This window comes from Bubalus bubalis, chromosome 13 (assembly GCF_019923935.1).
Source record: "Bubalus bubalis isolate 160015118507 breed Murrah chromosome 13, NDDB_SH_1, whole genome shotgun sequence".
Taxonomy (NCBI): Eukaryota; Metazoa; Chordata; class Mammalia; order Artiodactyla; family Bovidae; genus Bubalus; species Bubalus bubalis.
The window spans coordinates 59,524,867-59,596,321 of NC_059169.1; the positions used below are offsets into that span (position 1 = coordinate 59,524,867).

The following is a 71,455-nucleotide window of genomic DNA, read 5'->3' on the forward strand; positions in this document are numbered from 1 at the left end:
TCCTTGGAAAGAAAGTTATGACCAACCTAGATAGCATATTCAAAAGCAGAGACGTTACTTTGCCAACAAAGGTTCATCTAGTCAAGGCTATGGTTTTTCCTGTGGTCATGTATGGATGTGAGAGTTGGACTGTGAAGAAGGCTGAGCGCCGAAGAATTGATGCTTTTGAACTGTGGTGTTGGAGAAGACTCTTGAGAGTCCCTTGGACTGCAAGGAGATCCAACCAGTCCATTCTGAAGGAGATCAGCCCTGGGATTTGTTTGGAAGGAATGATGCTAAAGCTGAAACTCCAGTACTTTGGGCACCTCATGCGAAGAGTTGACTCACTGGAAAAGACTCTGATGCTGGGAGGGATTGGGGGCAGGAGGAGAAGGGGACGACAGAGGATGAGATGGCTGGATGGCATCACTGACTCAATGGACGTGAGTCTGAGTGAACTCCGGGAGTTGGTGATGGACAGGGAGGCCTGGCGTGCTGAGATTCATGGGGTCACAAAGAGTCGGACATGACTGAGCAACTGAACTGAAGTGAACTGATTATATAAAGAAGATTTATCAATTAATATGGAAAAATACCTCTTTAAAAATTTATTTATGTATTGACCACACCATGTGGCCTGTGGGATCTTAGTTCCCCAACCAGTAATTGAACCCAGATCTTTGGGAGTGAGAGCTCAGAGTCCTAACCATTGGACTACGAGGGAATTCTCAAAAACTACCTCTTTACACCTCAACTTAAAAAAAGGGGTGGGGGGCAAACAAAAGTTGAGACATGAGCAGAAGATTCTGAACTTACAAGTTATCAAAATTAAATGAAGTAAAAATTTTCCTTTTCTCAAATAGCAAAGCAGAAAGAGAGATATTACTAAAATTTTTATCAAGGACATCATTAGGGTCCACTGTTACACAGCACTGACCAAGTAAACTTGGGCTATTATTTCTGGATAGTAGATTGGTAAAAGGAACACTGAACAATGTTTATACCCTCTTTTTCTAGAAATTCTATATTTAGAAATCTGTCCTAAGAAAGTGACCAAGGATATGACCCAGGTTTTAAGTATATCATCACAGTATTATTTATGATAGTGATAAATAGGAAGGAAGTGGCAACCCACTCCAGTATTCTTGCCTGGGAAATCCCATGGACAGAGTAGCTTGGTAGGCTACAGTCCATGGGTTCACAAAAGAAATGGACATGACTTGGCAACTCAACAACAGCACAACAGGAAACAACTTAGATGTCCAGCAACAGGAAAAAATGATAAATTGTAGTATATTGAGAAAATAGAATATTAAATATATAGACATTAAAAATAATGTTTTGAAATATACAGTAAGTCCTGGTAAGTTGTTGTTTAGTCAATAAGCCATGTCCGACTCTCTGTCACCCCATGGACTGTAGCCCGCCAGGCTCCTCTGTCCATGGGATTTCCCAGGCAGGAATACTGAAGTGGCTTGCCATGCCCTCCTCCAGGGGATCTTTCCGACCCAGGGATCGAAGCTGCATCTCCTTAGTTGCAGGCGATTCTTTACTGCTCCACCACTGGGGAAGGACATAGTCTTGGTAAAGTGTTACGTTAAAAAAAAAAGCTACAGAATCCTATAATTCTAAGAATAGTATTTTCAAAGAATGTTTGACAATAGGCTATGATGAAATGTTAAGTGAAAAGGTCAGATGAAGAACTATGTCACTGTGATAACTCACAGCTGCATATTCTATGTGTCTCATGCTATTAGACACACTTATATATAACATCTCATTTTAGCCCATAGCAATCCTGTGGGGCAGACATCATTACTTATTCTAATTTTGCAGGTGGGGAACAGGAGCAGAGAGCTTTTGTTCAGGTTCTAGAGCTTGTGAATGTAGAGCTGGGTTCCAGACCCAGACTCACGTTCCATCAGTCACACTTGTAACTTGACCCACACAGCCTCTCACATTGCCTATACAGTATGAGCACAAATTGTGTGTGTGTGTGTTTATACATGAGTAGTGGTTCTGGGTATCTCTGAATGGTGATTTTATTTTTCTTCTTTCTCCCTTTCTACTACTTCCTCAAGCATTTGCAGCAAGCAGTACTTATAAAGAGCCAGTGATGAAAGGTGGCAGAAGCAGTTTCCTAAATTGCAGATAGAGGGTGGTAGGTGGTTATTCTTGGCTGATCTTCTCCATCTTGGGGCAGAGGAGTGCCAGCCTGTGAGGTGGTAACGTGCATAGTCCCGTGTCTGCACAGGTGGGTCTCTGCCAAGCCCTGTATGCCCGTCACCTGGTCTCTTTTCTCCAACTCTTTCATCTGCCTCAGAAAGAGTGTCTGAGGGACAGTAGATTCCTGTGGGGAATTTTACAATGTGCAATTCTTTAGAATGAATATGCTTTCATTTAAGAACTGATCCTTGAAATTTTGGGCTTCCCAAGTGGTGGTCATGTTGTTCAGTTGCTAAGTTGTGCCTGACTCTGTGTGACCCCATGGACAGCAGCACGCCAGGCTTCCCTGTCCTTCAGTATCTCCGAGAGTTTGCTCAAATTCATGTCCATTGAGTCAGTGATACCAGGTAACCATCTTAGCCTCTGCCTCCCTCTTCTCTTTTCGCCTTCAGTCTTTCCCAGCATCAGGGTCTTTGCAGGTAGTTCAGTGGTAGAGTCTACCTGCCAACATAGGAGACTAGGTACGATCCTTGGGTTGGGAAAATCTCCAGCAGGAGGAAATGGCAACCCATTCCAGTATTCTTGCCTGGAAAATCTCATGGACAGAGGAGCCTGGTGGGCTACAGACCATGAAGTCACAAAAAGTTGGATACAACTTAGCGACTGAGCATGCATGCACTTGAGATTTTTAGATGATTTCTACATTCTTAAAAAATTTTTTTTTGAACTAATATTTTTTCTTCTTTTACAATGAATTAATTTCATTTGGGAAGGATAACCCAACCTATAGGAGAATATTAAGACTTTAAAAAATTTGTAAGTTTAATATGAAATATTTAATGCATTTAGGGCTACATGGAAGTTAGCAGCTATTTGTTGAATCTCATAAGGAACCAGGTTAGTTGCTTCAAAGATTCTCCTTCTTTCAGAGACCTTCCAAGACATCAGTCTTGTCCACAGATCATTTTAATCTACTTTGGCAAGTAGGAGATCTATTAAAAAGGTTCAAGGCAGTAAGTGAGAACCGGGGGTCAGTAATTAAGGCATCTGAGGCAAGAGTAACCACTGAGCGATCAGTAAAGAGCCTTGGGAGGAGCTGGGTCCTGGGTCGATCCTTGGCAAGATCTTTAGATGGTGAGGAGAGGGAGTGGAGGTGTGGACCGTGAGAATGTATGACTGACTCAATCAAAGAAGAATATTTACACAGACCTTGGTAGGACATGAAGAAAGCTAAGTGCCAGTCTGGAGGCCCTTAAATATCTGGTTAGAAAGTTTGCATTATTTTTTTAAATTTTATTTTATTGTTGGAGTATGATTGCCTTACAAGTATGTTAGCTTCTTCTGTACAACATGAATCGGTTATATGTATACATGAGTCCCCTCCCTCTAGAGCCTCCCTCCAAAAGTTGGCATTATGAATAATATTGTTCATAAGAGTATTGTTCATAGTGGTGGAAAATTTTAAATGACTTAAACATTCATCAAAGGAACAATGTCTGAACTAGTATGTTCTATGTATACAGTGAGGATGCACTGAAAATTTTGAATGAAAGAGATTGGATAACAAGGTGATGTGGAAAGTTAATCTGGCAATCAAAGGATGGGAGAGAAACTAGTGGGAAACCTAGTTAGGAGGCTATTTTGATACACCAGCTGTGAAGTGAGGAGGCCTTGTTGGGAGGGGGTGGTGGAAAATGGAAAGGAGACTCTAAAATATTGATTGCTTATTTATTTGGCTGTGCACTAGGTCTTAGTCGTGGCACGTGGGATGTTTGATCTTTGTGGCATGCAGGTTCTTTCATTTGCATCATACAACCTCTTAGTTGTGGCATGTAGGATCTTAGTTCCCTGAGCAAGGATGCAACCCAGGCCCCCTGAATTGGGACCATGGAGTTTTAATCCCTGGACCACCAGGGAAGTCGCTCGACAAAGGTTTTACAAAGGGAAAAGCAGTGGGATGACATTGATAAGCTGGAGTTATTGACGTGGTGCCATGGATGGCAATAACTCTGGCATTAAGAACTTTATTGGCCGCAACACCCAATGATTACATTTTTTAAAGAAAGAAGTTCCACAACTCTCCTTACATAATAGATGCTCAACACAATTTTTGACTGTGTGGGCTGTTCTAGGTGCCTTGTTCTATTGCTGTAGCCCTCGCTAACAAGGCTTACTTTCTGCTTTCTAAATATTGCTATGTTTAAGAATCCTCTTTCTCAACTGTATCTCTTGTGAAGAAGAATGGTTATTTTCGCTAGTATATTACAGAAGGCAAGCTTCCAGGAGAGGAGCTAGGACGTAAAAACTTTTTGGTTAAATTAAAAAAAATTTTTTAGCTTTATTGAACTATAAGAGAGAGATATATATATCCATTCATCTTTTGACAGACACATAGTTGCTTTCATGACTTGTCTATTGTGAATAATGCTGCAGTGAACATGGGAGGGTAGATATCTCTCTGAGATCCTGTATTTAAATCCTTTGGATATATTCCTATAGGTGAAATTGCTGGACTTTATGGTAGCTTCCTTGATGGCTCAGCTGGTAAAGAATCTGCCTGCAGTTCAGGAGACACGGGGGATGCAGGTTCAATCCCTGGGTCAGAAAGATCCCTTGGAGGAGGGTATGGCAACCCACTCCAGTATTCTTGCCTGGAGAATCCCATGGACAAAGAAGCTACAGTCCGTGGGGTCACGAACAGTCAGACACGACTGAGCGACTAACACTTTCACGGTATTTGTGTTTTTAATTTTTTGAGGCATCTCTATACTATTTTCCAAAGTGACTGCCCAAATGTATATTTCCACCAACAGGACACAGGGGTTCTCTTTTGTCTACACCTTTGCTAACACTTGTTATGTTTTGTCTTTTTGATGATAACCATTCTAACAGGTTCAAAATGGTATATCATTGTGCTTTTTGATTTGCATTTCCCTGATGATGAGTGATATGGAACACATTTTCCTATATCTTCTGGCCATTTGTTTATCTTCTTTGGAAATGTTTATTCAGGTTCTGTGCCTGTTAAAAAAAAAGGCGTGTTTCCACTTGGCTTCATTAGGACAAGTGGTAGCACCACCTTTTACATGTAAGTCCAATTTTGCAATAAAAGATTACTTATACGGGCATAGGGCTTATACAAAATAAATTAAAAGTTGGATTTGTGAAATTTTCTAGAGACCAAGAAACTAGAAATAATTCACTTATTCAGTCAATATTTACTGAATCATTACTGTGTTCTCCAGGGAAGATAGAAAAGTCTCCTTAGGGTAAGAAAGGATTTCATTAACACAACACAATAAATATAAACATAAAATAAAGAGTTGATGTATTTGATTCTAATTAAAATGCAGAAGAACTTTTGTTAAACGAATAAGCAAAAAATAAATAAATGTAAATGACAAACCATGGTCTGGAAAGAATTTGCAACTCATGTAACTAGAAAAGCCTTAGTATCCAGAATTCATAAAAATACGTCCCAATCAGAAGACAAACAACAAAAGCGAGAAACAGGCAAAACATCAGTGGAGAGGAAACCCGTCATCAATAAACTTGTGAGAAGACAGTCAGCTCTTCTAATAACCTGGGACACATAGAATCACAGTGAGATGCTATTTCACACCCAGCAGATTGGCAGAGCTGAGGAAGCCTGACAGACTCAGTTGGTGTGGTGGGAGCGCTTGGTGCTTTCGTCTGCTGTGGGTGGAAGTTGGGGGCACACACCCTGGAGAACCGTTTGTCAGTATCCTGGTGACACTGGATAGACTCACTCCCTCCAGTGCAGTTTTTCATCCTAGAGATGCGTAGACAAGGATGTACACAGACGACTCTATCCAGTATTGTTCACAGTAGAAGGCGATGGCACCCCACTCCAGTACTCTTGCCTGGAAAATCCCATGGACGGAGGAGCCTAGTAGGCTGCAGTCCATGGGGTCGCTAAGAGTCCGGCATGACTGAGCAACTTCACTTTTCACTTTCATGCATTGGAGAAGGAAATGGCAACCCACTCCAGTGTTCTTGCCTGGAGAATCCCAGGGACGGGGAGCCTGATGGGCTGCTGTCTATGGGGTCGCACAGAGTCAGACACGACTGAAGCGACTTAGCAGCAGCAGCAGTGAACTGTTTTGTTTATTTTATTTAAATAAACAATAATGTATTTAATTTAAATTTAAATAAATAGATATATTTAAATATTAATATTTTATAAGTCCTTGGTGTACAAGTGCACATAAAAGTGTACATATAAGGTGTACATATAAGATATACATGTAAGTCATTGGTGTACATATAAGTCCTTGGTGTACATCATTTTAGTTCAACATCTCTGTGCACTCCAGAGTGATCACACGAGTCTAGTTACCTTCCATCACCATGTGCTTGGCCCCCTTCACCCATTTTGCCCACCCCACAACCCCTTCCCCTCTGATAACCCCAAATCTGTTCTCTAAGAGTTTATTTTTATTTAATTTCATTTATTCATGATATTAGATTATACACATGAATGAAATCTACATATGAGAAATGATAAAGTATTTATCTTTCTCCATCTGACTGATTTCACTTAGTATTTCACTTATACCATCAAGGTCAACCTGTATTGTCACAAATGGCAGGGTTTCACTTGTTTGGGCTGTGTAGTATTTCTGCTGTGTTGTGTGTGTTTGTGTGTGTGTGTGTATATCTTACATCGTCTTTGTCTATTCATCCCTCAGTGGATACTGAGGTTGTTTCCACATCTTGGCAATGAACACAGAGGTGCATATATCTTTTCAAACTAGTATTTTTGTGTTCTTTATATAAATACTCGGAGGTAGACTATCTGGATCATATTGTAGTCCTATCTTTAATCCTTTGAGAAATCTCCATACTGTTTTCCACAGTGGCTGCACCAATTTACATTCCTACCAACAGTGCATGAGGTTTCCCTCTTCTCCATATCCTCTGCAACATTTGCTCCTCCTTGTCTTTCTGATAACAGTCCTTCTAGCAGGTATAAGATGCTATCTCACTGTGATTTTGATTTGCATTTCCCTGATTATTAGTGATATTGAGCATCTTTTCATGTGCTTGTTGGCCATCTGTGTGTTTTCTTTTGAAACATGTCTATTCAGACGCTCTGCCCGGATTTCATTGGGTTGTTTGTTTTTTGTTGTTGAGTTGTCATAATAGTGCAGCATTTGAAATGACTCAACTGCTCATCAAAATGATGGTGGATAAGTAAACACAGTATATTTAAACATTGCAATACTGTACGGAAGCTTTAATAATGACTTGGGTCTTTATCAGTGTATATCAATTTTAAAATGTGATGTTGCACAAAGGATAGGTCCATCATGGTTGTCGTTCAGTTGCTCAGCTGTGTCCGACTCTTTGTGACCCTATGGACTGTAGCACGCCAGGCTTCCCTGTCCTTCACTATCTCCTGGAATTTGCTCAAACTCGTGTCCATTGAGTCAGTGATGCCATCCAACCATCTCATCCTCTATTGCCCCCTTCTCCTCCTGCCCTCAATCTTTCCCAGCATCAGGGTCTTTTCCAATGAGTCCACTCTTCGCATCAGGTGGCCAAAGGATTAGAGCTTCAACTTCAGCATCAGTCCTTCCAGTGAATATTCAGGGTTGATTTCTTCTAGGATTGACTGGTTTGATCTTTTGAAGTCCAAGGAACTCTCAAGAATCTTCTCCAGCACCACAGTTTAAAAGCATCAATTCTTCAGAACTTAGCCTTCTTCATGGTCCAACTCTCACATCTGTATACAACTACTGGAAAAACTGTAGCTTTGACTATGCGGACCTTTGTCAGCAAAATGATGTCTCTGTTTTTTAACATGCTCTCTAGGTTTGTCATAGCTTGCTTCCAAGGAGCAAGCATCTTCTAATATCATAGCTGCAGTCACTGTCCACAGTGATTTTGGAGCCCAAGAAAATAAAGTCTGTAACTGTTTCCATTTTCTTCCCATCTATGTTACCATTTATATAAAAGTAGTAAATAGACAAAGCAATGCTATATATTATTTATAGATCTATTTACATGCGATTATAATATCAGACATACACAGGAAAAATTTTAAAAAAAGTTCAGGAAAGCAGATGCCTCTGAAGAGGGAAACAGGTCATGGAGACAGGAGTCCCCCCCAACACACCATTGTCTGGCACCTTTTGCTCCTGGATAAAGTCTGAAGAACGTATAGTAAAATGTTAGGATTTGATGATGTTCTAGGATTGGTACACAGATTTTTGTTACTTTTTTTATTGTGGGGAAAAAACATACAACAAAAAATTTATCATCTGAACCATTTCTGTGTTCAGTACTGTTAAGCATATTTGCCTTATTGTGTGAACAGCTCCACAACTTTTTCATCTTGAAAAACAGAAACTTTATACCCATTAAACAATACCTCTTCATTCCCCAGTCCTCCCAGGCCCTGGCAACTACCACGTTACTCTCTGTTTATATGAATTTGCTTCCGGCTCTTCATATGAGTGGAATCATAACAATATTTGTCCTTCTGTGACTGGCTTATTTCACTTAGCATAACGTGCTCAAGATCCATCCATGTTGTAGCATATGTCAGAGTTTCCTTCTTTTTTTAAGGCCGCATTATATGTATATGTATGTGTATCTGTATAGACCACATTTTCTCTATCCATTCATCTGTCAGTACATATTTGGTTTGCTTCCACTCCTTGGCTATTGTGAATAGTGCTGCAGCAAATAATGTGCAATGGACGTGCAGATATCTCTGTGAGATCCTGCTTTGAATTCTGTTGGATAGATACCCAGGAGTGGGGTTGCTGGGTCATATGGTAGTTTTATTTTTAACTTTTTGTGGAAGCTCCCTACTGTTTTCCATAATGGCTGCACCATTTTACGTACCTACCAACAGTGCACGAAGGTTCTAATTTCACTCCATCCTTGCAGACACTTGGTATCTTTTGTTCTTATTATGGTGACCCTTCTGAGTGTGAGCTAATACCTCATTGTGATTTTGATTTGCATTTCTCTGATAATTAATGATGTTGAGTATCTTTTCGTATGCTTCTTTGGCCAACTTGTATATCTCATTGGGAGAACTGCCTACTGGTCTTTTGCTCCCCACCTTTGAAATTTTCATTTAGTTATTTTGTTGTTTTTGGTTGCACCGTTGTCTTCGTTGCTGCATGCAGGCTTTTTCTAGTTACAGCGAGTGGGGGCTACTCTCTAGTTGTGGTGCGCAGGCTTCTCATTGTGGTGGCTTCTCTGGATGCTAAGCACAGGCTCTAGGTGTTCAGGCTTCAGGAGTTGCAGCTCACGGGCTCTAGAACTTGGGCTCAGTAGTAGTGGCCACAGGCTTAGTTGCTCCACTGCATGTGGAATCTTCCCGGACTAGGGATCAAGCCCATGACCCCTGCACTGGGCAGGTGGATTCTTACCCACTTCACCATCAGGGAAGTCCTGCCCCCTTTTTAATTGCATTCAGTTCAGTCGCTCAGTCGTGTCCAACTCTGTGACCCCATGAACCGCAGCATGCCAGGCCTCCCTGTCCATCACCAACTCCCAGAGTGTACCCCAACTCATGTTCATTGAGTCGGTTTTGCCATCTAACCATTTCATCCTCTGTCGTCCCCTTCTCCTCCTGCCCTCAATCTTTCCCAACATCAGGGTCTTTTCAAATAAGTCAGCTCTTCACATCAGGTGGCCAAAATATTGGAGTTTCAGCTTCAACATCAGTCCTTCCAATGAACACCCAGGACTGATTTCCTTTAGGATGGACTGGTTGGATCTCCTTACAGTCCAAGGGACTCTCAAGAGTCTTCTCCAACACCACAGTTCAAAAGCATCAATTCTTCAGCACTCAGCTTTCTTTATAGTCCAACTCTCACATCCATACATGACCACTGGAAAAACCATAGCCTTGACTAGATGGACCTTTGTTGACAAAGTAATGTCACTGCTTTATTGTTTTTGTTGAGTTGTATGAGTTCCCTAAAAATTCTGGATATTAGCCCTTTCTCAGATATATGATTCTCCCATTCTGTAGGTTGTTATTATTTTAACTGATCTTTGTGTTTAAAATATTTCATAATAATATTTAATATTTACATGTATTTATTTATTTGGCTGCACCAGGTCTTAATTGTGGAACACAGGATCCTCAGGATCTTTAGTTATAGCATGCAAAATCTTAGTTGTGGCATGTGGGAGCTAGTTACCTGACCAGGGATTGAACTTGCTCCCCCTGCATTGGGAGTATAGAGTCTTAACCACTGAACCACCAGGGAGGTCCCCCATCTTAACCAGTTTTAAATGTACAGGTTAGTAGAGTTGTATGAGACACACACATCCAACACCTATATATATAGAAGAAATCCTGAAACTCCATACTGAGGTGGTAACAGAGGTAATAACAGAGGTAATCAAGGGGTGTGATAGGTGCTTGTTGATTTGTTTATTTATTGATTGTATCTACTTTCCAGTTTTACTGTAATAAACATGCACAATTTCATTATCAGAAAAGTAAATGCAAACATTAGTTTTAATTTAAAAAGCTGAGTCCACGTCTCTCCTCCCAAGGCCACACCCTTCCTGCTGTCCAGGGGTGCCCTCCCTGGCACCACCTCACTATGTAGGAGGATGTAGTCCACACCGCAGCTGCCGGCCTCAGCCTGTGGGGCCTCTCCGGGCAGCCTGTGACCCTCTGCTCTGGGGTTTTCCTGCACACGCTCACTCCCAAGAGGACCGGACGGCCACCTTGCCTTGGACATGGGTGGTGACTCCCGGAGTGTGGCTGGTTTCACAAGGCATGTAGGATATTAGTTCCCCAACTAGGGATTGAACCCATGCCCCCTGAATTCAGAGCATGGAGTCTTAACCGCTGGGCCACCAGGGAAGTCTTACCATGAGGACCTTTATACGTCCTGTTAGGTGTCAGCAGGTAGTAACCCAAAGTCTTTAACCAGATTACAGCATCCCTCCAATGCTGTCTAAGCACACTCCTTTCCTATGATCGTCTCCACATAGTATTTTATCACCTTTATTGATTTGTCTTAATATAATACATGGGCTTCCCAGCTGGCCTAGTGGTAAAGAATCCACCTGACATTGCAGGAGATGCGGGTTTGATCCCTGGGTCAGGAAGATCCCCTGGAGAAGGAAATGGCAACCCACCCCAGTATCCTTGCCTGGAGAATTCCATGGACAAAGGAACCTGGCAGGCTACAGTCTGTGGGGTCGCAAAGAGTCAGACATGACTTAGCGACTAAACAAAAACAGCCATGCAATACACATATAAGAATATCTTCTCTTTCTAAATGTTTACATTTCTTTAATTGCTGTGGAGCCTGCGAATTGTGTACTGTGATGATTTACTCTGCCAATAAACATGCAACCCTACCGTGAGCATGTTTTATTTGTGTAATAGATCAAAATAAAAAATAAACACAGAATCCGCTGACTATGAATAGGTACCAGGATGAGAGAGGTGGATGAAATACAGTCCCAGGCTTGAGCAGCTTGCAGTTTGGCTGGGAGACTGGACGGGCACTTTAGAAGGATTAAAGTAATAAACGTGTTTATGAAATGCTGAGTAAGTGCCCCAGAGCACAGAAGCTGAAGGTGCTTCATGCAGGAAGAGCTCAAGACTAACACAGGTGATAGGAATGTCATTATTGTTCAGTCCTTCAGTCCGACTCTTTGCGACCCTGTGGACTGTAGTCCTCCAGGCTTCCCTGTTCTTTACTATTTCCTGGAGTTTACTCAAACTCATGTCCTTTGAGTTGATTCCATCTACCCATCTCATGCTCTGTCGCCCGTTCTCCTCCTGCCCTCAATCTTTCCCAGCATCAGGGTCTTTTCCAATGAGTCAGCTCTTCTCATCAAGTGGCGGAGGTATTGGAGCTTCAGCTTCAGCATTAGTCCTTCTAGTGATTATTCAGAGTTGATTTCCTTTAGGATTGACTGGTTTGATCTCCTTGCTGTCCAACAGACTCTCAAGAGTCTTCTCCACCACCACAATTTGAAATCATCAATTCTTTGGTACTCAGCCTTCTTTAGGATCCAATTCTCACATCTGTACAGGACTACTGGAAAAACCATAGCTTGTATGGACCTTTGTTGGCAGAGTTATGTCTCTTCTTTTTAATACTCTGCCTAGGTTTGTCAGGGTTGTGGTTTAGTCGCTAAGTTGTATCCAACTCTTGCAATCCCATGAATTCCTTTTGCCAGGCTCCTTTGTCCATAGGATTTCCCAGGCAAGAATATTGGAGCCAGTAGCCATTTCTTTCTCCAGGGGATCTTCCCAACCCAGGGATCGAACCCGCATCTCCTGCATTGCAGATGGTTTCTTTACCACTGAGCTAGGTGACACTAGGGGTGAAGAATCTGCCTGCTAAAGCAGGTTTGTCATAGGTATCATCTATTCAGTGATATGAATAGATAAAGTTATTGCATGCATTTAACATTCACTCCTTGTGTGGTGGGGTGTATCTCTGGGGAAGGGGGATGGGAGATGGCAGATGGGGGCTCTGAAGCGCAGTGGTTCCTCAGACTGGTTTTCAGGAAGGCTGAGGAAGAGGGGGTGGTCGTGGGGAGGAGGGCAGTGGGAGTGAAGGTGAACATCGTCATCTCAGGCCACCTCCTCTCCTCTGTGAGCCCTTCCAGTGTGAGGGTTCAGTCTGCATTCTTTCAGGATCCATTCCAGGACAAAGAAGGCAGGAAGAAAGCTCTGATCAAAAAGATCCAAAGGGAGATGTACTTTACATGCATAGCATTGTTTCCACTGTCTTCCCAGATGGAGTGTCTCCTAAAAAAGCCCATTTCTCTGACAACGATTCTAAAAGGGAGCAAGCGGGCTCTGCAGCAGACGGCTGCATCTCTCTGCATCCGCTGAGCAGACCCTGTTCCAGGTGCCTCCTGGCTTCCGTCTCACAACGAGCGTGGCTCATGTCTCAGCCAGGAGTGTTTTTTTTTTTTTTTTTAAAGAAAGGAGGCTCTTTCCTCCACCCTAGTCTGCCGGCCTTTCAGAGACTCTAAATTCGCTTTTGCAAGTCACGCTGGGGTTAATGGTTCTTGCTTGCCACCACTGAGAAATCCGAGGTCTGTCTGGCAAATGCTGAGCAGACAGTTTGAAAGGACCACTTCCTGTCTTGCGCGCGCGCGCGCGCGTGTGTGTGTGTGTGTGTGTGTGTGTATGCGTCTGCTGGAGAGGGACGAGGGAAACCTCAGAAAAGCCAGCCCCAAAGTAGCAGCTGTATGCACCGTCCTGTCTGGCTACTTCCCCAGTGAAGCCCAAGCAGGGAAAGAAAAGCCAGTGTTTTGAGACAGAATGAGCAAAGGAGGGGGGCATTGAAAAGAGCAGAGACCCCAGGAAGGGAGCGAGAGGGGAGGGAAGGGAAGGTAGGAGAGGAGGGGGCAGGGTGGGGAGGAGTGGAGAGGAGGACAAGCAGATGGGGAGAAGGGCTCCAGAGACTGGGAGACAGCCCATCTTATTGGAAGAGAAGGGCGTCCTGGAGGAGAGAGGGCAGGAAACAGAACCTAGCCTGGCACGTGGGAGCCAGCAAGGGCCACCTTTCTCATTTTACCGATGAGGAAACTGAGGCCTGGGGAGGGGAAGCGGTTTGTGCAAGGGCAGGTCCTGGAAAGACTCATCTCTCTTCTCTCTCTCTCTCTCTGTACTTCCTCACCTCCCCTTCTGTCTTGAGTCAGTTCTGATGGACAGGCTGGTTGGAAGCCCTACACAGATGGGCCTGGGGCAGCCATATAGCCCAGGAGGGTTCCAGGTGAGGTTCGAGTCTCGATTCCAGGTCAGGGAAGGGAGATCTTTAAGCTCTCTGCCCTGCTTCTGGTCGTCGCCCTCTGAGCTGTAGGGGGATGTCTGGGCTGGCTGCTGTACCTCCAGATGAAGATCCTGGAGAACGTGAAGCTGAGCGTGAGCTGGGGTGTGTGCAGAGCTTGGGGCCCCTGCAGTTGTGCAAGTGGGTGCTGAAACTCTCCATCAACCCTCTGAGAAGATCCGCACATCTGTTCTCTAACTGTTCTGTTTAGCATCCTCACAGGGACCCTCAGAGCTAAGAAATGCAAGCCCCTGCTGTTTTGCTCGGTTTCTGTCTTCCCCATGAGTTTCACTTCAGTCGCTCAGTCGTGTCCGACTCTTTGTGACCCCATAGACCGCAGCACGCCAGGCCTGCTCCAGGACCACCCTGTCTATTTGCGGAGTTCATCTCGGTGCCCCGTTACACCTGCACACCAGTATTTTTATCTCTACCTTTCTATTACCTTAGCTGGCTCAGCCTGGATTTTGGTTATGCGGACCTCTGTCTGCTTCCTTCTCTGGCCTGGCCGTTCTCCAAGGCTGGGAAGTGCCCGTCTCGTTCACACCCATACGTTGCCCACCTATGTCAGGGCACAGATATTGGATGCTTGGGAATTTGAAAACAGCTGTCAACACAGAAGCGTTTGCCATGAGCTCTCCAAGAGTCCCGAAGGGTGAGTGTTGGCAATGGAAGGTTATTCTAAGAACGGGTGTGGCAGGAATGACAAATATAGCCGGTGGACAGCAAGTGGGAGGACAGAAAGGGGAAGGAAGCGGAGACACAAGCCCACAGGGCAGCGGCCTCCACACTCACCCGTTCCCCGCCCCAAGCTCGCCTACTGTGGATGTGCAAACCCCAGCCTCCGACTGTCCTGCCTTTTGTCTGTCATTCTAATGCTGGGTCCTTGAAGAAGATCTTTTGCTTAAGTTCCACCAATACTCTGACTTCGGATGTTTGGTAGTAAGAGGTCACGACCCTTGCATGCCGTCCTACTAAGATGAAAATAAATACATCAATGGGAACAATTTTTCTTTCTTGAAAGTTCTTTCGTAGAATTAAAAATTCCCTTGATTGTTCTGGCTTTAACGTCATCTTTGACTCTTAGGGATAAGGTTTGCCATTTGATGCAAAATAACCATGACACAGGGCTTCCTGGGTAGCCCAGTGGTAAGGAATTCGCCTGTCAATGCAGGAGACACAGGAGACATGGGTTTGATCCCTTGGTCGGGAAGATCCCCTGGAGAAGGAAATAGCAACCCACTCCAGTGGACCGAGGAGCCTGGCAGGCTTCAGTCCATGGGGCCTCAAAGAGTCAGACACGCCTGAGCGACTGAGCATGCCACCATGATGCATGCTAGTGTGTACCTATCTCGTTACCCAGCCACGCACATGGGTATTGAGTTTTGACGTCTTCTCCTGCCCTGTGTTTCTGCCTTCACATCCTTTACATGTGCTGGTGTTTGGCAACCGCAGCCCGGATCTGGTTTCCCAGGAATTTTCTGGGAGGAGTGAACTGGCTCTTGGCTCTGGGATGGGGCCCTGGGCCAGCTCAGGGGAAGGCTGCTGTTGTAACCTCTGGACCAGCCCTGCCTGGGGCAAGAATCGCCTCTACCTGCTCTTCCCTTTGTTCGAGCCCCCTCTAGAAACGTGAGGATTTTCTTGGATGTTTCCTAAACACCGACCCTCATTTGTTGAAATGTGCCCCAAGGAAATTTTTCTGAAAGTGGAAACAGTCCATAAGCTCTTCTTCCTACAGAAAATGTGTGGCCACCCTCTCTTCCACCATCAGACGTGCAGGTGTGTGGAGTTCTCCTAAAGATGGCCTAGGACCCTAGACACACAGTTCTCTGCGACCCCCTGGATGCTGGCTGGAAGCCTCCCAGCCACCGCACCCCCATCCCTTTCTCATCATCCCTTCCTCCTCTCCTGACTGGCCAGCCATTCCTGTTCTCCAGTGCCCTGCTGCAGAGGAGAGCTTCCCTCTTGTGCTGGGCTCATCTTCCCTGCAGACAGACAGAGGCTTCTGCGTGTCCAGAGTCCTCTCACAGAAGAATGCACCTCCACTGAGACACAGTCTGGTCCCACCTCCTGGTGACATGGAGGGCACCACTTCCCTGTACAAGGCTTCCCTCTGGGCCCTGGGTTCTCAAGACGTTGCACCTTTCCCTCCAAATCATTGTTGTGAAGACTGGACAGGGCTCAATGGTGAGTTCCCTTCCCGGTTCCCTGCCTTGGGCCGCCCCAGTGACCCTGGAGGGGTATGAGACCCAAGTCATGAATCTCTGGTCTCACAACCCATCACCATGCTGTAGAGTGGGTGGACATTAATTCCAAGGATGCTGTTGACTATTTCAGGGACTTGAACTTGACTTTTTCTGTGAAGGTGATTTCTGCAAGGAGGGGAACAGAGAGGACCAAGTTCCCCCAAATTAATCTTTATGCTCAATTATTGGAAATCCATCCATCCTGCATCGCTTCAGTCATGACTCTTGGTGACCCTATGGACCCATAGTCCTCCAGGCTCCTCTGTTCATGGGATTTTCCAGGCAGGAATACTGGAGTGTTTTGCCATTTCCTTCTCCAGGGTATCTTCCCAACCCAGGGGTCGAACCTTCATCTCTTAGGTCTCCTGCACAGGCAGGCAGGTTCTTTACCACTACCTCCACAGGATGCCCCTCAGTTACTGGAAGGGAACATGTTAAAGAAAAAACGTTGGCTGGATGTTTTACTGAACTGTTGTATGTTGGAGCCAATATACAGAGGTGAACGGGCCACGTTGCCAAAAATTCATTTCCCTTTAACTCACCCTATGACTCTTGGAAAGCCCCTTGTTCACACATCTTGGGGAAGGACAGCGTGATGCTCTCGTCTGTGCAAAGAGAAGGGTGTTGGGGGTGTTTCTGGGGGCAGAAGTCAGAAAGTTCTGGGGATAATTTTGATGGTTTTTCAAGCTAGTAGACAGTGATCTTACCTTTTCATGGGAATCAGGACATAGTCTAAACAATTCTGGCATCTATGATGGGACCATGGAAAGAAAGGGAGAAAGAAATTGAACCTGTGTTGAACCACTGGTATGTCCACGCGTCTCCAAGTCCCTCTCTCTGTCGGCTGCAGAGCCTGAAATGAGGGTTTCCTCCTGCCCCTCCTCCACACTGCTCTCTCCACGTGGCTGATGAGGCCGTTGTCAGGACCCATCTGATAACATATGTAAAGTGCTTAGAGCAGCGCCTGGCACATGATAAGGGCTCAGAAATATTAACTCTTCTTATTACTAATAATGTGACATATATTTCTTCAGTAGGGTAGTGGGTCCATGGTGTTCATTTTATTAAGCTTCAAACCGTGCATATATCTTACGAATCCTTTTTATGTGTATCATATATTTTGCATACATTAAAACACACACATTAAAAATAAATGAGCATTTATGAGGTTTGCTTTAGCATTCATGTGTCCCAGGGTTCCAGGGCAGCTATGAAGGAAAATATTCCACCTGATTACTAACCCATGTGCCAAACAGCAGGACTGCCCAGGTGTTCTTATTCAGGAATCAAAAGAAATATGGTAACAATAAGAATAGTCCTGATTCCCTGGGAATTAATTTGAGCATGTTTTTGTTTTTTCCTTTTTTTTTTTTTTTGCTTAAAAGATCGGTAGGTTCTAGATTCCTTGGAGCCACTAGCATTGAATCACTGGTGTGCCCATCCTCTCCAGGCCAGCCAGAATGGTCCAGAGCAGGGACATCCAGCCCTGGGCAGTCCAAGGGGAGGACTGGCCTGCTTGCTTTCCCAGAGAGAGCACACTGATGGACTTTTTACCGAGAGAGCTTCAATGTACCTTTGATCCTATTTCCTTTCCTGGTTCTCAATTCCCTGCATAGGAAGAGGCATGGGTATTTAGTTCTGTGGATCAGGGAATGATCCAGATCTTGCTGGATGAAAAAGACACAGCCTTTTCTCTCTGATGAAGTTTGTGGAGGTTACTGTGTTCTCAGCAGCTCCTACAGCCGAAGCCAGAGCCCTGCCCTGCACACACTGGCAGAAGACCGTCTCTTGAATCGTTGCTGAAATCTGCCCCTGCGGTGCCCTGGCTGTGTTGGAGTCATCGCGCACACTCTTGTTTCCTCCCCTGGATTACAAGAGTCCTAACAGGAGAAACTCCCTTGTTTTTCTTTGAATCCCCGCAGTGACTTCCTCAGCGTTTTTTGAGTGCATAAATGGGTGAGTAGGTGAAGGAATGAGTGAATGAACAAATAGGAACCATCACACACACACAAAAAAAGGCTGAGAATTAAGTGAAAGGACTGGGGCATAAAATCTTTATAAAATCTTATTCTAAAATGCTTTCAGGAACATTCTAAGGCACTGAGTTGACAGAATAGAGATTTTTCAATGTGGGGCCACCTGTCTGATCATTTGTGAGAATCTATCAATGTTTCACTCGACTGGAAACTCCGAGGAAACAAGAACCATGTCTGTCCCCAAGAGCTGGCACCTAGTAGGCACATAGTACAAAGCCAAATGAAATAGTCTCTTCCCAACCAGTAACCCTGGCAGGAAGAAAGACACATTCAATCCAATGCCACACAGTTTTGTATAGAGCATCTTCTTCAGATATTTTGCCAAGGATAGGTGAAAATGTGAGTGTCATGGATTCTCCCTGTAGGAGTTTTCCATCTTTTGGTGGTAGATACATTTGTACCCAACTATAATACAAGGTGGAGCTTCCCAGGTGGCACTAGTGGTAAAGAAAATCTGCCTGCCGATGCAGGAGTTGTAAGACATGTGGGTTTGGTCCCCAGATCGGGGAGATCCTCTGGAGGAGGGCATGGCAACCCACTCCAGTATTCTTGCCTGGAGAATCCCATGGACAGAGGAGCCTGGAGGGCTACAGCCCACGGGATCACAAAGAGTTGGACACGCTTGAAGCAACTCAACATCCAAGCACATGTAATACAAGGCAGAGCATGATAAGCCCTGTAACAGAAGTAACAGTGCCCTTGAACCAGGAGTTTAACAAAGCTGGTGCGCTCTGGGTGCCTTTATGGAACAGTGAGTTCTGGTGGGACCGGAATGATTTTGGCGGCCAGGAGTGGAGGAGGGTCGTTTGGAGTGGCTATACCATGCAGGGTGCACAGGACAGAGGCTGAGGGTCAAGATGGGAGACCATGGTAGCCGGCCTCCAAGGTGGTTCCCAGTGATCCTCGGCTACAGCCATTCATGCTCTTACTTAAACAGTCCCCCCAACACTGTGTGAGGGTTGGTCTGTGTCACCAGTTAAATATAGCAGAAGTGATAGTACGTGGCCTCTCGGACTAGGTAGGTCATAGAAGATGTTGCCACTTCCCATCCTGGAAGATCCCCTGGAGAAGGGACAGGCCACCCACTCCTGTATTCTTGCCTAGAGAATCCCATGGACAGAGGAGCCTGGGGAGCTACAGTGCGATGGCAAAAGAGTTGGATACGACTGAGCGAGTAACACAGTCTAGCCAAGTGACGGGTTCTCTGAGCTTAATTTCCTCCTTTGTAAAAAGGGCGATAACAATAGGGTTTTGTCCGTGTTGAATGAGGCATTGGATGCAAAGCACTTGGTGAGGCATCTGGTGCATTTGCGTATGTTAGCTGTTATTATGAGGAATGTTCTATGACCACATAGCTGTCCACGTGGCACTGGCCAGAATGAAGGTGGTAAAGGCCCCCTTGTGCACTAGGGGCAGGGAACATCTCCTGAGCCGAAGGCCTCCCTGTCAGCACACACAGAGGAAAAGGCAGCAGAACCTCCAGGGCCTGTTGGCAGAATGGGGAGACAGGATCACGCTAATGGAGTGAGAAGTGGTCCGGGCGCCCCACCCTGGGGGCCCCTCCTGATGTGAGCCTCCGTAGAAGCTGCCCTCATGATGAGAAGGGCCCATCGATTAAGATGTGTTTAGAGCCCAGAACATTTGAAAAGCTCCCCATCGACCTTCCTTCTGTCAGATGTTAGCATCCCTTTCTGCTCTTGGGCTTCTTTTCAGGAACTAGGGTTCAGGCAAGTGGCCCTTTGATTTCGAGGGCGATCCCTTCCTGACCATCAAATCCAGCATTTTTATCCAGTGATAAGGGAAAAAAAAAAAAAAAAACTTTGTTCACAAACAGGAATGTCTGCATCAAAGGGCCTGAGCATCACTGTGAGGCTGAGTTGGGGGCAACATCTGCCAACTCATGACATCGAGCCCTCTTCCCCCAGCCCCCTGCCCCATCAGAGCCGAGCTGCTTCCAGGGTCGGAGTCACTGGGTATGTGGCATTGGGGTGATGGGAGCTACCAGACTGGGGCAAGCAATTGGCGGGGGCCAGGGGAGCCCCAGATGGAGACACTCTCCTTGGTCAGTTTCACAGGGCCTGGGCTCATTTTCATGTTTCCCAACCATGAGCAGACCTGTGGGGCTACAGTAGGGGCTTGAGGTCATACCAGGAGGTGGGGGAGTCAGGGTGGCCCTGGCTTCCCAGTGCAGCTTCCAGACCTCCTGTGAAATCCCTGGGTTTTGAGGTCGTGACAGTCCCCTCCTCCGATGTTCCTGGCTGTCCCCCGACCTTCCAACTCTTCTTCCCCTAAGTTCACTGCTCATGTGGCCATGGGCTTCACAGTCTTCTCCTCCCCCAAGCTTCTGCCCTCTTCCTGAGTGACAGCAGCATGTTTTGGACGCCCTCAGCCTAGGCAGCTTTATTTCTGTGCTCTGGTTGCTTCTTGATTTTTTTTTTCTTCTTTATTCTCCCTTGCCATCAAGTTGCCCCTTCTTACTGTTGCCATGGTACCTGCTTCCAGCTGTTCCTCCTCCCGGTCAGTGCAGGAACCCAATGGGCTTGGAGTCACGTTGTCCTGGATCCGAGGCCCATCTCTGCTCTTGACTGCTTGCGTGATGGTAGGAAAGTGATTGAAACTGTGCAAGCCTCCGTTCCCTCCTCTGTGACATGGTTACATATCTTTATACGATAAAGAAGGGCCCCTTAGAGTTCTTTTGTAAGGATTAAGAGTTATAATGGATATAAAGTGCTTGGGACGGTATCTGGCACCCATAGAAAACATCCAATAAATGTTAGCAATGACAGTTATTACTGTCATGATTCTCTAGGCTCCAGCAAACCTAAGGCTAAGGTTTCAGCTTTACCTTGTGCTTGTGTGACCTCTCTTACCCTGTGTTCTCAGCTCTAAAATGGGACAATAATGCCTCTTCATAGGGTTCTTATCAAAATTAAACAATGTGTTGCTATTGCTTCTCTTAGCTGCTTTTGTTCCCAAAGCCTCACGCTCCTTCCTCCTTGTCTGCTCCCTGTAGGTGTGGACTTCAGAGAAAGAAGCGTGTTACAATCCTGCATACAATGACCAGGCTCTTCAGGGCATTTCAAAGAGTCAGATGGCGTTTAGTGAGTATTCTCTGTCAAACCTGCTCGAATGGTTCAGGGTTGTTCACTGTGGGGTTAATGGGCAAGTTCCAGGCGAGTGAGAAGTGACTGTTCGGGATGTTTTGTTCATGAACTCCTGTCAGTTCTAACTTGAGAATGTGATTCAAGAACAATAGCGCTGTGGTTCAGATGCTTCGATTTTTCTCAAGGATGCTTTTAAAATATGTGCTTGTACTTGGAAAATGTGATTGGCATTTTTTTCTAACTTTATATTACAGATTTTTTTTCTAACTTTATAATATGACAGAAAATCAGATGCTAAGCATTATTGAAGCCTTGGCCACCTAAGAAGATTTCTAAGTGGTTCTCAACACCCCTCATCTACAATGTAAATTGTAATATCTCTCAGGATATGTGAGAACATCTGTTTTTCTTCTAATGCAGTAAACATATAAGGGTCCCTTGGGATATCTTTTAAATAGACTTAATGCAACATTCAGGAATGATAAGCAAAATATAATCACAGTCGTAGGGAAATGTGAACATTTTATATCAATAATGTTGGAACCTTATGTTTAATGCAGTGTTAAAAGTTGACAATTAAACGTGTAGGAGTCAGGAAATTCAATTAAAATGATCACAGTAATATGAATTTAGCCACATTCTGTATTAGTTATGAAATCCATTTAACACCACAAACAGTAATGTTTTCAGCTAGTTTATGCGAAAGAAAAACAGGAACAAAAACACCTTACTGCTGTACTCTGTTAATGTGGTCAGGCTAGGTTTTGCCAGAAGAAGAATCTTAGCTTTTGAATCTTTGAATGCCCAGTCATTTAATTTGAGTTCTATATACTTGCGTGGTGCATAATTTCTGTCAATAAAGAGAGAACAACAGACAAAGGAGTTTTTCTGTCTTCTGTCTGCTGCTCCCTAATGGAAGGGGGAGTCTGCAGCCTGAGGGCCCCCTCCGGGGAGCAGAAGCATCATTCTGACTTCTCTCCCCACTTCTCTGTGGGCACTGATGTGCTTTGGTTGTGGGGGGTGTATTTCGGTGTGAATGCGGTACCTCTAATTTAGAGCTGGGAATCCCCTGTGGCTGTGTATCTGAGGGGAAATGAAGCTTGTAATTCAGTTCTCCAGCCATCACACTAGGCTCCTGGACTCTGTTTAGTCTACTCCATACGCCCTCCTTCTGCTAGCTGGGCACACCTCCCCCCACTCCTCCTTTTATCAGGACACCATAGGAGATGAGCATCCATTTTTAGTACATGTACATCTGCATCGAGTCTAATTTTTGCTACATCTCAGTAGTACTGTCAGGTGGATCATTTGGGAGCTGTGATGCTTATCAAAATTCACTCAAAAATAGCCAAAGTCAGCCAAGCACTGGGGCCTTCAGCTATGCACCCAAATGACCCCTGATGAGGGACCATAAAAATGATGATAGTGAAAGGGTCTCGAGAGGAACTTTTCAAGGAGTTGAGTCAACCGCTCGTCCAGATCCAGAGTATAGTCAGAAATCTGAGAATCACACTTGTTCTCTCTTCCCTACCCCACATCCCTCACTAAACCTTATCAGTTCAGTTCAGTTGCTCAGTTGTGTCCGACTTTTTGCGACCCCATGAATCCCAGCACGCCAGGCCTCCCTGTCCATCACCAACTCCCGGAGTTCACCCAGACTCACGTCCATCGAGTCAGTGATGCCATCCAGCCATATCTCATCCTCTGTCTTCCCCTTCTCCTCCTGCCCCCAATCCCTCCCAGCATCAGAGTCTTTTCCAGTGAGTCAACTCTTCACATGAGGTGCCCAAAGTACTGCAGTTTCAGCTTTAGCATCATTCCTTCCAAAGAAATCCCAGGGCTGATCTCCTTCAGAATGGACTGGTTGGATCTCCTTGCAGTCCAAGGGACTCTCAAGAGTCTTCTCCAACACCACAGTTCAAAAGCATCAATTCTTCGGCGCTCAGCCTTCTTCACAGTCCAACTCTCACATCCATACATGACCACAGGAAAAACCATAGCCTTGACTAGATGAACCTTTGTTGGCAAAGTAATGTCTCTGCTTTTGAATATGCTATCTAGGTTGGTCATAACTTTCCTTCCAAGGAGTAAGTGTCTTTTAATTTCACGGCTGCAGTCACCATCTGCAGTGATTTTGGAGCCCAAAAAAATAAAGTCTGACACTGTTTCCACTGTTTCCCCATCTATTTCCCATGAAGTGGTGGGACAGGATGCCATGATCTTCGTTTTCTGAATGTTGAGCTTTAAGCCAACTTTTTCACTCTCCACTTTCACCTTCATCAAGAGGCTTTTGAGTTCCTCTTCACTTTCTGCCATAAGGGTGGTGTCATCTGCATATCTGAGGTGATTGATATTTCTCCCGGCAATCTTGATTCCAGCTTGTGTTTCTTCCAGTCCAGCGTTTCTCATGATGTACTCTGCATATAAGTTAAATAAACAGGGTGACAATATACAGCCTTGATGAACTCCTTTTCCTATTTGGAACCAGTCTGTTGTTCCATGTCCAGTTCTAACTGTTGCTTCCTGACCTGCATACAGGTTTCTCAAGAGGCAGATCAGGTGGTCTGGTATTCCAATCTCTTTCAGAATTTTCCACGGTTTATTGTGATCCACACAGTCAAAGGCTTTGGCATAGCCAATAAAGCAGAAATAGATGTTTTTCTGGAACTCTCTTGCTTTTTCCATGATCCAGCGGGTGTTGGCAATTTGATCTCTGGTTCCTCTGCCTTTTCTAAAACCAGCTTGAACATCAGGAAGTTCACGGTTCACATATTGCTGAAGCCTGGCTTGGAGAATTTTGAGCATTACTTGACTAGCGTGTGAGATGAGTGCAATTGTGCGGTAGTTTGAGCATTCTTTGGCATTGCTTTTCTTTGGGATTGGAATGAAAAGTGACCTTTTCCAGTCCTGTGGCCACTGCTGAGTTTTCCAAATTTGCTGGCATATTGAGTGCAGCACTTTCACAGCATCATCTTTCAGGTTTTGAAATAGCTCAACTGGAATTCCATCACCTCCACTAGCTTTGTTTGTAGTGATGCTTTCTAAGGGCCACTTGACTTGACATTCCAGGATGTCTGGCTCTAGGTGAGTGATCACACCATTGTGATTATCTGGGTCGTGAAGATCTTTTTTGTACAGTTCTTCTGTGTATTCTTGACATCTCTTCTTAATATCTTCTGCTTCTGTTAGGTCCATACCATTTCTGTCCTTTATTGTTCCCATCTTTGCATGAAATGTTCCCTTGGTATCTCTAATTTTCTTGAAGAGATCTCTAGCCTTTCCCATTCTGTTGTTTTCCTCTATTTCTTTGCATTGATCGCTGAAGGCTTTCTTCTCTTCTTTCTATTCTTTGGAACTCTGCATTCAGATGCTTATATCTTTCCTTTGCTCCTTTGCTTTTCGCTTCTCTTCTTTTCACAGCTATTTGTAAGGCCTCCCCAGACAGCCATTTTGCTTTTTTGCATTTCTTTTCCACGGGGATGGTCTTGATCCCTGTCTCCTGTACAATGTCACGAACCTCATTCCATAGTTCATCAGACACTCTATCTATCAGATCTAGGCCCTTAAATCTATTTCTCACTTCCACTGTATAATCATAAGGGATTTGATTTAGGTCATAGCTGAATGGTCTAGTGGTTTCCCCTACTTTCTTCAATTTCAGTCTGAATTTGGTAATAAGGAGTTCATGATCTGAGCCACAGTCAGCTCCCGGTCTTGTTTTTGCTGACTGTATAGAGCTTCTCCATCTTTGGCTGCAAAGAATATAATCAATCTGATTTTGGTGTTGACCATCTGGTGATGTCCATGTGTAGAGTCTTCTCCTGTGTTGTTGGAAGAGGGTGTTTGTTATGATCATTGCATTTTCTTGGCAAAACTCTATTAGCCTTTGCCCTGCTTCATTCTCTACTCCAAGGCCAAATTTGCCTGTTACTCTAGGTGTTTCTTAACTTCCTACTTTTGCATTCCAGTCCCCTATAATGAAAAGGATATCTTACAGATACTGTTTAATAGCAGTAGCAGTGTTAGTCACTCAGTCGTGTCTGACTCTTTGCAACCCCACAAACTGTAGCCCATCAGATTCCTCTCTCCGTGGGATTCTCTGGGCAAGAATACTGGAGTGGATTGTCATTGCTTTCTCCAGAGGATCTTCCTGACCCAGGGATCGAACCCAGGCCTCCTGCATTGCAGGCAGATTATTTACCATCTGATAATTAGCCCTCAAATCCAGCAACTTCTGCGCGATTAATTCCATTGCCACCAAGGAGTCCGCCGGTCTTCATCTTTTCTCCATAGATCTCTGGAATGGACCCCAGCTGCTTTCCCGTGCCGATGCTGGCTCCTCCAACTTGTTCTCTACATTGTGGCCAGTGTGATCATCAGAACTTCAAATCCAGCCATGAGACAATCTTTTTAACATCCCCCAGTGGCTTCTCTTTGCCTCCAGGATCATTTCAAACCTTGTTGAGGGCACCTACATGGCCCTTTGCCGTGTGGTCCCCCAGACCCCTCCCACACCACTTCTCCTTGGTGGTTATGATGTTGAGCATCTCTTCATGCACTTATTGACTATTTGTCTGTCTTCCTCTGTGAAATATCTGTTCAAGTCATTTACTCATTTTAAAAACAAGTTGTTTATATTCTTATCACTGACTGAAATAAGTTCCTTATATATTCTGAATACTCTGAATATACAGTCTGATCCTTCATCAGATTTATATATTACACACATTTTCTCCCTGTCTCTGTGTGGCTTGCCTTTTTATTTTCTTAATGGTCTTTTAAAGTGCATAAGTTTTCAATCTTGATGACATCTAATTTATTGATTATTTTCCCTCTTATCTAGTTCACCATTTTTCTGTTTTATCTAAAAATTCTTTGCCTTCCTCATTCACAAAGACATTCTCCTAAGTTTTCTTCTAGAAGTTTTATAATTTTAGTTTTTATGTTTAGGTTAAAGACTTATTTCTAGTTATATTTTATATGATTTGGGGATGGGGTCAGGGTTCATTTTCCCCACATATGAATATCTAGTTGTGCTAGTACCCTTTGTTGAAAAGACTTTTCTTTCCTCATTGAATTTGTTTGTCAAAAATCAGCTTAGCATATGTGAGCATCACAATTTTCAGTGCTGTTAGGACTGAATATTTCCAAGTCAGGTCATACTGTTTCTGATCTCCTTTCCCTGGAGAGTTTATAAGGCAGATTAAGCTGATACTTGGGTGACAGAACCTATGTCTAACATCTGTTTTTGCGCACAGAGCACAGCATGATATCTTCTGCTCTCATGGGCTGTTGTTGTTCAGTCGTTCAGTCGTGTCCGACTCTTTGCAACCCTATGGACTGCAGCACGCCAGGCTTCCCTGTCCTTCACCATCTCCCAGAGATGCTCAAACTCATGTCCATTGAGTCAGTGAAGCCATCCATCCATCTCACCCTCTGTCGCCCTCTTCTTCTCCTGCCTTCAATCTTTCCGAGCATCAGGGTTTTTTTCCAATGAGTCACCTTTTTGCATTAGGTGGCTGAAGTATCAGAGCCTCAGCTTCAGTATCAGTCCTTCCAATGAATATTCAGGGTTGATTTCCTTTAGGATTGACTGGTTTGATCTCCTTCCTGTCCAAGGGACTGTCAAGAGTCTTCACCAGCACCACAGCTCAAAAGCATTAATTCTTTGGTGCTCAGCCTTCTATATGGTCCAGTTTTCACTTCTGTACATGACTACTGGGAAAACCATAGCTTTGACTATACAGACCTTTGTCGGAAATGTGATGTCTCTGCTTTTTAATACGCTGTCTAGGTTTGTCATAGCTTTTCTTCCAAGGAGCAAGCGTCTTTAATTTCATGGCTGCAGGCATGAGTTACTTGCTTAATTTTAATTTTTAACTTCTGCTTCTACTTGTTTCCTTGCACTGATATTATCATCCTGTAACTTGGGCTTCTAGAGAACTGAGGTCATATCTGTCCATGTGATTTTGATTTGTGAGCCATCTCGCCGATTGCCCTGAGCACATGTGGACTTTCATCAGGAGCACTGGGGTTGCAGCCCACGCACTACCCCTCAGTTTCCTCACCCTTAAGTGGCATGAGGGTTCCTCTCTGTCCAGCTCAGTTCAGTGTGGAGCCACAGGCTGTTCACGTAAAGAAAGGCCGTCAGGTTGTGGCCGGGGAAGGAGACGTGACGCTTTGACCAGGCTGGCTGGTTCTCTTGGCGACTATCACCATGTGACATCTGTAACAGGCTGTGGCCTGGTCTTTGCTCCTATCACTTATTGTTCAGATCAATATTGGTCTGAATATCCTTTAGATTAACTGAAGTTAAAAGAAAGTGCTTGACTTAGAGAATAGGCTTATGGTTGCTTGGGGAAAGGATGGGGCACAGAGATAGCTAGGGAGTTTGGGATGAGCATGAACACGTTGGTATATTTTAAATGGATGACCAAGAAGAACCTACTGTAGAGCGCTGGAAACTCTGCTCAATGTTATGTGGCAGCCTGGATGAGGGGGTCAGGGGAGAATGGATACATGTATACACAGGGCTGAGTCCCTTTGCCTTTCATCTCAAACTAGCACTTGTTTTGTAATCAACCCAGTACAAAAGTGTTTCTTTCTTTCTTTCTTTTTTTAAGAAGCGCTCTGTAACCACTTCCTGTGTGTGCCTACAGACAGACCTGAGCTATATCTCTGTGCTGGTCTAGGGGCGGCCTGCACCCCGGGAGCATTCTGCACTCTCTCTCTCACACCCAAAATCTATATGCAGGGAAGTCCTCCTCCTAATGGATGCTGAGGGCAACCTTGGCCGGAGAGCAAAAGGAAGAGACGTCATGAACCGGCAACAGGCTGCTCGAGGTGAGATGAAGGATGAGAGAGTGCTCTTGTCTGTAGTGGACCCGTGTTGCCATGGTGACGGAGGCGCTGACGCTAAGTGGATGAGCAGCCGCTCCCATGGATTTTAATAGCAGCTGGTCAGTGCCAGCACCTTCACTGAATTGCTGCCCCCCTGAGTCACTGCTTGGCCCTGGCTGTCCTGATCTCTGTTGACAAATGGTTGTCCTTCACAGTCAAACTACTAACAGTGCTCTAATTAATGAACATGCTAATTATTCTTCCCTACTCCCAGCACATTTGTCTAACTAACCTGTCACACGAGGATAAGTGCAGCGTCTGCATGAGCGCTGAGGGCACTGAGGACAGGGGTCCAGGGAGCAGAGCGGGTGGGCTTACAGCTGGGGAACGGTGGGTGGTATCTGTTAAATTACCTTTACTGAACGGTCAGATGTCCAGGGAATACACTATTTCCTGCAAAATGTATACGTTTTCCTTTCTTTTCTTTAAAAAACCCATCTCTTTAGGGATTGAGCAGCTGTTGGTCACTTCACTAACCCCTGAAGGGGTTGCCAAATAGGGATGCAGAAGGGCCAGGAGCCCTGAGCTCTGAAGGCTATTCCAGAAGCAGCATTCAGGGTGGTTAGAACCTCAGATGTTGGAGCTAGAGAGGCCTGGATTTGAATCCCAGGTCTGCTCCTTACTTCCTGTGGTTTAACGCCCCTTCACCTCTGTCTCATCTTTTGGGCAATGGGAGGGATAGTTTGTCCCCAGAGGGGTGTTTTGAGGAGAAAATGCACAAGCTAGGTCCCCAGGACATGGCTACACACTGCCTTGGGTCCTGGACTGGGTCTGGTCTGGTTTTGGCTGGGCAAGGGCGGGTTGCTGGCCTGGAGACTGTCCTGTTAGGAATCCGGAATCCAGCTAGAGGCCCCTCCCAGCTCATGCCCCTGGCACCCCTCCCTTTTTGTTCTGTCTCAGCAGCTCTCTATTGAGATGAATGGCATTTCCAGAGGCTTCACCTCTGATAAGTAAGTGCTCCTCTGCAGCTGCAGCCAGAATCCTAATGTGCAGCTGTAATTTAATGGCCATCTCGGCTGACTATTAAAACGCTCTCTTCTCGGGTGAAGACTCACCCCAGTGGCACGTGTGCCCCATCCAGGCAGGGTGACTCCAGGAGCTCAGATGTGGGGGCAGGGGTCCCATCACGGGTCCCTCCTTGCCTTCTCAGCTTTCTAAAGTGGGGCTGGCTGGGCATCCCCCCACCGACCCTGTTTGTGGGGCTCCTGAGGCTTGGGAAACCAGCAGCAGAGGCTGCTCCTTCCTGCATTCCTGGGGTCTGATGAGGTTTGCACAAGAGCCCTGGGCAAACCATGTAGGACTATGTTGATACTATGTCTGTGTGCCTGCAGGTCTTGGCACAAACTTACCCACCACAAACAGGAAGGAGATTAGAATAAGTCTTAAATACAGGAGACTATAGGCTACAGAAACTTCTTTAAAGCTAGGCATTTTAATGTGGGATTATGAGTCCTGAACAGTCTCAACAGGACAGTAGACAAACCCAGCACTCCTCACCCCCCACCGACCCCTGTCTTTCTTTAGGGAACAGTTTCCCTTAACCACAGGAGACTGTGGAAACCCCCAGGTTCTCTCATTTTTCTGCCAGCTGGTTGTCCCAGCAACCCCATGGATTGTAGCCTTCCAGGCTCCTCTGTCCAAGGGATTTCCCAGGCAAGAATACTGGAGTGGGTTCACGAGTCTTTGAGTCAATAAAGGCTTCCCTTTTGGCTCAAGCTAGTTAGAGCTGAGTTTCTGTTGTTTGCAACTAGAAAACTTTTCAAGGGTCTGACCTTCACTTCTGATGCACTGTTACTAAAATAGGAGGAGTCTTAGAAGGGCCAACTTTACGGAGGCAGACCCCTTGTCGGCTGGGACCCAAGTGTTCTCTGAAGTTTACACATCAGATCCTATTGAGGTGAACACATGCTTCTCGCTAGTGCTGAGCCCCTAGACAATCAAATCATGTAATGACTCCACGTGGTGCAAAGTGTTCCAGGTGCTTGATTCCTGGGAGCATTGTGAACTGGCTCAGGGCTGCCCTTGTAATTGGCCTCTGTGCATCCAAGCTCCACACGCCACCTCCAAGGCCCTCTTTCCCTCCAGCCAGCTGCAGCCACTCAAATACAAGGCCTGTGTGATCTCTTCCCTGCACCAGCCTCTCCCACACCGAGATGAAAACCCTACCACCACCAAGTGGAGTGGTCAGCGTTCTCTTTCAAAGTGAGGTTTTGATAAAACACTTCTCTTTATCACTGCCAAATAGATGTTGAGTCTGGGATGAAGATCACAGAATCTTGCATGTTCTGTGTAACTTCTGAGTGGTTGATGTTTACAGGGAGAAACCTCCTGTAAAATAACAGGCACTGCCTACTTCACCCAGTAGGTTCCCTCTTTTACCTTTTCTCTACTCATCATTATGTGAAGAAGATCCCAGGGGAGCATCTCAGTAATGACCTCAGAGAAGCCAGTTGAGGTGTTGAGCAATCCTTCCTGTGTGGAGGTTTTCCTTGGGAGTCACCTGTGACCCTCTTTCTGCTCCTTATTTTTTTTTTAAATAATTTTATTATTTCCTTATTTTATTCTTAGGTGTGCTGGGTCTTCCATGCTGCTCAGGCTTTTCTCTAGTTGCAGCGAGCAGGGGTACTCTCTAGTTGTGGTGTGCAGTCATCTCATTGCAGTGGATTTTCTTGTGGAACACAGATCTAAGGAGTGTGGGCTTCAGTACTTGTGGCTAGTGATCCCTAGACCACAGGCTCAGTGACTGTGGCGCACAGGCTTTGTTGCTCCGTGGCATGTGGAATCGTCCCAGACCAGGGATCGAACCCGTGTCTCCTGCATTGGCAGGAAGATTCTTTATCACTGAGCCACCAGGGAAGGCCCCTTGGTTTAGTTGTCATTCTCTTGTTGCTTGTTTCCCATAGAAACATCATCATTTCTTCATTCGTTCATTCATTCATCCAGGGCTTAGGAGGCTGCTACTCTGGGCTCTGTCATGTGTCAAGTATTTATTTATTTTCCTAGGAATTCAAAGAAAGAAAGAAAGACGATACCCTGGACACAGACCTTTTAGGTGCTCCATGAATAGAAGACAAGTTTCACTTTTTATTCCCTTCCTTCTCTACTCCTGAGCCCTGCTGCTTCTGGCAGGAGAGGCTGAGCCCGGGGCACTTCAGTGGCTAGTTTTTTAAAAAAAAGGAAGCAGAAGAAGGCCTGTAATTGTGCTGGGACCTTCGGAAATTCTAATGATGAAAGGCAGAGTCTGGCTCCCACTTCCCCTTCCTGCACAGTGCGGGCGTGGGGTGCCAGGGAGCTGAGCGGTCCTGCTAGGAACCCGAAACAACCATGGACCAAGAAGCCGTGGGCAATATCGTCCTGCTGGCCATTGTCACCCTCATCAGCGTGGTCCAGAATGGTAAGGGAGGCCCCTCCCTCGGGGTCGGCTTGGTGTCTCGGTGTTTGAGAGTCAGACTTACACACTTCTGTGTTTGTGTGTGTATATGTGTGTACATTTTTTTCTTATCTGTATTTGTGTCTTTATTTGACTGTACAGGGATGTGTGGACTTCTGTGTGAACTGGGAGTTTTCCTTCTCCCTATCTTTCTTTTGCTTTAATGGGGATGATTAATCATGTCTGTAGAGCTGGAGCAGCAAGTTGGTTGTACAGAAACTATCACTGAAGTGTTTGCAATCAGCAGTTTAACTATTAATTACTGTGGCCAGTTGGAGGGCAGGAAGCCTGAAAGCGACAATCAGATATATGTTCTCCCAGATACAGGGTTATACCCCATGCAGCGGGCTGACTTCAGCACAGGAGGAGTTACCTGTTACCTGTAAGCTAAAAAAAAAATAAATCTGGCCAATGTGAGGGGAGACTTCACTTTTTCATTATTTTACCTCTGTATTGCTTTTTTATTTCTTTTGATTAAATATGTTCTTTGCAATACTTCCTTTTTCTTTAGCAATGTGTGATTTTTGAAGCATTCTTTGGTAGACATCATGTACTTACATAAGGGGAGAGAGGGTCAGAAGGATTTCCTTGTTTGAGGGTTGCATTTCCATCAACCCTGTGCTGTGCTTCCGCTCAGTCGTGTCCGACTCTTTGCGACCCCATGGACTGTAGCCCACCAGGCTGCTCTGTCCATGGGATTCTCCAGGCAAGAACACTGAAGTGGATTGCCATACCCTCCTCCAGGGGATCTTCCTGACCCAGGGATCGAAACCAGTTCTCCTGCATTAAAGGCGGATTCTTTACCATCTGAGCCACCAGGGAAGCCTAAGAGTACTGGAGTGGGTAGATTATCCCTTCTCCAGGGGATTTCCATTAACCCTGGTGTCACTTAACCCAGGCAAGGGACCTAGAACTGAGAAAGGCCGGACAGGGAGGAATTTCTCTTTAAATTCCTAAGTTAGGACTGTCTCAGACTCTTTTTATCAGCATGGCTGGTATCTTTGGGATTTACAGTTTATGAAGACAGAGAAAAAAAGGAGAAGACTTACTCTGTAACTTAACGGTAATTTCTGAGTGTTCATATACTGTTGCTGCTAAGTCACTTCAGTCGTGTCCGACTCTGTGCGACCCCATAGACGGCAGCCCACCAGGCTCCCCCGTCCCTGGGATTCTCCAGGCAAGAACACTGGAGTGGGTTGCCATTTGGAAATGTGGGTATTCACTCAATTTGGGATATCCTGATATTTTCCCCCAGCTTGAGTGTGGCCTTAGGTTGGTGATGAGCCTTCTGGGCACAGAGTGAGGCTCCCCATGGCCTCCCGGCACCGGAGAGACCAACTTTGCATACTCCAAGTCTGTTTCCTCTGTGGAACAACACTTGGCAGCTTTCTGACATGAACATTTTCATAGTAAGTGTCACACAACAGAGCTGCAGCTCTGATAGGGCACGAGTGGCTCCGGGTGAGGCTGCCATGGCCCCAAGCCACTGCTGTTTCATGCAGGTGCCATGCTGGGGCTCTCTTAGTTTCTGTAAATCTCCAAAGGATCATTCATTCAACCTGCATACTCCCATCGGGGACTCTGCCTGGTCCAGGAAGGTTCCTGCCCCCAGGAAGCGGGAGGGTAGCAGGAGAAGATGGGCAGCAGGAAGCAGGAAGCCTGCTGTGAAACCTCGAGTCCCTGTAGGGCAGTTGCATGGGTGCTGGTTGTTCGGGTGCCCCCTCCGGCCCTCCCTGATAGCCGTCAAGATCGGTGACAGGGGACGGGAGCCAGGGTCCCCTCAGCCGCCCATGCAGAGGTTTGCATCCACCCTGAGCTGCTGGCCCCCGGTCCAGAGCTGAGTGGGGGGATGCCACGTGGTTCCCCCCGTGAGAACAGTCTCTATCCCTCCCCCGAGATGCCCCAGGACCTGTCCCTGGAGTGTCTGGTGAGTCCTGGGCTTTTCTGTAGAAGTGCAGGGAACCCTGAGAAGACTTGAGGTGATGAGGTTTCTAATCATTTTTGGCAGATGAGATTAGGTTGTGGGGAGGAGAGAGGACAGATGGCCACATGTCTGAGCTCTAACCACAGTCTTTCGGCTGGCCATCTTGGATAGGTGACAATGGGACCCGATGGCCTTGTGATACGGTCCCATGAACTGATGACGCTTCTTGGGGGGAGGGAGTTGAGAGTGGACCAGCTCTTGCTTTAGGCTGGAGACTTTTCATCCTGGACACATTGTCGATTGGGCTTGTTTGTGGCAGTGTGGACAGCACGGCGCCCATGTCATAGCCTCTGTTCCTCCCCATCCCCGGCCCTGTGACCAGCAAGGGCACTGTGTGGACAGAGTGATTTTGCAAAGGTTGGGGCAGTTTTGAAGCCACTGAAGGAGTCCTTGGCGCCCTTCAGAGGCTCAGGATCAGCCCTGCTCATCTCTGAGGCACAGATCAAGGCTTGCTGGTCATGCTGAGACCACCTTTTAACTCTGTTCAATGTGCTGGTGCAGGGGAATGAGAGAAATTCAAGTGACTCGGCAGATAAGACCTCTACCTGTTTTAACCTTGAGCTTTTAGGCAAACACAAAGGTCCAACCGAGGTCCAGAACCTCTCTTTACAATCCTAATTAACCTCGAGGTTGCAGTCAAAGGTCTACCTACCATACTAAGTGCAGAAAATATGCAAAAACTCTGTCCCCACCCCAGTTACATTTGAAACCCTTCCTGTTAGCTTTAGGAATGATTTACATGCTGTTGCCAGGCACTGTGTACTTCGTGTTTGTCCCAAGACAAGGAGTTTCGGCCCCTGTGTCTGTGACAGTATGAGGTTGAGGGGGACGCGCTCTGGCTCCCAATTCCCAAGGGGAGAGGCAGAGCCCACCAGCCCAGTGAACTTCCTCCTCTGCCTCCCAAACACTCAGGAGTCGTCAAGATGCTTGAACCCAAGGCCCCCTCCCAGCTTGATCAAGCATAATGCATGTTTGGGAACGCAGACCACATTTAAAGTTTGAGCGACCTGGACCACAAGTACTAAAGCCTGGTTTACCAGGCCGTGTAGACAGATGCATTTCCTCTGCGTAGCATACAGAGGGCCTCCCACTTCTCAGCCAGGGTGCCAGCAGCTTTGACATGAAGCAAACCTGGGAAACATGGCTTTGGAGAAGATGATTCCCACGGGAAGCCAAACTAATTAGGATGGAGGGGAAGAGAGTGAGCTGAGGGGAGGGATCCAGGGCCTTGTACATGGAGACCTTGTGAATGGTGATAGCAGAAGTCTAGACCGCATCCTCAACAGCCCCTACTGAGCACTCCCAGGACGGAGCACTCACAATGCACTGGGCCCACTCTTCCCGTTGCCAAGTGTATTGAGAATTTGCTTTGTGTCATGTATGGTGCTTCCTGCTGGTCATAACATGATCTCATTGAATCCTTGCACCCTATGAAATATTCTACTATTATTACTCTTATTTCACAGAAAAACTAAGTGGAGCTTAGAGAGTTGGTTGGAGATTCCAGAGTCAGTAGTGGTGAAACTGGGATTCAAAGCTACTTCAAAACGTGGAAATTTACACGATGTGTGTTGTCTTGGATTCACTCATTCACACACTCACTGCTCGGGAAGTTCTCTGTTACATTGAACTGAAGCCTGATGCCCTCTAATTTCTATCCACTGGTGCATCTGTTCTTTGGAAAAGCTTAGACTGTGTCTGCAGCTTCTGTGTTTCCAAAGTCACCTGTAATATCCCTGGTTCTACATATCAGTTCTCAGCCGACTTGGTTTCCAGAGTCCCTAGTCATCAGATTACTCCTTCCCACCCCACCCACCACCAACTTGCCATCTTCTTTCTAAGATGCAGGTGGGTGTTTTTCATGTAAGAAATCTGTTCCCGAAATCCAGACACCAGTTCTGTTCAAATGATGGAGGTGTGAGCTATTCTTGTGTATCACAGGGCTGACTCATACTAAATGAAAATCTCAGAATCTTTTTCTGTGATCCTGAGAAAGTTATTCACCTTCTCTGACCTGCAGTTTCCTCAACAGAGAGGTGAGGTTCTAATCCTGTCCACGTGTGGTGGCTGAAGGTGTTGCCTGAGATGATCCCTGAGTCGCTGGCAGAGGCCAGCATGAGGTAGTTTCTTGGTGACCGTTCGTAGCCTTCTCCCTCTGGTCTCTCTCCGTCCCTCTGGTTTGGCCTGATGTTAGCAGCCAGCCAAGAGCAGTGTGTGAATGCTCTCTGCGTGCATAGTTTCTGTAACATGGTCAAGAATATGGAGTATGGAGTGTCAATGTTTGGAGGAGTGGACACACGTGACCCAACTCTTTCAAGTTTAGCTCGGAAGGAAAGAGAGGTAGACCCTAATGGGGGTTCAGGAGAGAGGCAGGCTTGTTTTTGTTCTGTTTTGAGGTTAGGAGAGATTTGAGCATGTTTCAAGGGTAAAGATTAGGAGAAAAACAGAGACCAGAGATTTACAAAGTAGGGCAAACATCGATGAAGTAAGACCCGAAGAGGCTGGCCAAAGCACAGTCAAGGTTGCAGGTGGAGGACTAAGACTTAAAAAAGAGGAAGGAGCTGTTCTTGGGCAAGGAGAGGAAGAAGAGAGACAGACTGAGAGAAGGAGGGCCCCGCCGTGCAGCTGGTTGCAGAAGTAACCTTGGACTTTCTTAATACCGTCCCTGCTTACGTGTTCAGAGGCACAGGCATCACCTTGGGTTCTGGAAAGACAGTGATCAGAATTTCCACTGTATTCTCTGGGGAGAAGAGACAGCCAGAGCAGACAGTTGGCTACTCAGACCCCACATTGCTGATGGACTCCCTGCAGTGAGCTTCCATGTGATAATAAGAGGATGAACACACTCTCGCATGCCCAGCTGGACTCGAGTCCCAGCAGCCCCCTGCTCCCCAGTGGAGGGACAGAGAAGGTTATTTAACCTCTCTGAGTCACAGTGCCCTTGTCGACAGCGTGGAAATGTGCTTCACAGAGCATGGGTCCGGCGTCCACCAGAGTGCCATAATGAAGCCAGCCCTGCGGCTCTGCCCGGTGTGGGCACAGCCCTAGGAGAGGAATGTGCTTTCACCAAAAAGCAAATCACGAGGCTTTTATCCATGGACACAATGGATGAGGCATCCTTTTCAGGTCTTTTCAAGGAGGCTAATGTGAAGCTGATAAAAAGAAATCCTGTGAGTGAGATACCTGACTGTCACCCTTTTTCCTTTTTTCACTCTTGAAATAGGAGGAAAGGAATAAAATAGGGATGGGAGAGAGAGAAAGAGAAAGGGGGAAAGAGCGAGAGGGAAGGAGAGACCATGTTCCCCCCTCCGCATCATCCAGCCTGTAGACAAGACAGACTCTGTCTCCCAGCATCTCTGCATCCCACAGCCATCACCCTCACCAGCTCCCTGCTGTCTTTCCCCCTGTCCTGGGTCTCACCCCTCTACACCCTCACCACGCTAGGACAGAGTGGCTTTCTGGTGAAGCCATTCATCAGCTTACACCTGTCTGTAACTCCATGTTTCCTCAAGATGGCAATAAACTCAGAAGTTCTTAATGTGGCTCTCCTCAAGGTCATGGTCACGCTGCTGGTCTGAGGGCTACGTCCCTGCCACCATCTGCTCAGCCTTGGCTCACTTACCACTTTTTCCTTGAGGCTCCTCCTGGCCACCCTGACCAGCACTCCTGGAGGCCCCTGCCCTGCTCCGCCTTCGTTTTTGTCCACAGCTCGGCACACCGTGTGATTTTAATTCTTGCATATTGTTTACTGTGTATGATCTGTCTCCTCTCCTTGTATCCTCGCTGGAACATAAGCTCCTGAGGCCAAGGCTCTGTGTGTGTGTTTTGTTCTCTGATACAAGCTGAATGTCTGGCACACGGCGAGTGATAACAGAGAAATGGCATTGAAAGAGCAATTCACTGCCTGCCTCTCTTCGGCCTCATTTGTAATTCTGCTTCTGCTAAGTCGCTTCAGTCGTGTCCAACTCTGTGTGACCCCATAGACAGCAGCCCACTAGGCTCCTCTGTCCCTGGGATTCTCCAGACAAGAATACGGGAGTGGGTTGCCATTTCCTTCTCCAATGCATGAAAGTGAAAAGTGAAAGTGAAGTTGCTCAGTCGTGCCCGACTCTTAGCGACCCCATGGACTGCAGCCTACCAGGCTCCTCCGTCCATGGGATTTTCCAGGCAAAAGTACTGGAGTGGGTTGCCATTGCCTTCTCCAATTCTACCAGGTTAATACTCCCCATTACTGCCCCCCACCCGCTGTCTCCCAGTCAACTGGATATACTAACCCCAGAGGGTCTTGCTGCTGGACCTCTGCATATTCCATTCCGATAGAGTGAAGTGGTCTTCTCAGCTGTCCCCGGCCCCCTCCATCTGCTTGTCCTTCAGGTTTTATCTTACATGTCACTCCCTCCAGGAGTCCTTCTGTGACCCAAACACTGAATTTTTACCCCTCTTTGACCCTCGATGGCTCCAAGTTCTCACTCAGTCTCAGCACACGTCTCTCTGTAGGCCTTTCTTTACTTGGTTGTCTATTTCTTCTGGTGGTAGCCTCCTTGAAAGTTGGGGGTGTGTCTTGCTCACAATTGCCTCACCAATACCAAATGTAGCAATTAGTCAAGAGTAGCTGCTGAATCAGAGAAGGCAATGGCACCCCACTCCAGTACTCTTGCCTGGAAAATCCCATGGACGGAGGAGCCTGGTAGGCTGCAGTCCATGGGGTCGCTAGGAGTCAGACACGATTGAGTGACTTCACTTTGACTTTTCACTTTCATGCATTGGAGAAGGAAATGGCAACCCACTCCAGTGTTCATGCCTGGAGAATCCCAGGGACAGGGGAGCCTGGTGGGCTGCTGTCTCTGGGGTCGCACAGAGTCGGACACGACTGAAGCGACTTAGCAGCAGCAGCTGCTGCTGAATACCTTTGTGCTCAGTGACATTTGATGGAGGACAATTAGGGCTGTTTAGAGGTCGAGAGAAGGAAACATTTAATGTTCCAGGAAAAATATTAAGATACCAGGCTCGGGATACGTTCTCATTATAAATCCAAACCTTTCCTTCTGGCAGGGTTCTTTGCCCACAAGGTGGAGCACGAAAGCAAGACCCACAATGGGCGGAGCTTCCAGAGGACTGGGACGCTGGCCTTTGAGCGGGTCTACACTGCCAAGTGAGTCCAAACTCTGACACTGCTCTTTGACCCGGAGTGGGCCTGGGACAACCTTCTGGAGGCTGGGGTGTGGCGGTGGGGGGGAGTGGATGGGTTCCAGGGAAGCTTGAACTTCACCTGGGAGACTTTGGGGGTACTTTTCATCATCTTAGCAGGTGCTGGTGTTTGAAGAGAGGAAGCAGAGGTGTTGGGGGTGGGGGAGTAGACCTACAGCTCCTGCCTGGTCAGGAAACCTCTCAGCCAGTCATTCGGTCACGGAGTTGACCAATTTCCTGGGGGGTTAGTCTCGAGGTGCCACCGTGCAAACCAGCCATTACTCACCAGCTGGCATCAGAAGCAACAGGCAGGACTGGCAGGCAGCTGCCTGCTGCCCCGCAGACACCTAAGCCTGGTCTCCTGGAGCGATCAGGACAGAGAGCATGAGGGGACTATGCACTTGCTTTTCTATCTCTCCTTCTTTACTTCTGCAGGGAAACGTTGCTAGAAAACACCTGAACAACTCAGGGAAGGAGGAGGGATGCTATTTGGGATGCAAATCTGAATGGTGTTATTCAAACACTCATTTTTCCTCTCTGTCAAATGCATTTAGACAAAGGGTTCAGGCATCAGCCTGTGGTGGGCCTCTCCATGCCTGTGACTGGAGGCTTGTTAGGAAGGGTGGCTGTAGCCCCAAGCTGCCAGGGAGCTGGCCTTCAGTCTCGGCTTGGAGGTGACTTTGATATTCCCCAGAGAGCCTTCTAAAACGGGGCTTAGAGCCACACAAGGAAAGTTCTAGAAGGGTAGGGATAAGTCGAAAGGTGTGGCTTTAAACCATGTAAGATGTTTACATTTATAGGAGGTGGGGACCGTGTGTGGGGCACCCCCAGCCCTTCTGTGCCATGTGCAGGGGCTGGCGGAGAGGAGCAAAGACAGGGTGCTCCACTGGAGATGGTGCCAGAACCTCCTTGAAAATGGAATCCAAAAACCAGGAATCGTGTTCTACAGACAGACTGGAATGGGAAGCTTCTTCCCACCCAGATCACTGCATTCTCACCAGCAGCACTGTGCTCCTATGAACACAGCTGGTCAGTATTGGAGAAGTGGGGGCAGGGGAATTTCTCTGTGCCAGGTGGGAAGTTAAGCTTCCATCTTGCCAGCAATGAGGAAGAGCCACAGCAGGCCAGACCGCCTGGTTTTTGCCTTTTCTTCTAGGAGTGAACCAGCTCTCCTTCTCAGAAGCTGCCATGGGACTGCCCTGGTGGTTAAGACTTAGCACTCTCAATGCAAGGGACCCGGGTTTGGTCCCTGGTCAGGAAGCTAGATCCCACATGCTGCAACTAAGACCCGGAGCAACCAAATAAATAAAAATAAATTAAAAAAAGAAGAAGAAGATGAAGCCACCGCACTGACACCTGGTCCCCATGGCCAGCCTCCGGATTGTGGAAGTGCCCTATGGGGGAGGCTATGCTGTCATTTGAAAGACAGTTTGGAAATTCTGCAATGGCGTGCAGTCCCTGAGATCAGAAGATGCTAGAGGAGAGTGGTGGGCAATCAGTGCTGCCTGGGGGTCCTGACTTTCCTATTTACCCTTCAAGAGAGGTGAAGGAGACCGAGGGGAGGAGAGTGAGCTGTGGAGAAGTTGTACCTATGGCAGGGGTAGAGGAGAATTTTCTGTAAGATAAAGGTCATCCAGACACTGCCGTGGTTCTGTTACAAAGACCACTTCCTCCCTGGCCAGCTTGCAGTACCCTGTGTGTGCCTGAGGTGGATTGTGGAAGGCTTTGGAGATAATGCAGTGGTTGTTACTGCCTGCTGGCCACCCCCAGGGCCTCCGGTCTGAGCGCCTCGGCCAGGAAGCTACCAGGAAGAAAGTCATCCGCAATGAGAGCTTCCCCACGGGCCTCCAAAAGCACCCAAAAGGGGTGTGAGATGAGCCATGGGGATGCGAAAAGAAGAGAACATGTATTTATGGTTGCTATCTATAGGAAACTAAGCTTTACTCAGTTTTAATATACAGATCGAGAGGCATATGTGTGTATAATTTGTACATAAATGTACCTGTCGTAGGCTTATACCATCAAAAGTCTTGGTTGATGGAGTGTGGGATAGTAAATGTTTAGAGACCATAGAAAGGGAAGATAGCATAAAGAATAAATGATGCTGGTGGACTGAAAAGACTAATGCATGTTTTTCAGCATAACATTTGGCTGTGGACTGATATAGACTGTTCAAGATTTGGGGGCTGTCGATAAACAAGACATCCCAGCCAGGTTATGCTGTTAGTTCAGAATGGAGTTTGGTTAATCAGCTGCCCTACCACCTATCTCCCTTGAGGGCAGAGCTGAGCCTGATTTTGAGAGAGAAAAGGACCTTGACTGTCTTATCTTGTGTTTAACACATAGGTTGAAGCTCTATTCCCAGCTGATGAGTACAGGCAGGGCAGTCAAAGTTTGATTTTTGGAGAAAAGTCTCAGTTAAGGGACCTAAGATTCTTCCCCAGGGGTGCCGGTGAGCACAGACTGTGGAGAGAAGATGGGTCTCTGGAGGTGTGTAATTTTCCAAAATGGGTCCCATAGGTTACAAGTTCGTGGGCTGTTAACAGGTGTGACAGGGAAACAGGTTCCCCACAGCAAGACTTTTGAGACCCTTTAAAGTGCTAAGAGACACTGTGATGCTTGGTTCTCCAAGAAGGGGAGGTCTTATTGAACTGCAGAAAACCCTCCTTAAAAAAAAAAAGCATATCAAAGGTTTGGTGTCTCACAAAAATGCATTTTAGTAAATGACACCCTAAGGTTTCTTCTCCCCTGCTCCTCTCACCCTAGGCTCACTTCTAAGTACCATGGACTTGTCCAGTGATTTGAACGCGATCCATCTACATTGGTTCTATTGACTGGTATTGATCCTATTACTGTTATTAATGATATGTGCTTCATTAATTAATTAATTTAAAGTCTTATTGAAATAGAGTTGATTTACAATGTTGTGTTAGTTTCAAGCATACAGCAAAGTGATTCAGTTACATGCACACATTCTAAGTTGCTAAGTTGTGTCCGATTCTTTGTGACCCTGTAGACTGCAGCACACCAGACTTTTCTTTAACTATCTCCTGGAGTTTGTTCAAACTCATGTCCATTGAGTCTGCGATGCCATCCAATCACTTCATCCTCTGTTGTCCCTTTCTCCTCTTGCCCTCACTCTTTCCCAGCCTTGGGATCTTTTCCAGTGAATTGGCTCTTTTCATCATGTGGCCAAAGTATTGGAGCTTCAGCTTCAACATCAGACCTTCCAATGAATATTCAGTGTTGATTTCCTGTAGAATTGACTGGTTTGATTTTCTTGCTGTCCAAGGGACTTTCAAGAGTCTTCTCTAGCACTGCAGTTCATAAACATCAATTATTCAGTGCTCAGCCTTCTTTATGGTCCAACTCACATCCATACATGACTACTGGAAAAGCCATAGGTTTGACTAGACAGACCTTTGTTGGCAAAGTGATGTCTCTACTTTTTAATACACTGTCTAGGTTTGTCATAGCTTTTCTTCCAAGGAGCAAACGTCTTTTAATTTCACAGCTGCAGTCACCATCCACAGTGATTTTGGTGCCCAAGAAAATACAATCTGCCACTATTCCTACTTTTTCCCCATCTATTTGCCATGAAGTGATGGAACCAGATGCCATGATTTTCGTTTTTTTGAATGTTAAACTTTAAGCCAACTTTTTCACTCTCCTCTTTCACCCTAATCAAGAAGCTTTTATTCACTAAGTGCTTCACCCCAAATGGTAGATCTTTAAGGGGCTCCTGTCCTTTGGAATTATTACTGTGTTCATAAGTCAGTGGAAGTTCTGGGTGTCCAGAGTACCTAGAGAGTCAGCAGGCTTTGTTGGTTCCCCCATGCCCATATCCCAGGACAGGATACATTGGTTTCTTATCTTTTCTACTTGTCAAGTTCTCCAGTAAAGAATTTGTGACCATCAGAAAGACATGAAGGCCCCTGTGGCCAGGAACACAGCCCAGCCTCCCTGGGGGCTCTGTAAGGGACAGACCAAAGGCTGATCATTCTAGGGTTCTCAGTGGTACCAACTGAATCGAGAGCCCCTATCAATTTGAAGGTTGATATTCAGGAGCAAAATCATGAGACACACATCAAGAAGCTGCCAGAGGAAGATTCTAAGAAAGGAATTTGGATAAAAGGCCAAATGTGTTTTGAAGATTACGTTTTTTTAATACCTTTTTGGCTGCACTGCACAGCAGGTGGGGTCTTAGTTCACTGACCAGGGGTTGAATCTGCAACCCTTGTATTGGAAGCACAGTTTTAACCACTGAACTGCCAGGTAAGTCTGAAGAAAATTGCATCTTTGAGTTTACCTCTGTAGTTTGAATTACCTTAGACCACTGGTTCTCAAACTTGAGCGTGCATCAGAATCACCTGGAGGGCTCTTTAAAATCTTACTGGGCAGCCCCCAGAATTTTTAATTCTGTAGGTCCAAGGAAGGCATTAACATTTACATTTTTAAGAAGGTCCCTGGTAATTCTGATACAGCTGATCCAGGGACCACACCTTGAGAACCGGTACATTAGACCATCGACTGTTGGTGCTTAAGTGGATCTCAGAGTTATTCATTATTCGTCTCTTGGTTTTACTAGTAAGGAATCCAAGTCCAGAGAAATTGCTTTGCCAATGACGAACAGCTGGTTAATGTCAGGTTGGGGACCAGTCCTCATCCTGTGCCCCTCCCGCTTTGTTGCATCGCCTTTCCCTGTTCATCCTTCTGGGTCTTGCTATGCTGTGTTTCCATGGATGTCCGGAGAGATTGTCCTGATCTCAACTGAAGCTTTTCAAGAGGACACTCACTATTTAATTGAGTGCAGGCATACCTCGTTTTATCGTACTTCACAGATACTGTGTTTTTCACCAGCTGAAAATTTGTGGTCCTACATCGTCAGATGATGGATAGCATTTTTTAGCAATAAAATATTTGTCATTAGGAATGTGCCTTGTGTTTTAGAGATCATGCTATGGCGCACTTACTGGGCTGCAGTGTAGCATAAACATAACTTTTATGTGCACTGGGAAACCAGAACATTCCTGTGAGTTGTGTTACTGCGGTGTTTGCTTCATTGTGGTCGTCTGGAGCTCAACCCATGCTATCTCCAAGGTGTGCCTGTAGGGTTGAAGAGGTAACAGTCCTGGTTTTAGAGTTGTATTAAGTCCTGGCTTTGCTACTCTGTAGCTGGGTGACCCTGGGTAAGTTATCTTCAGCTTCTCCAAGATTCAGTTTCTCATCTGACACATGAGAACATTGTGGTAGGCAGAAGAATGACTCCCAAAGATGTTCACATCCTGATCCCAGGAACACGTGAATAGGTTATGTTACATGGCAAGGGGAGTTAAGGTTGCTAAGTAGTTGAGTTTAAATAAAGAGACTATTCGGGGTTATCTGGGTGGGACCAATGTCATTGCAAAGGTCCTTCAGAAGTTCAAGAAGAAAGCAGAAGAGCTGGGGTTGCAAAGACGTAATCAACCATGGCTGGCTTTCAGGTTGGATGGGGCGCTGAACTAAGGAACACAGGTGGCCTCTAGAAGTTGGGAAAGGCAAAGAGACAGAAGCAGTGCACCTCCAGAAGGGATGTAGCAATGCTGACATCTTCATTTTGGCCCATCGAGACTGACTTCAGACTTCTGACCTGCAGATAATACATTTGTCCTAACCCTCTGAGTTTGTGGCTACTTGTCCCAGAAGCCACAGGAAACCGTGCAGTTACTGCGTGTACTGGCAGGATTGCTGTGAGCGTAAAGGAGATCAAGGGTGTCAGACCCTGGCGCAGGGGCCAGGGCTGCGCCCTGACAAAGCCATCAGCAGGATAACTCCCTGAGCACCACCTTTCCCGAATCCATCCTGGCTCCTGTAATGTGGGGGCTAACCTGTCCTTCCTCAGCTTGGCCCACGTGTCTGAGCTGACTTGTGTGTCTGACCTGAAGGTCTACTTGGAGGGGCCTACTTGGTCGGGTCCCTCTCTTGACCCCACCCTGACTGCCACCCAGCCCTGATGTCCGGGTCACTCACTTTTCAATTCTAAGAAGTGCTTTGGCATAGCCAGGAGCAGGACCCCTGCCAAGGAGAATCCATCAAGAAATGGCTTCACCGGGGAAGGGTGTAGATGGATTCCAAGCTTGTGTCTGCTCTACCTGCTGTCTGTTTCTGGAGGTCAGAGGAATTATGAATGGAGTCCATGCCTTGTGAGACGTGTGCGCGTGTGTGCTAAGTCACCTGTTGTGTCTGACTCTGTGTGACCCTATGAACTACAGCCTGCCAGGCTCTTCTGTCCATGTCTGCTAGGCTCCAGGCAAGAATACCAGAGTGGGTTGCCATGCCCTCCTGCCGGGGATCTTCCTGACCCAGGGATTGAACCCACATCTCTTATGTCTCTTGCATGGTAGGCGGGTTCTTTACCACTAGGGCCACCTGGGAAGCCTGCCTTGCAAGACAGTGATTATTATTTGGGGTTTCAGGTAATTTTCAGACTAAACTGCGTCTCTGATTTTTTTCCCCTTGTTTATTTATTCTGCAGCCAGAACTGTGTGGATGCCTACCCCACCTTCCTCGTCATGCTCTGGAGCGCCGGGCTTCTCTGCAGCCAAGGTAACCTGGGCTTTTCTCCCTGTGTATGCTCGCTCCAAAATGTGTGTCACCAAGCGGTGCGAGTGTAGGCTTTTTTGTTGAAAAGACTTTGTCTGCCCTCCAGCTCCAGTCTGCAAAGCTCTGGAGACGTGAGACCCTCTGAAGGTTGTGAGCCAGCAGGCGGGGTGCCAGCGCGGGGCCCGGCGGTAATGCATCGCTAATGCTGGCTCCCTGGTGGCTGGTTGAGAGCGGCTGCACTGACAAGGGTGGTTTCAGGCTAAATGTGACTCAGAAGCCTTAAGCAGCATGAGCTCAGACACAAGGGCATTCTGAATGAGAGCGCGAGGTGTCTGTTCTGGGCGACCGTCATCTGGCTGACTGCTCATTGCCTTCTGCATAGTGCTCCTCCTTCCGGCATGGGTCGAGGTCTCCAGCCTCCCTGGTCCTCAGCAGCCCACAGTCTTGACTTCAGCAAGTTGGATTCCCAAAACTGATTTAAAATTAAGAGGCAACCAAGTGGTATTTTTGGTCCACTTTGGAGACTGGCCTTGTGTCTGCTGAAGGTCTGGTGTGACCAGGCCGGCTTCCACGCTGTGGCCCAGCCGTGCGAGAGAAAAGGCTGCCAGTGTCCTGTGAGAGATGATTTCATCCTTATTGTGGTCACTCATGCAATAAAGTAGGTAAAGTGGACACTGTTGCCCCCTGTTGTTACTTTTGAGGATCCTTGGACTCAGGGAGATAAGTGACTTATTCAAGGTTGCTCAGCTGGTGGATAACAGAGCCAGAACGGACTCCCAGGGGTTTCAGGATAAATCCTGGGTTTTTCACATGTGTCCTCTTACTTTATTCATTTCCATAAAAATATACACTGAACACCTACTATGTGCCAAGCCCTGTTCCCTGGATACACAGCAGTAAATAAGACAGAGATGGTGGCGAAGCACACAGCAGTTGGCGAGATGGACCACAGAAAATAAATGAATGGATAAGTTTGTTGCCAAGAGTGAGACATGCCATGAAGGAAGAGAATCAGGTGCAATGAGAGAGGAGAGAGGTGAAGGCTGGGAGCATAAACCACTTCAGGAGCACGACGTGATCCATAAGGCTGTCAGGAAACGTGTCTTAATCTCCCACTTTCTATCCTCAGTTAAATAAGAAACATGTCTGGCATCACCTGGAAAATGAAGCCAAACTACACTTAGAGTAGGAGTTATGATTCCTTTTATGTCTTCTTAGATGATACTTGATAGAGATGAATCTGGAGTTATTCTGGTTGGATAAAGGGAGTTGAAAAAGGTTTCAGGGCCTGAAAGTAAGCATTTTCTGCCAAAACAAGTGTTGGCATTGCCAGGAGAAAAACAGTCAGTCACTCCTGTTTGGTGTAATAGTCATTTCCTATAAATATGTTAGATTGGATAATTTTTCAGGTGAAAGGAATACCAGCCTAAACCCACCACATTACAGAGCAGGAGCCCAAACTTCAGGGGAACCTGCTCAAACCTGAGAATTTTAGAGCCTGGTTTTGAACACACAACATTCCTCCTGGTGTTTCAAGCAGCTCAGGTCCATGCCAGGGGCAGGCACTGACCCCCAAATACGGGCAGTGAGTTCAGTCACTTTGCACCCTGATTTCTATCAGCTCATGTTCGGTTCAGTTCCTGGTGACAGAAAGGTGGGCCAATAAGTTACTCAGAGCCATCTGGAAGGGACCAACCAGGAATATCCTTGTCCAAGACAGCTGTGAGTTGTCACAACTCTGGAACCATCAGAGAAGAGAGGATTGGAGACCCGAGTACCCAAAGTGCCTGGAGCGCTGCCTGACACATAACAAGTGCTCAGTTAATGTGCTTTATTTGGTATTTGAATAACGCTGCAGGGGGCGGGTTTTGAAGAACTTTTATATCCATACTTCTGTTTCACCCTCATAGTAATTCCTGATAGGTAGGAAAAGTGTAATCAGCCCTTTGTCAAATGTATTAATAGAATGAGTTAAGCATTAGCTCCTGATCGTAACAGTCCTGCTAGGGCTGGGTTTCCAACTCTTGGCTCCAAGCGCTCAGGACTCCATGGGGTTGTTTCACTTGTGTGTATTCCTCACAGTGTTGGAATGCAAAGGGCATTTCTTTCCCTGGAGATCTTTCCTAAACCGTAGCAATTGTTCAGAAAACGTTGAGCATCATGATTCCCGGACGTCCATAGGTGAAGGGTGTACTTTGTAAGGACCAACTTCAGAGCAGGGCTCTGGGAGCAAGTCTAGCTTTCCTCCTACACACACACACACATGTACGTGCACCTACCAGCTGACAATCTTACACTAGTACCTTGACTGCTGGAATCCATGTTTCCACATCTGGAAATAGAAAAGACCATACCAAGACTTCCCTGGTGGTTCAGTGGCTAAGGATGCGCCTGCCAGTGCAGGGGGCACAGGTTTGATCCCTGCTCCAGGAAGATCCAGCACGCTGCACAGACTGTGTGCCTCAATTACTGAGCCCGTGCGCCTGAAACATGAGAAGCCACCACAATGAGAAGCCCATTCACGGCAACTAGAGAAGAATCCCCACTTGCCGTAACTAGAGAAAGTCCAGGTACAGCAAGGAAGACCCGGCACAGCCAAAAATACAATAAATACATAATAAAGAAAAAGATGGTACCAGTCATGTGAAAAGGATTCAGATTAGATGACGGGTATGAAAAGACTTTGTATGAAACGACACTGTGATGCCAACACAAGGTAGCGTGACTATTCTTAAGGATCTCAGGATGCTTCCTGTCCCTGGCTCTTTGCTGAACTTCAGCCCTGACTGGCAGAAGCTGAGGCCTCTGCTCGATTTTGCGACCAACACTGATCACCTATTGGCTGTATTAGTACTGGGTTCCCTTAGTACTTAGTTTTGGCATCTAGGACACTAACACGGGTGTTGTCCTTTCTCCCCTTAGTTCCTGCTGCCTTTGCTGGACTGATGTACCTATTCGTGAGGCAGAAGTACTTTGTTGGCTACCTCGGGGAGAGAACTCAGAGGTAGGCCGCTGGGACGGCGTAAGAACCACGGAGGGAGTGGCACTTTCCAGCCAGAAGAGTGGTCATTCAATATTCCGCTGACCGGGAGGGACCACGAGGGGTTGGAGAGGGGAGGGCGACTTCAATCCCTCATCCTTTTTCCTCCCTGAACTTTGCTGGTTCTGGAAATACAGCTAGGGGCCTTGACTAGTTTTTCCATTAAAAAAAAAAATTCCTCCACGTCGTGCTGGGCTCCCAAAGGATGCTTTAAAAGCATGCCTTGCAAAACCACAGCCTCTACTCCCACCCTGCCGCATCTGGGCCTTGAATTACATGCCCCTGTCTGGCTTCCCAAAGCCTGTCTCGAGTGAAGCATGCCATTGTTTGCCTAGGGGAAGGAGAACTAAAACTTGCACCTTGTGATAAGTTCTCTTGAGTAACAGACATCAGGGACCTGCGGAAAGAACGTTGAGAAGGTCAGACACGTCTGCTGGTGGCAGACAGAGGCAGTGTAGGCGACGATTGTCCTTTCCTTAGACCTGGGTTGGGAAAGCTGGGTTTTAGTAAAGTAAATGATGATACTTAGAGAAGAAAGTTTCGAGTTACAGTTTGCCGCCAGTTCCAGAGTGATCAGAATCGCCGATGGGTTCCAAGGGTGGGGAAGATGCTGCGGGGGCTGCTGCCTACGTGCTGGCCCCAGTGCCCACCCAACTATTCCACTTCTTGTCCCTCTCCATGTCTCACAATAGCGCCCTCCCGCTGCCCCCGTTTGATTCCTGGATTGGGAAGATCTGCTGGAGAAGGGATAGGCTACCCAGATTCTTGGGCTTCCCTTGTGGCTCAGCTGGTGAAGAATCTGCCTGCAGTGTGGGAGACCTGGGTTCAATCTCTGGGTTGGGAAGATCCCCTGGAGAAGGGAAAGGCTACCCACTCCAGTATTCTTGCCTGGAGAATCCCACGGACAGAGGAGCCTGGTGGGCTGCATTCCATGGGTTGAGAAGAGTCAGACACAACTGAGCAACTTCACTTTCACTTTCTGGTGGATAAGGCCACCCAGTTCAGAGAGCCTCCTCCTTCACTTGATCTTAGCCAAAAGGCCGAGAAGTGATCAGAGAGCCCTCTTCAGCAGTGACATCCCTGGAGAAGTTGTCTGGGAAGAGTTAAAGACCCAGAGAAGCGCCTTCTTGAGGGGCGCTACACCTCGAGTCCTTAGAAACATCCTGCCCACACCAAGAACACCACTCTTTCATCGGGAGGCACTCCTGTTTCATCCTTCACCGCAGACTTATCTTGAATAGGTTCTGAAATAGCTTCACAAATCACTTTCCCTCCTTTCTGTAATGAACATATGGTGGCCTCATTCATGTGATAAATCTGACTCACTACAATATTTGACTTTTAACAATTTAATTTCTCTGAAGCCTCTATTCTCTGGCTTAAAAAAAAAAAAATAGACTCCTTTACTTTCTTTCCACTTCTTTACCAACACTAGCAGGTAATTCTCTGTATTTGTCTTTGAGGCTGCCAGAACAAAGTGCTCCATGCAGACCAGGGTGTTTAAATAACAGATATGTCTTTTCTTATCGTTCTGGAGACTGGCAGTCCAAAATCAAGACAATGGCAGGGTTGTTCTTTCCTGAGGCCTCTCTCCTTGGCTCGTACTTGGCCGTCTTCTCCCTATGTCCTCAAGGGTCTTCCCACTGTGTGTGTCTATGTCGTAACCTTCTCTGTAAAACATTTTTTAAAAGTTATTATTTATTTTTGGCTGTGCTGAATCTTTGTTGCTTCACGGGTTTTTCTCTAGCGGGGAGCAGGGGTTACTCTCTAGCTATGGTGCGTGGGCTTCTCATTGCGGTGACTTCTCTTATTCTGGAGCTCAGTTCAGCTCTAGGGTGTGTGGGCTTCAGTAGGTGCGGTGCCTGGGCTCAGTAGTTGTGGCTCCTGGGCTCTAGAGCACGGGCTTGAATAGCTGTGACACATGGGGTTAGTTACTCCACAGCATGTGGGATCTTCCCAGATCAGGGATTGAACCCATGTCCCCTGCACTGGCAGGTGGATTCTTTACCACTGAGCTACCAGGGAAACCCTGCTAACCTCTTTAAAAAAATTTTAAAAAACACTTTTATTGGCTGCGTGAGATCCCAGCTCGCCTGACCAGGGATCAAACTTGCACCCCCTGCATTGAAAGCACGAAGGTTTCTTTTTTCTGTTTTTTTTTTTTTAATTTATTTTAATTGGAGGCTAATTACTTTACAATATTGTGGTGGTTTTTGCTATACATTGATATGAATCAGCCATGGGTGTACATGTGTTCCCCATCCTGAACCCCTCTCCCACCACCCTCCCCATCCCATCTCTCTGGGTCATCCCAGTGCACCAGCCCTGACCATCCTGTCTCATGCATTGAACCTAGACTGGCGATCTACTTCACATATGATAATATACATGTTTCAATGCTATTCTCTCAAATCATCCTACCCTCGCCTTCTCCCACAGAGTCCAAAAGTCTATTCTTTGCATCTGTGTCTCTTTTGCTGTCTCGCATATAGGGTCATCATTACCATCTTTCTAAATTCCATATATATGCGTTAATATACTGTATTGGTGTTTTTCTTTCTGACTTACTTCACTCTGTATAATGGGCTCCAGTTTCATCCACCTCATTAGAACTGATTCAAGTGTATTCTTTTTAATGGCTGAGTAATACTCCATTGTGTATATGCACCACAGCTTTCTTATCCATTCGTCTGCTGATGGACATCTAGGTTGCTTCCATATCCTGGCTATTAGAAACAGTGCTTTGATGAACATTGGGGTATACGTGTCTCTTTCGATTCTGGTTTCCTTGGTGTGTATGCCCAGCAGTGGGATTGTTGGGTCATAAGGCAGTTCTATTTCCAGTTTTTTAAGGAGTCTCCACACTGTTCTCCATAGTGGCTGTACTAGTTTGCATTCCCACCAACAGTGTAAGAGGGTTCTCTTTTCTCCACACCCTCTCCAGCATTTATTGTTTGTAGACTGTTTGATAACAGCCATTCTGACCAGCGTGAGATGGTACCTCATTGTGGTTTTGATTTGCATTTCTCTGATAATGAGTGATGTTGAGCATCTTTTCATGTGTTTGCTAATCATCTGTATGTCTTCTTTGGAGAAATGTCTGTCTAGTTCTTTGGCCCATTTTTTGATTGGATCACTTATTTTTCTGGAATTGAGCTGCAGGAGTTGCTTGTATATTTTTGAAATTAATTCTTTGTCAGTTGCTTCATTTGCTATTATTTTCTCCAATTTTGAAGGCTGTGTTTTCACCTTGCTTGGAGTTTCCTTCATTGGAAAGAATGGAGTCTTAACCACTAGACCACCAGGGAAGTCCTTGACCTTCTCTTTTTATAAGAACACTGGTTATAGTGAGTTAGGGTCTACCTAGTGTTCGCATTTTACCATTATCACCTCTTAAAGACCCTCTTTCTAAATGCAGTCATTCTAAGGTACTGAGGTTTAGGCCTACACCATATGAATGTGGGGGCAGGGCACACGCACAGTTCCGCTCAGAACACTGTCTTGGGGACCACACTTTTTTCCCTAACAAAGAGCTAGAATGGGTCACTTCATGAGCAGGACTGTAAGCAGGAAACCAAGGAGAGAGGAATGCACTGGCCAAGGAGCAGGGAGCTGTCAACTGGGGGTGCCTCTCAGATCCTGCTATGCCTGCAAGTCCCAGGGGGAGCTTGTCCACAGTGTGGGTTCTGATCCAGTGGACCTGGGCATCTGCATTTCCAACAAGGTCCTGTACTGCTGGTCCATGGAGCACCGTGAGGAGCGAGGAGGTTGATACTCAGCTGTGAAACTATTTTCAAACTCTTGACACAGGAAAACTAGGAGTTGCATCATGAACCTTTGGGGTCCCTTTCAATAAGATCAAATTTCTAACATTGAACCTATGGATACCACATTGTACTCTCTAGATTATAGCAAGCAAGGGCCTGGCAGCCTTAAGGCACCTGTTTAGATGAGTTGGCTGTTCTTGGGGAGCCCTTCTGAGTGCCAAGGAGTCCCCTTGCTGGGGTCTTTACTAACAGCCTTAGCAACTAACAGCCTTGGTGATCCAAGGAGCTTCCCTGGTGGCTCAGACAGTAAAGAATCTGCCTGCAAATGCAGGAGACCCGGGTTCAATCCCTGGTTCAGGAAGAATCCTCTGGAGAAGGGCATGGCACCCCACTCCAGTATTCTTGCCTGGTGAACTACAGTCCATAGGGTTGCAAAGAGTACAACACGACTGAGCGAGTAACACTTTCACTTTTCACTTGGTGTCCCACTTGGCTGAACTTTCAAAACATACCAGTGCTGCAGGAATGAACCATCCAGAGCCATCACAGAAGGATGCTACAGAGGAGGGAACCAGGGCAGCTGCTGAACACAGCGGTGTGGTCACGTGTCACTGGAGAGATGACTCCTGACCCCAGTGGGTGCTCTGTGCAAGCAGCGCGGGATTTAGAGCCTGTGAGAGAAGGAGACGAAATCATCCAGTACTAAAAAGTCTCCCTTCCTTGATTCACTTCATATGTAAGGGCTTGCCTTCCAGCCCTGGAGGCCAGCTCTCATTAGTGGGAACTTGAGTTATTCCCAGGCAGCCTCAGGAGACTGAGTCCTCGGATGCGAGAGCATCTCTTAGAATCCACCAGGCTTCTTGGTTCATGTATACCATCCCTTCTCACATAGAGGCACTGAAAATCCTGCATTACACACAGCTGCCAGCATGGCTCTTACAGGCATTCCTGAGAGGGTCTTTGTGAATCCATGGGTCCCTAATGCCCGGTCAGAACCTCGGCTACCAGTGGAAGCCACCACCTTCACACCATCCAGGAGCTGGCATTCCCATGGCACAGAGAAACCAGAGAGCAGAGCCCTGATGGTGATGGGTTTAAGGCTCTTTTTGCTTGGTTCTGAACTAGATTCAATGACTAATACTAGCTAAGACACCCACTCTAGTGTTCTTGCCTGGAGAATCCCAGGGACGGGGGAGCCTGGTTGGCTGCTGTCTATGGAGTTGCACAGAGTCGAACACGACTGAAGCAACTTAGCAGCAGCAGCAGCAGCAGCTAAGACATCCTTCATATGAAGTAAATGGAGCATTCTTGAGTAAAAGGAGGTATCCTTTCACACACACACACACACACACACACACACACACACAGAAGTTGCTCAGTCGTGTCTGACTCTTTGCAACCCCATGGATTGTAGCCCACCAGGCTCCTCGGTCCATGGGATTTTCCAGGCATGAATACTGGAGTGGGTTGCCATTTCCTTCTCCAGGTATCCTTTAAACCCCATGTATTTCAAAGCGATAATATTTTGTGTTAAATTGGTGTCACTTGTGCTCTTCTCCAATTTTCTCTCTCCTTCCTTTCCAGCACGCCTGGTTACATATTTGGGAAACGCATTATCCTGTTCCTATTTGCCATGTCCCTCGCTGGGATACTCAACTATTTCTTCATCGCCTTTTTCGGAAGTGACTTTGAAAACTACATCAAGACCGTCACCACCACCATCTCCCCTCTCCTTCTCATCCCTTGACTCTCTGCTGAATTGCGGGTGGTGTGCTCAGCTAATCGATACCTAGAAGCCATTTAAAAGAAGCTGTAAATCTAATGACCTGCTGGGCTTTGCAACTTGAGTGAACCTCGCTTTTCCTGGAAGAGGAAATTTTCACATCAGCCTCACCCTCTGAACAAGGCCGAGGCCCCACATTTGCAAATTCAGATCCCTTCTGTGTGTTTCGTGACTTATCCTGCTTTCTGAAGACGTTTTGTGACCCAGTTTATGTTTTCCTAAAATAAAATGCAGACATATGTTTGAGGCTGGTGGTTGAGTTTTGGGTGGGTATACTGCTACAGTTGAATAACTAGGCGCTGTTTTCCTCAACCTTAATGATGATAATAAAAAATATGCTATCTACACACACACACACACACACACACACATATACACTCCTGGAAGGTCACCAATGGTCAACTGTGAGTATCTCTGGGTGAAGAAATTTCGGATATGTTTCTTACTCTCTTATTTATATTTTTGCATATTATTTGGAAAATTTTAAGGAGCAAATAAATACCACTAAACAAATGAATAAGACACAACTGAAGACTGCCTTTTCCAAGATGCCTTCCCTAACTCCAGATTGGTCTAATGTTGCCCCCGACCCTCCATAGCACCCTGTGCATGTCTCAAATGCAGCAAATTCATACCACGATGGCAAGCTGTTTCTTAGTCTGCACCACTGGTCCCCACTAAATCATCAGCTCTTGAATATTGTGCTGTGCTCAGTCTTTGGGGCCCCATGGACTGCAGCACGCCAGGCTTCACTGCCCTTCACTATCTACCGGGGTTTGCTCAAACTCAGGTCCATTGACTTGGTGATGCCATCCAACCATCTCTTCCTCTGTCGTGCCCTTCTCCTCTATCTCTCAATCTTTCCCAGCATCAGGGTCTTTTCCAATGAGTCTGCTCTTTGCATCAGGTGGCTACAGACTTGGAGCTTCATCTTCAGCATCAGTCCTTCCATGAGGGGCCCCTCTCTGAACAGGAGGCAGTGTGGCATAGTGACCAGACTCTTCAGAGTTCCAGCCCTGGGCTGGACCCCTGCCCGCACATCCTCAGTCCTGAGCCTCAGCTTTTGCATGTGCTAAATTGGGGTAATAACAGTGTCAGACTTAGGAGGTGCTGTGAGGAATAATGAGATAAAGCAATTGATTATGTTTAGCATGTAGTAAGTGCTGAATACTATGATCTATTATTGTTATATTTATTATTGGGATGTTATTGCATTCATTTTCTATTGTGGCATAATGAAATCCCACACATTTTATGGCTTAAAATCATATACCTTTCATTGCAGCACTATTTACATAGCCAAGACATGGAAACACCATAGATGTCCATTGACAGTGAATGGTTAAAGATGATGTGGTGCATATATACAATGGAATATTACTCAGCCGTAAAAGGGGCAAATTTGAGTCAGTTCTAGTGAGATGGATGAACCTAGAGCCTGGTGTACATAGTGAAGTAAGTCCGAAAGAGAAGGAAATGGCAACCCACTCCAGTATTCTTCCCTGGAGAATTCCATGGGCAAAGGAGCCTGGTGGGCTACAGTCTGTGGGGTCTCCGAGTTGGACAGGACTGAGCAACTAACACTTTTACTTTCATACATCAAAACAATAATCTTGTGGATGCTGTTGACACTAAGTTGCTTCAGTCACGTCCTACTCTTTGTGACCCCATGGACTGTAGCCCATCAGGCTCCTCTGTCCATGGGATTCTCCAGTCAAGAATACAGGAGTGGGTTGCCATGCCTTCCTCCAGGGACTCTTCACAGCTCAGGGCTCAAACCTTCATCTCCTGTGCTTCCTGCATTGGCAGGCAGATTCTTTACCACTGCATCACCTGGGAAGCCCAATATTGTTAATATGTTGTGTTAAATAAAATGTATTAGTAAAATTAATTTCACCTATTTCTTTCTACTTTCCTTAATATAATGACAAAATTTTTAATTACATGTGCAACTTGCATTGTATTTCTATTGGACAGCACTGATCCAGAGGTTCTGTGGGTGCTAGCAAAATCCCTCAACTGAAAAAAACTGCTGGACCTCATCCCAAGCACATGTCTCCGGGTAATGATTCCTGCAGAGGATACTAAAAAATACGCTGCTAAAATTGTCACAAGAAGCAAACGGATCCTGCCTAAATCTGGGAAAGAGTTCTTTGAAGCTTGTTACCATACGATCATCAGAGTGTTTCATTAAGTATTTCTGATCACAGATGTGGCGCATGATTAAAATATCATTTTTCCGGTCACCCTAGAGGCGAGGGTTATCTGAATATGGAGAGCAAAACAGCTTGTGGAGCTGTTGTATAAATGAAATTACTAGAAAGCAGTGCACTCGATTGCATATTGGCTTGGGGGCTTATTCTTATTAAAATGTTTAGGTAGCAGTTTCTGTTCATTTCTGCAGAATTGCTCTCCAAATTAAAAACTTGGCTTGGCACACCAATAGACCAGAGTCCCAGGGGAGGTTTATCCTCCCTTTTTCTTGTTATCCTGGCCTAAGCGTTTCAATGCTGGGCTGATAGGTAGTGCAGATTGACTGTACAGAGCAAATGTATTAAAATGTACCGCAGCCCCTCAAATTGGCACATTCCTGCTTGCCTAAAGAAGTCAGCACAGACTTCAAAGAAATCAGAAAGTTCTATCTATGGAAAAGCAACAACTTTGTCTCCCTTTGGATAATTTTTGAAAACAATTTTTAATGGAAATTGGCCTTAATGGTTGAAGAAGTTTGCTGCAAAGAATGGACTTGCTATTAATAGACTGGAAACCATAAACATAATGAAAGGAAACACAAGCCTTCTCAGAATTCCAACTAATAATTGCTCAGCCAGTCAACAAGAGGGAAAAAAAAATGATTTGGTGTGTGATTACTTGATTCTGTATGTATACGTTCGGGTTCTCGTTGTCAATGCTATGGCCACCTGGACGTGGCCACATCATCAACTAGAAAGGTCGATTCTCACCTGGAGCCAGGAGACCATGTCCACCGGGCACACAGCCTCCCTCCCCCACCCCAATTATATACTCACTGATGCACCCAGCCAGTGACAGATGAAAAGAGTGCTGCTTGCATGACTGATGCCATGAGGCTGGAGATGCTTGTTATTTACAGCCTCTGAAAAAGGCTGGGCGGGGCGGGGGGAGGGTTGGAGGGAAGTGTGTGTGTGTGTGTGTGTGCATGCCCAATAAGAGGAAGACAACCACAACAGTGTTCTGTGATTCAGCTGACACATCCTTTCTGTCACCCTTTCGATCACCTGATTAATGGGGACCACAGAGAGCAGAGTTAATGAGTGACCCTCGTCTTATGTTAACCCTCTGTTTCAAAGCCTTTCCTCTCATGAGTTCTCTGCCTTCGTTCTTGCATGTGGTGGGGCTGTTACTGAGGCAGGAAGTAGGTCTCCAGGAAGCTGAGAGTTGCTTTTCTGGAATGTTCCACCTTTCCTTGGTAAGGGATTCTCAACAGGCGTGTTATCATGAAACAAGTCAAATAAATCTCTGAGCACAGGGCCTGACTTTGATAAAATGCTAAAAACAAACAAACAAATACATATATAAGCCATTCTTGGTTACTCTTTTCACTCTGTTCATTGTTCTGTTGGAAGCATTTGAAAGCATGGCACAGAAAAACTCCTACCATTGAGAGATGTCAGTGTTTGGTTCATTCAGACCTGAAACAGGAGAAAGGAGGAAAGAAATACCATCAAAAGACAGGAGAGAAAGAAAAGAGAAGAGATAAAAAATCAATATAAAATGAAAATGTTAAGAGACACTTTAAAGCATTTGAGGAATACAGAAGACGTTGCTGAGAGCCATTTATGCTTAGAGCTTCATGCAACACCCAGGGAATAGATACTGGTGTAACAGAGACTCTAAGTCTCAAAGAGCCTACCGTTTATTTGGGGGAACAGAATTGTTTATGAAAAGGTGGTCCATAGTTTAAGCTATAGTGGGTAGGATCAAAGAGGAGGTGGTGACTGCCATCCCAGATAGTCAGGGTAGGGAGGAGGGAACCCAGGAGGACTGACTGTGGGTTTGTTGGGGGGAATGGTGCTCTGCTCTGTGGTGAACTAGAAGGATCCACAAACCATCAGCTTACCTGGGTACGTCTTACCAGACCCTGGAGATTGGACTCATCTAGTTTTACAGAGTAGCTATGATCTAAGATGTTTATATATTAAGACAAACACGGATGGATATATTATGTTAGGAATGCACGCTTTTGTGTGAGTTCTTAACATAAGACACACATTTTGAAAGCAACATCTCCTTCTCTGTACTTGAGTCACCCTCCTCTGTAGTTACGGAGTCTATGGTGGATATGTTTGAGAGACATTAGTCTGTGAATACAAGGAATCAGCAGAGATAATGAGTAAACCATTGTGACCAGAGAGAAAGATTTCCTGAAACGAAGGTCCATGGGTTAGGTCGTGGAGACTCAGTTGCCAGAAACTCTGTGGGATCTGGATGATCTCAGAGAGTTGTTGAAAAAGGGTTTGTTTGTTTGTTTTAAGAGAGAGAGAGAGAGGGAATGATGACTTGTGCAGAGTTTTAATAGAATAATCTGGTTGGTTTGTAGAAGACAACTTGAAAAAAAAACCCAGCCAGACATGGGAGGAGAAACAAGCTAGAAATAATCAGTAGGTAAGGATGTCAATGGAGAAGGCAATGGCACCCCACTCCAGTACTCTTGCCTGGAAAATCCCATGGACAGAGGAGCCTGGTAGGCTCCTGGTAGTCCATGGGGTTGCTGAGGTCGGACACGACTGAGCGACTTCCCTTTCACTTTTCACTTTCATGTATTGGAGAAGGAAATGGCAACCCACTCCAGTGTTCTTGCCTGGAGAATCCCAGGGACGGGGGAGCCTGGTGGGCTGCCGTCTATGGGGTCACACAGAGTCAAACACGACTGAAGTGACTTAGCTTAGCTTAGCTTAAGGATGTCAATGGGCTTCCCAGGTGGTGCTAGTGGTAAAAGAACCTGCCTGCTGGGGAAGGTAGACGTAAGAGACTCAGGTTCAATCCCTGGGTTGGGAAGATCCCCTGGAAGAGGGCATGGCGACCCACTCCAGTATTCTTGCCTGGAGAATCTCATGGGCAGAGGAGCCTGGTGGGCTGCAGTCCATAGGGTCATACGGAGTCAGACAAAACTGAGCACACATACACACAAGGCTGTCAATGGTCTAAAGGTAAGATGGCACCTGGACTAAGATGATAGCTGAGGCCCTGGAAGATGTAACATTATGAATAAAAAAATGGAATCCATGGATGGTGAAATGAGAGCAGGGAATGGAGAGGGAGAATAAAGAGCTCCTGGTTTTGAGCTTGGATGAAAGAAGACACACAGTTCAATTAGGTCCCTGTCATTCCCCCGCCACATTCCAGGTCTGAGTCTAGGTGCTGGGCATCAGCAGTGACTAAGAGACAAGACCCCTGCCCTCAAGGGACGTTCATCCCATTGGGAATCTTAAAGACTTGAAGGGGTAGAAGAAGCATCAGAGCAAAGTATAGGTGTTACTCGCTCAGTCGTGTCTGACTCTTTGCAACCCTATGAACTGTAGCCCACCAGGCTCCTCTGTCCATGGGATTCTTCAGGCAAAAACACTGGAGTGGGTAGCCATTCCCTTCTCCCGGGGATCTTCCCGACCCAGGGATCAAATCCAGGTCTTTCATATTGCAGGCAGATTCTTTACCGTCTGAGCCAGCAGGGAAGCCTGGAGTATAATGGGTCACAAAAGCCCAAGAGGGGGCAGTTTCAACTTATGGTTGTGTGTAAAATTGTCATGAGAAATGAGCATCAAAAGACACTGGAAAGCCACTTATAATAGGGAGAAATGAGAATCCCTAACTACCTGATCATCACCTTGACGACGTCTTTATCACTCTCTCACTGTGAGCCAGGGGCTGTGCATGTGCTCTGCAGGCCTGATCTTATTCAATCCTTTAATGACCCACAGGTGAGGACATCTGCCCAAGGATAAATGACTAGAGAGGAGCACATCTGGGAGTCAAATTTGTCTATCTTATCTTAAAGCTATTATGGGGAATTCCCTGGTGGTGCAGTGGTTAGGACTTTGCACTTTCACTACCAGGCCCCTGGATTCAACTTTGTTGGGGAATTAAGATCCCACAGGTCTCACAGTGGGGGTCAAAAAAAAAACAAACCCAAATATTGTTAGCTGAATTTATCCAACAGGGCTGAGCACCACTCCAGTAATTTGTGTTTATGACGTCACTGAGATATTTAAGGTGGGTGCGAGTTAGCTATATCCTCAGATCCCATTATCATGTTATTAAGAAAAAAATTATCAGGACAAATCTGGACATATGTACAGACTTTTATTAAAGTTCTGTTGGAAGCATTTGAAAACACTTGAAGTATAGTGCTTCCCTGTCCTCCACTATCTCCCGGAGTTTGCTCAAGTTCTTGTCCATCGAGTTGGCATTAGGCAAGCAGAAATTTTAACTAGTGGCAGCTCACAGGACCGTCTTTGGCCTCAGGGCCATCCCTATGGACATGACCCCTGGCCGTACTGGACACTACAGTGTGGATTGGGAGCACCTATACAGGTTTTTACCCAGCCTTCCAAACTGGAATACCTTTAATTCTACCATCGAGTCTATTTCTGACATTCATCATGTAAACTAACAAGTCTCTCATTTTTGCCAATTAAAAACTCATTTCTGTCATTTACTATCTTAATTCACAAAGCCTCAGGTGATGCTGGAGATGTGAACAGCCGACAGCTTTCTGATATGTTTCCAGCTGACCACCCCCTGTGGCTGAATTTTCTATTAGAGCAACTTAACGCCCTGAGAGTTAAGGCTTCAACTCATCCAAACTCATGTTTCCATTCTCAGTGTCAAGCTCTTTTCAAGTAACTTATGGACGCTGAAAAACAAACTCATGCTCTTAACTGCTACTCCGTAAAACCTGCCATTTAGATTTTTAAAAATTGATAGAGATAAACTATAAAGTACTTGTATTATTTTTTTTGACCAGGGAATCTTAAACTCATAGCCCAGGTGAGAAACTAACAGATAACCATGACCAGCTTTTGTTATGGGCAAGGCATTGCACTGAGAGCTTCATATCGTTGTTGTTTAGTCGCTAAGTCGTGTTTGACTCTTTTGTGACCCCATGGACTGTAGCCCGCCAGGCTCCTCTGTTCATGGGATTCTCCAAACAAGAATACTGGAGTGGATTGCCATGTGCTCCTCCAGGGGATCTTCCTGTCCCAGGGATTAGACCCTTGTCTGTCTCCCGCATTGGCAGGTGGGTTCTTTACCACTGAGCCAATGAGGAAGCCCAGAGAGGTTCAGATACATCTGTTCATGTAATCTTCAAAATCAATAGATGAGTGAGGTGTCATTAACTCACACCACTTCACAACGGAGATGAGTCTTAGAAAGATGTGATCCTGATCTCAGAGCTCAGAACTGATATATGTGTTTTCATGGTCTGGATCTCCAGGGTGGGAAAGTTTGAAAACCCTGAAGTTATGCTCAAAATGTGCATCTGTGGACATCTGTGTTGTTCATGTTGTTTCTGGGTATGGCTTCCCAGGTGGCTCAGGGGTTAAGAATCTACCTATCAATGCAGGAGATGCAGGAGACACAGCTTTGATCCCTGGGACAGGAAGATCCCCTGGAGGAGGGCATGGCAACCCACCCCAGTATTCTTGCCTGGAGAAGCCCTTGGACAGAGGAGCCTGGAGGGATACAGTCCGTGGGGTCAAAGAGAGTTAGACATGACTGAGCACACACCCTGATGGGGGTTGGCAGGGGCTTGGTAACAGTCTATGACTTTGAAGGGGGTCTTCAAGGCTTTCACCACATGGTCTGAATCGGTTCAGCCAGGATCCAGCTGCCCATTGTAAGTCATCTTCCTAATGGAGGCTTGAAGCTGATGCTTCATTTCCTCTTCCGCAGACAGACATATTGAGCTAGGTCTTTTAGTCTAAAAACCCAGCATTGTTGTCCTAATTTATGGAAAATATGTCAGGTAAGAAAAATTACATTCATAAGAAGTCAATTGATTCTTTGTATTTCCCAGTGTAGGACCTTACTCAAAGAACGGGATGGCCCCTCATAGGTGAAAAACAAAAACCCAGGTCTTTTTCTTACTGTTTGTTAAGGAAATGGGCTTGAAGGAATTTTCCTGATAATGACCTTGCAATCCTTCCAGACCTGATAGGGACTTCTAACTTTATATGGTTCCTGGCTGTTTGAAAAAATTACCTATTCCCATATTTATTTATACCAAAGCAAAATGATCATGTTTGCCTTCCTTTGGTGAGGTATTGAGAGAACAGATAATTGAGATATCTTACTGTCACTAAGGGCTTCCCTGGTGGCTCAGATGACAAAGAATTCACCTGCAATGCAAGAGACCTGGATTTGATCCTGCAGTCAGGAAGATCCCCTGGAGAAGGAAATGGCAACCCACTCTAGTAGTCTTGCCTGGAGAACCCCATGAACAGAGGAGCCTGGTGGGCTATAGTCCATGGGGTCAGAAAGTGTCAGATGCAACTGAGCTACTAAGCATGCACTGTCACTAAAAATCAAACTGACTTGAAAAAGAAGACAAGTAGAAATAGAGGAAGTAAACTTTTTGAAAAAGTACTTTATTCTTCTATCTTCCTTCTGAGGTCTCTTGAGTCTTCCTGAAACAGTATTTCAGGAATTAGTACAAAAAGAAAATATATGGTTTCTTTGATCTCTTCTCAAGTTACACACATTTATCTTAAAAATTGCCTAAGATTTTTTTTATAGAAAAAGGTGTAAAAATTTTGCAAAGACTTAAAGCATATTGCCCAGCAATCCACCTTACCACCTGGCTTATACTCTAGAAAAGAGGCTAAAACAAAGTAAATGCCTGACTGTCCTTTGAGGCTCATCAACCCCTTATACCAAGAATTCCTGTGAATACTGGAGGTTTGCTCCTTATAATATGAGGATTTGGTTATATTAATGCAGAAATTCATGAATTTCCTACTCTAATACTGGGTGTGCAGAATTGAAAACTATTTCGGGTTAGTAGATCAGACCTGAGAGAGAAATTGGTGTGGAAATCAATTTTTCCAAAGCCTCCACATTTCAAATGCAAAACTGCTTTTATCTGGTTACTTCTGGGGAAATAACAGCTGGGAGGTAATGAATGGGAAGAGACATGGAGATATCTGGGCTCCATGTTGGCGCTAATTCCCCTGCCAGCACCAGCCCTAGGGAATGCTGGTCCTGAGTCTGAGCTCCTGGGGAAAGTCTCCTCCTACAGTCAGCCCATAGCCAGTAGGCATCGGGGTCACTTGCTCAGGTTGATGCTGCTTCATGCACATCCTCTTGATCCCCAACTTTCTTGGGACCCTCGGTCCCTACACATATGTGAACCCCAGAAAAAAGGGAAACATTTCAGGCTGAAAGACAGTAAGATGGCCTTTCAAAATGAATGGCTTCCTCCTTCTTCCCACACTTAGAGCATCTCCATTCCCCACTATGTCTCCTCTAAGTATTTCATTTCTGTTTATACCCAAGCTCCACAACTGGACTGTAAATTCCATGAGACAGAAGCCTTTATCTCGCCTTTCTCATGTGTTATCAGCCACAAGCTGTGAATACAGCAGACACCCACTGAGTAATGATAGATTAATTCCTTCCTTTGATGTGGCAGGAGATTTTGTGCATGTTGTATTTTCCTCAGCAGATGGAAAGCTTCATGAGGATGGGAAGTATGTATGAATCATTTTTGCATCTTTTGCAAAATCCAATTTAATTATCTATCAGAATGAGTGGAGAGACTGCAATAGATAAGGAAGTGATGAGTGGACCGAATTGAGGGAGACTGTACCAGATCAATTTCTAACTTTGGGAAATGGGGAAGGGGCGGTTTTTAGTTCTTCTTCCTGGTGTGGGAGTATTTCCCTGACGTGGTTTGATCATGCTCGTCTCTCGGAACACTTTCTTCATTTGACTTTCTTCTCACTTCATCCTGCCCCTCCCCAGCCTCTGCAGGGTTGGAGGTTAGCTACTCTCAAGAAGCAGAGCTCAGCCTGGGGGGAGAATCTACTGGATGTACTCTTACATCTACGCTGAATTCCTTGGTGTGCTTATTTACATTAGTCAATTTCTAAAAAAAAAAATTTCCTACCAAAAAAGACCCTTTCTTTTAAAAAAAGGAAAACCCAGTTTAAATCTCCAATTTCCCCCATCTCCACTTAGCACATCCACAACAAAACTCCTGATGTCCCTAACCCTCAAATCACCTCCCCCCACCCCACCCCACTCCCATGGTCCTCACCTCAGTAAATGGCAACTCGGTACTTACTTCTCAGGACAAAGCCTTGGGATCACCTTTCACTCCTCTTTCTCTCATTCTGCACATCCTCTCCTTAGAAAATCCTGTTGGTTTTTACCTTCAAAAGAGAGAAAAACTGGTCCATGTTGTCCCCTCTGCCACCTCCACTCTGTTCGGAGCGTCCACTGTCGCACTGTACACTCCTGACGGTGCAGACCTGGTCTGTTTTGTTTGTCTCTGTATCTTCAGTTCCTGAAACACTGCCCGGACATAGTAGGTGCTCAGTCACTACTGAATGAGTAAATCTCTTCCCTGGATGTTTGCAGTAATCCCTTAACTCTGGATTTCTCAACCTTGGCACGACTGACATTTGGAGCTGGATAACTCTGTTGGGGGGGCTCTGTGTGCAGTGCAGGAGGGTTGGCAGTGTCCCTGACTGATCCTCACCCAGCTGCCAGCCGTCCAGTCCCCTCCTCCCCCCCAAATTGATGACCTAAACCTGTGTCCAGATGCTGTCGGGTGTCCACTAGGGGGGACAGAACCACCGCCCTGGCCCGTCTTCCCCTTGCATGCTCGTCCCCTGCAGTCCCTGAGTAGCCAGAGTGACTCTCGGAAACTGTCAGTCAAACCACAGCTTCCTGTTGACTCAGAGTGAAATCCCAGCACCTCACAGCACCTGCAAGTCCTCTCTCTTCCCTGACCCCGGCCCTGCCCTCTGCTGCCCTGTCTCAGACCCAGTCCTGCTGGTCTTCTGGACACACTAGGCACATTCCTGCCTCGAGACCTCACCACTTGCCATCCCGCAGCCTCAAACCCTGCTCTTGGGCTCCCTCTGGAGCCTGTGGAGCTTCTGTTCTATCCTCAGCTCCTACCCCTCCTTTTCTCTGTGCCTCTGCTCTTCTCGCCGCCTCTTCATAGACAGATGCACCCAGAATGGTGCCTGGAGGTGTTGGGTGTTGGGTGAATGGCCATGGATGGGTGGGTGAATACTGGAGACAGTGGTTCTATCCTGGATCCCCCTCCACCTTCTGTCTTTGGCTCGCTTCTAAGTCTTGCCAAGTCACTCCCCGGTTCTGTTTCCTCTTGACTCTGAAATATGACCAGAACTCAACAAACGGAATAAAAGAAAGAACACAGACAACTGAAAGCCTCACGGGGAATACCTTCCAGAAACCGGGTCCCTTTGTGTCCCCCCATACCATGTGCGTGCTCAGCCATGTCCGACTCTTTGTGACCCCATGGACTATAGCCCACCAGGCTCCTCTGTCCACAGGATTCCCTAGGCAAGAATGCTGGAGCAGGTTGCCATTTCCTTCTCCAGGTGATCTTCCCAACCCAGGGATCGAACCTGGGTCTCTTACATCTCCTCCATTGTCAGGCACGTTCTTTACCTCTAGTGCCACCTGGGTTTTTGTGTCCCAGGATTTGGGTTTATTTGGAGTCATCAGCACAGCTTAGTGAGTGTGGAGGTGGATTGCCAGGGTCTATCCAGTCATCCTCTGACCCCGTGTGTGCTCATGGGCAAGGACATCTTCTATCTGTGCCCCAGGCCCTAACCTCTGACATGGGATGATGACATGACAGAATTCCCAGGGCTGATGTGAGGATTAAGGGACTGAATCACACATGTAATGTGCTTAGCCAGGTAGTGATCCCTGGATAAATACTTGTTCCAAGTTTGTGTATATGAGGATTTGGTGCCTGGTAATAAGACGAGCTTCCAAAACTTTCTGCAAAACCTTCGTTCAGTCAGTCTACAGGTATTGACAGCCTGATGTGCCATGTTGTTCCAGGTGCTGGGGAAATGGGTCAAATAGGACAAACAGGGTCCCTGTCTTCTTGGAGTTTGCATCCTGTTTTGAGGATATAGCCAACAAGCAAATAAACAAAAAAAGATCAGATGGTAGTAAGTGCTATGATAAAAATAAAACAGGGTGATGGGGGAGAATGGCTGCTGCTGCTGCTGCTGCTAAGTCACTTCAGTCGTGTCCGACTCTGTGCAACCCCATAGACGGCAGCCCACCAGGCTCCCCCATCCATGGGATTCTCCAGGCAAGAACATTGGAGTGGGTTGCCATTGCCTTCTCCAATGCAGGAAAGTGAAAAGTGAAAGTGAAGTTGCTCAGTCGAGTCTGACTCCTAGCAACCCCATGGACTGCAGCCCACCAGGCCCCTCCGTCCATGGGATTTTCCAGGCAAGAGTACTGGAGTGGGTTGCCATTGCCTTCTCAGAGAATGGCTACCTGTATATGTATGGCTGAGCCCCTTTGCGTCTCACCCGAAATGACCACAACATTGTTAATCGGCTATACTCCAATACAAAGTAAAAAGTTTAAAGTTTGGAAAAAAAAAAAAAACACCAGGGTGATAACATGGTGAGGGATGAAGGGAGAGGGTTGCTTTAGGTTTCATGATCTGGACAAGTAACTTCGAAAGGCAGTTTTTGTGGTGTTTTCTGTATGACAGCAAGGTAGGAGCCAGGCAAACACCGGGTGTCAGGATTTTCCCAGGACAGTAGCCAGCTCATGGAGAGCCCTAAGCAGGGGTGGAGCTTCATGTATTTGAGGAGCAGAAAGAAGGCCAGGGTCAGTGGGGTGGGTGGAATGAGGGTGATGGGGCGACTGGGAGGGAATGAAGTCAGAGAGATGGAGTCGGGGGTCACCAAAGACCACAGTAGAGGGATTGGCTATTTTGTTCAAGGGCTGGGAACTCACTGGAAGGTTTATAGCAAGGAGATGGCATTTTCCAAAGGCTCCTCTGGCTGCTGGGTGGGGAACAGACTGCAGAGAGGCTCCCACGGGGCACTGTGACAAGGAAAGCACGTGAGCGGTGGGCGCCATGAGGGCGAGGTCCTGTCTGTGAGATGCTCAGAGGCTCTCAGTCCTGTCGCGGACAGGAGGCATCAGTGCCCAGTGAGGCTGTGGCACAGGTACCTGACTTGTCCTCTCGACCCCGAGGGAGCCGGACTTAGCCCTTCCGGCCTCTTGCCTTTTTTCTCCCCAAGAAAATTTTTTAAAATTTATTTCCTTTTAATCGGAGGATAATTGCTTTACAATATTGTGTTGGTTTCTGCCATATATCTGCCATGAATCAGCCACAGGTATCCATACGTCCCCTCCCTCTTGAACCTCCCTCCCACCTCCCACCCCTAAGAAGATTTCCGTGTAAAATTATAATGTGATCAGCATCAGGAAAAAGAGTGAAGCTAGACTCCCTTTACTTCTAGAACTTTCTCCCATGGCTCCCAGGACTAATAAGAAAATAAACTAAAATAGTGTTGAATCTAAAGGGAGAAAAAAGCATCTTTACAATCGCTAACCAAGAATTCTGTGCTGACAATGGATTTGTTTATTAAATAGCAAGTTTTTGACAGTGACAACAACTACATGTAGAAAACGTTTAAGAATCGTGAAAAAAATACACAGAGACTTCTTCCAAAGGTTATAAGCCAAAAGGCTGCTTGTTCTCCCCATTTTATAAACTATTCTGAATAAGAGTGTATGTTTCACATTTAATAAACAGTAACTGGGTTGGAAGGATTTCTTTTCTGGATCTCGTAGTGGTGGTGGTTTGGTCGCTAAGTCATGCCCTACTCTAGCGAGCCCATGGACGGTAGCCTGCCAGGCTCCTCTGTCCATGGGATTCCCCCCTAGTAGACCAAAGGCCAAAGGGCTTTTTTAGTTTTGTTTTGGTTTGTACAGGCTTCCCTGATGGCTAAATGGTAAAGAATTCACCTGAAATGCAGGAGACCTGGGTTTGATCCCTGGGTTGGGAAGATCCCTTGGAGAAAGCAACGGCTACCCACTCCAGTATTCTTGTCTGGAAAATTCCATGGACAGAGGAGCCTGCCACACTACAGTCCATGGGGTCACAAAGAGTCAGACATGACTGAGTGACTTTTACTTTCATATGAGGGTTGTTTTTTTTTCCTGTTCTAATTTACACCACTATTTATAGACCAGCCATTTTGTGTACTTAGAATACTTTCCAAAATTCAGGGAAGAGGTCCAGTGGAGTTTCTAGAAGTCTTCTGCTTTCTGGCTCTTGAGACAAAGTGAACCGCTGCTGATCTCCGAAGCAGTGGTCTTTGATCAGCTCACGTCAGAGGTCTCCCCCATTTGTCCCTATAACATCTCTTATTGGGCAGCCAGGATGAGGGTTGTCAGGTCAAATACAAAAGTTCAATTTGAATTTAAGATTTTAAAAAGTGAATAGTATTTTAGTATAAGTGTGTCCCCAACATCACAAGGGCAGATAATAGTCATTTATTTGAAATTAAAATTGAACTGGGCACCCAGTCTGTGCTCTTATTTGATTAAGTGGCATCTTGAGCCGTGGTTGGGCGGGGTGGGAAGCATTCCCAGCAGCGGCAGACACTCATGCCACATATCTGCTGCCTCCTTGAGCCTGTCCATCTCTGCTCACCTGCTCTTCTCTACCTAGCTGGTCTTGCCAACATACAGCAAGAGGCTGTTGTCAATGGAGTGAGCAACTCTCTCTCTTTACCATCTTTCTTGTGTCTCAGACTCCCATGTCTATATTTAGGACATTCCTTCCTTTTCTGCCCTGTAATAGAAGCCATTATATATTTATCCATCCACCCATCTATCTATCCATTCATCTGTTTATCCATCTACCCATCCATCCATCCATTCATCTATCCATCCATCCATTTCTCTATCCATCCATCCATTCATTAATCTATCCATCTATCCATCCATTTATTCATCCATCCATCCATCTATCCAAACATTCAACAAGTATTTACAGAACATCTTTTAAGTACCAGGTGTCATGCAGCAAAGCCGTAATCTCTCTGGGGACACGTTATGTGAACAATTAATGGTCTGTCTTGGAGCTAACTTCTTGGATGCAGCTATTGTGAAGAACAGAGCAGCTCTGATCCCAGCATCTCTGGACCTTCCCAGGTGAGTCTGCATACCTCAGATGCTACCAGTTGCCCTGGCACTAGTCCTGTGAAATGGAGTACAGAGACCCTGAAAGTGCCCTATCCCATTGTATCAGTCAGGGAAGGCTACTTGTATCAAAGAGACCTCAACATATGTAGTCACATGAGAAGCTTGCTTCTTGTTCAGGTAATACTCTTGGGCAGGGGCAGAGGTTGGTGGGCAACCCAACTCAGCACAGTTATTCAGGGGCTTGGCTTGGCAGAGTTCTTCCCTCTTTATCAGGTCAGTGGTCACTTCTAAGCTTGCCCAGAGTCATCATCATTCCAGCCAGCTCGGAGAGCATGGTGGCATGCATGGGAGACTTTGAAGACCCACTTTGGAAGAGGCTCACGTCACTTCTACTCAGATCCCTTAGCTACTAGCTGCATGGCCATGCCTAGTTTCAGGGGACTCCAGGCAGTGTGTGCCCAGGAAGATGATTAGAACATGGATTTGGTAAACTTCTCTAAACCTTGGCTTCCTCATCTATGAAATACTCCACTGATGTTCCTCAAAGTTGGTTGACAAAATCTCTGCTGGGACCCGCTGTCTGCAGGTCTGACAACAGTCCCTGGTATCCCTTCCCTGATGTCAGACCTCCCTACACCCTGCCAAAGCCACTCTGTGGGTGAAGGAGAACTGAGCCCTGTTCTGTTTCCCTATCCTGCCTGCTTCTTGGTTCTGCCCTTTTCAACCTGCTGCTGAGACTTAAGACCCTTCATCTAACTCCAGCAGTGTATTGACTGGCTGGTGTCTTGGGAATGTTGAGTGCCTTTCTCTATAGAAGCAGCTGTAGGTGGGGTGGTTAGATGCCCACCAAAGCCCAGCCCCCATCTTTTGGCCTAAGGGGTGGGTTGCAGGGAGGCCCTGGCACCTGGGCAGTTCCCATAGCAGCATCTCAGGAGGCTCAGCAGCAGGGAGTGGGGGTGGAGTACAGAGTCCCCCCCACCAACCACCAAAGCTTTGTGAGTGGCTGGTTCCCATGGCAACTGTGGGGTGGCCTTCACAACAGCCAGGAACTGTGGCCCTGGCTAGAAGCTTAGTAAGCCCGGAGCCGCCTGTGGCCACAATGTGGAGCAGGGTGCCTTTCAAGCCAGGCTGTTTCCATTACCAGCAGGCCCTGAATAGCTCTGTTTCTGTCTCATTGAAAGAAACATTTACTGAGCATCTGTATGCCAGACACTGTTGTGGGTGCTCAGAACTGAGAAGAAGATGGTCACTGGCCCTTTTGGCGGGGCTCCCGGCCTGGAGGGGTTGTTAGACAAACCTCCACGCAGAGGAGCAGCGCCCATGTGACCCAGGCAGGAAGGAGTGGGTGGGAAGACTCTGGGAAGACGAGAGGCAAGAGGATGAATAGGTTTCAGGAGGAAAGAGGAAGGTTTGATCTAAACAGCACCTTCAGGGCTTCCCTGGTAGCTCAGTGGTAAAGAATCTGTTTGCCAATGCAGGGAATCCAGGTTCGATCCCTGGGTTGGGAAGATCCCACATGCTGTGGAGCAACTAAGCCCGTGCACCACAGTTATTGAGCCTGTGTTCCAGAGCCCAGGAACCACAACTGCTGAAGCCCACGTGCTGCAATTACTGAAGCTGGAGCACCCTGGGAAGGCTGAGTGCCCTAGAGTCTGTGCTCCGCAACAAAAGAAGCCATTGCAAGGAGGCTGAGGAGACAGCTTATTAACAAGGCCAGGTCCGGATCTTCTGTCCTCCAGAGACTGGAATAGTGTTCTGCTCGGCTTCTCCACTAGGCCATCTTTCCACGCCTCACCTGTGTGGTCCTGATGGTTAAATGTCATCCCTAGGGCCACTTGCATCCTCTTCACCTGCTGGGCCTCCGCCTGGAGTAGCCACTGATTGGACAGTGACCACAGGCATTTCAAGCTTGAGTTCTTTGTCCTTGACGGTAGCATCTCACCAGAGTGTCCCAGGTAGCAGGTGAAGGTGGATTTGTGTGCTTTGCATTTTTCTCTGCACACTTTGGGTTCTTAATAAATGTAGTAAATTCCCAAGCAGAGCCCCCCAAACTCAGTCTCATAAAATGCAGGCTTGTATTATAATGGGGTAGGTGGCATGATCAGGTGAGCTTGGTGTCAAGGGCAAGAAATCAATCACCCCTCTCTCTATAGCCATCTGATCTTCCATTATGGTAGGTGTGTTATCTTGGGACTTCATTATGTATGGAATAAAGACATCATCTCTGCCAA

General features: G+C 46.4%; 1 protein-coding gene across 2 annotated transcripts; it reads left to right on the forward strand.

Annotated features, from left to right (window-relative positions):
* Nucleotides 1-3,259: 3,259 nt before the first annotated feature.
* On the forward strand, nucleotides 3,260-54,255 carry LOC102388988 (arachidonate 5-lipoxygenase activating protein). 2 transcript variants are annotated; one of them, XM_044927318.1, is made up of 6 exons: nucleotides 3,260-3,408; nucleotides 21,248-21,335; nucleotides 38,705-38,804; nucleotides 45,354-45,424; nucleotides 48,344-48,425; nucleotides 53,813-54,255. In XM_044927318.1, the coding sequence occupies exons 2-6, from the start codon at nucleotides 21,326-21,328 to the stop codon at nucleotides 53,973-53,975; spliced, it is 426 nt and encodes a 141-aa protein (XP_044783253.1). In that variant the 5' UTR covers nucleotides 3,260-3,408; nucleotides 21,248-21,325; the 3' UTR covers nucleotides 53,976-54,255. The 2 variants fall into 2 exon arrangements, with proteins under 2 accessions (XP_044783253.1, XP_025118686.1); XM_025262901.2 differs by lacking the exons at nucleotides 3,260-3,408; nucleotides 21,248-21,335 and adding an exon at nucleotides 31,476-31,632.
* Nucleotides 54,256-71,455: the final 17,200 nt, after the last annotated feature.

Bases quoted from the DNA above. Each gene is read 5' to 3' on its own strand.
- LOC102388988 (XM_025262901.2), top strand. From the start codon at position 31,563: ATGGACCAAGAAGCCGTGGGCAATATCGTCCTGCTGGCCATTGTCACC. The intron at 38,805-45,353 runs GTGAGTCCAAAC...TTTATTCTGCAG, and splicing joins GAGCGGGTCTACACTGCCAA to CCAGAACTGTGTGGATGCCT. The intron at 45,425-48,343 runs GTAACCTGGGCT...TTCTCCCCTTAG, and splicing joins CGGGCTTCTCTGCAGCCAAG to TTCCTGCTGCCTTTGCTGGA.